The sequence below is a fragment of the Triturus cristatus genome, chromosome 12 (genome assembly GCF_964204655.1).
Source record: "Triturus cristatus chromosome 12, aTriCri1.1, whole genome shotgun sequence".
Taxonomy (NCBI): domain Eukaryota; kingdom Metazoa; phylum Chordata; class Amphibia; order Caudata; family Salamandridae; genus Triturus; species Triturus cristatus.
Genome location: NC_140595.1, coordinates 455,518,054 through 455,590,142, shown reverse-complemented (window position 1 = coordinate 455,590,142; position 72,089 = coordinate 455,518,054). Strand labels below are relative to the sequence as shown.

Sequence of the window (72,089 nt, the reverse complement as noted above, 5' to 3'; positions counted from 1 at the left end):
TAGTGCGCGCACAACGTGACATTCTCTCTCAACCCCCTCCACACCACTGGTCGTCACATTGCGCCGGCAGGCCCCAACGTGCCCCAGCAAACAGACACATAACTTGAAAATCAACTTGAAATCCAGGGCACCGCATAGCGCCGGCCCTCCAGGGTACCTGAACACAGGCCATGTCCCCCAGAATCACCTCAGTCCCTAGGTGGAAGATTATGGCAGTGGAGCTGAGGGCCACCGGCGGGCCAGTCCGTCCACCCCGCCAAATCTATTGGCCGCAATCCTACCCCCTCCTGGGGTCCCTCTAGTCACTGAAGCTGAATTGCTGTGTCATGTCTTTGGCTGTTAACGGTTAGTTCTCCACTTTATTTATATTGCCGGGTGGGTGGGTGGTTGCCGCCGCTCGTGCAGCTTCAGGTGTCCAGGGAGACAAAGAGGACGAGACCCCTCCGCCACCTCCTTAAATACCCCCGGGCTTGGAATTCACTTTCGATTTCGTGCGAGGCCGCCCTACGTCACCGGTCAGTCCCCCGCATCCCCGCATCCATCCACCTTGGGAGCTCAGTCCCGTGGCGCTACTAAGGGCGCCCCTCCCCTAGGCGCGGGGGGCGCCTGTGCATAGTGCGCGCACAACGTGACATTCTCTCTCAACCCCCTCCACACCACTATCCAGCCCCCTCCCTGCCATGCGCAGATATGTCCAAGAAAAGAATTCACATGGTCAGGGTAGGTTGTTATAGGCGTAGAATTTATTCGCTCCAAATTAGGTAATTTCACCATAATACACTTCAAGAGTATAGTTATCCTACTTGGATATATATAGGTACACACATCAGATTATACATGACTTCCCATCATCTTATCAGCATTCCCATGTTGGGCAGTAAGAAATTAACATTGGCATTGCCATTCAGAATTGCTTCAAGGAGACCACACACTTGAACGCCCAGCTATGCCCATTGCGCCGGCAGGCCCCAATGCGCTACAGCCAACCGATAATACTCAGCTGCACACGCAGCGCCGGCAGGCCCCAACGCACTACAGCAACAGATAAACGTCCAGCTGGTCGTCACATTGCGCCGGCAGGCCCCAACGTGCCCCAGCAAACAGACACATAATTTGAAAATCAACTTGAAATCCAGGGCACCGCATAGCGCCGGCCCTCCAGGGTACCTAAACACAGGCCATGTCCCCCAGAATCACCTCAGTCCCTAGGTGGAAGATTATGGCAGTGGAGCCGAGGGCCACCGGCGGGCCAGTCCGTCCACCCCGCCAAATCTATTGGCCGCAATCCTACCCCCTCCTGGGGTCCCTCTAGTCACTGAAGCTGAATTGCTGTGTCATGTCTTTGGCTGTTAACGGTTAGTTCTCCACTTTATTTATCTTGCCGGGTGGGTGGGTGGTTGCCGCCGCTCGTGCAGCTTCAGGTGTCCAGGGAGACAAAGAGGACGAGACCCCTCCGCCACCTCCTTAAATACCCCCGGGCTTGGAATTCACTTTCGATTTTGTGCGAGGCCGCCCTACGTCACCGGTCAGTCCCCCGCATCCCCGCATCCATCCACCTTGGGAGCTCAGTCCCGTGGCGCTACTAAGGGCGCCCCTCCCCTAGGCGCGGGGGGCGCCTGTGCATAGTGCGCGCACAACGTGACATTCTCTCTCAACCCCCTCCACACCACTATCCAGCCCCCTCCCTGCCATGCGCAGATATGTCCAAGAAAAGAATTCACATGGTCAGGGTAGGTTGTTATAGGCGTAGAATTTATTCGCTCCAAATTAGGTAATTTCACCATAATACACTTCAAGAGTATAGTTATCCTACTTGGATATATATAGGTACAAACATCAGATTATACATGACTTCCCATCATCTTATCAGCATTCCCATGTTGGGCAGTAAGAAATTAACATTGGCATTGCCATTCAGAATTGCGTCAAGGAGACCACACACTTGAACGCCCAGCTGTGCCCATTGCGCCGGCAGGCCCCAATGCGCTACAGCCAACCGATAATACTCAGCTGCACACGCTGCGCCGGCAGGCCCCAACGCACTACAGCAACAGATAAACGTCCAGCTGGTCGTCACATTGCGCCGGCAGGCCCCAACGTGCCCCAGCAAACAGACACATAACTTGAAAATCAACTTGAAATCCAGGGCACCGCATAGCGCCGGCCCTCCAGGGTACCTGAACATAGGCCATGTCCCCCAGAATCACCTCAGTCCCTAGGTGGAAGATTATGGCAGTGGAGCCGAGGGCCACCGGCGGGCCAGTCCGTCCACCCCGCCAAATCTATTGGCCGCAATCCTACCCCCTCCTGGGGTCCCTCTAGTCACTGAAGCTGAATTGTTGTGTCATGTCTTTGGCTGTTAACGGTTAGTTCTCCGCCACAGGGTGAGAAGGTCACCGGCGCCCTCGCCCTCCCCCCCCCACGCTGACTGAGATCTTGAATGGCCCCCAGGATAGTGTGCAGAAAAAGCTCTATTCCTTTAGCCGACAGCTGTATCCCACCATGATGAAACAACTCCGGCCTCCCTAAATGCAGCATCTTATGCCGAATTGTAACCATGGTGGAGTCCCGCAATATCCTATGAATCGAGCCATTCAGCTTCCGAACAGATTCATTCAAGCCCTTCGCCGAAGCCCCTCCCACCCATACCGACCGTGGTAACAACTCTGACCATAAAATAGATGTGGACGGTAGGTATTTCCGAATTTTAGACAAGACCTCAAACAATGCCTCTTTCACACCTCTCCTGCCTAGCTGCGGCATGTCGTTGCCCCCGGCGTGAATAACTAACATGACTGGGTGAGGCACTGATTCGGAATCTATTGCTTGCTGTAGCCTACCAAACAGCTCGTGCAATGTTAGTCCTTGCACTCCAATCCAATGGTGCACAAAACCAGCTGCCCTTTGCGCTGCCTCCATACTTGACCCACGGAATTGCTGCTCCACGGCGCAAATCAAGGAATGCCCACACCAACATACATGCACAGGTTTGCCGGGGAACGCTGAAATAGAGAAAGAATGGCTATTAACACCGGGGCCGAGCCCCCCCACCTCCGGCCAAACAACTGCCCCTAAACGAGGTTTGGCCGTACATACCGTTCAAAACATGCCGACTGCCAACGTCCCACCCGCTTTATAGCTTCTGCTGGCAGCCCCATCGCCGATGCCGTGGTGGCTGACCCTATGCGAAAGGAATGGGAGCTAAACTGTGTAGAATCCTCCCCCAGGTAGGCCAGTGCCCTCCTACACACCTGCGTGAACTGATATCTTGTCAGTGGTATCCCATCCTCATGTACTAGAAGCCTGGATGAGGCCACCGTAGGGCGTCCCGAAAGGAACACTCTCGCCAGTTCTACCGGACAACATGCGGGATCTTGCGCCGCATGCAATTGCACCCATGTGCCCTTCCCTAGTGGGTCAGTTTTAGACCGCCGGATTTTAAGATGAATTAACCTCCCTTCCAATAGGACATCCGCCAGGCCTAACCCCCCTTCACCTTTTTTAGACGATGGCACCAACTCCGAGATACGCAAAGCCCCAAAGAACGCCAGCACATAAGCTAATCTAAATAGCGTTACTTCATAATGAGACCGGCACACCTGAATTAGGGCCCCCAGAAGACTATGCAACCTCTGCACATTAATAGGTCGCCTAGAGTCTTGCACCCCCGGTACCAGGCGTTCCCAACCTCTGAGGCCTTACGCACCCTAAAGTCCTTCGTGGGGTCACTCACTCCGCGTAACCCCGCAAAGAAGGCAATGGCCGACAATTGTCTGCGCACCAAAGACAGTGACTTTCCCTGGGCTCTCTGACCAACCACGAAACCCAATACACCCTCTGGCGTGAATCTGTGTTGTTCCGTGTCAGCGCTGAATGTTGCGCTGTACACCTCCCAAGCCCTCTCGTACATACGTTTTGTGTGTGGTGACAGCGCTGCTGCAATTAGGTCTGCGGCAATGGGGCACCAAGCCTCCACAGCTCCTCTGGGAATTCCGCCATCCTTTCGTCTGCTTGCGGCCACCGCGCCCTGAACTCTGTCAACTTAGATCGAGACAAAGCGTCAGCCACTGCATTATCCACACCGGGAACATGTTTGGCAGAAAAATGCACGTTATGCAAGAGACACAACCGGACCAGGGTCTTGAGTAATCTTAGCACCATACCACATTTTGCCCTTTGATTATTGATGGCCATAACTGCCGACATACTGTCTGACCAAAATATCACTCTGGAATTTGCTAGTGCCGCCCCCCAAATGTGCATGGCGACTATGATGGGAAACAATTCCAGAAATGTAACATTGCGTGTCAGCCCAGACGCCACCCACTCCCCAGGCCAACACTTCATGCACCACCTAGAACCCAACACTGCTCCAAAACCAATACTGCCTGCTGCGTCAGTATAAAGGGCCAGCTCTCTGTTGCTACGCGCTGGTTGTTGCCATAAAAGCGTCCCATTGAAATTGTGCAAGAACCGACCCCATGTCTCCAAATCCTTCCTGACCTCCGCTGACAACCTTGTGTGGTGGTGCTTAGCCCGGAGGCCAGACATTGCTCTTGCAATGTTTCGTGAAAAAACTCTTCCCATGGGAATTACTCTCAATGCGAAATTTAATTGTCCCACCAAGACCTGTAGTTGATGAAGAGTAACCTTCCTGGCCGCTAAGCAGGCGTTAACTGCCCCCCTAAATGCCCTCACCTTCTCCTGTGGCAGCCTACACTCTCCAGCCACTGAATCAATTTCAATCCCCAAGAAACACAAACAGGTCGTCGGTCCTTCCGTCTTGTCTTCCGCCAACGGGACACCCAACGCCTGCGCAAGCTGTCGGAACCCTTGCAGTGCACGGCCGCACACCTGGTCGCCTGGGGGACCCATGAAAAGAAAGTCATCCAGGTAATGTACCACATCATCTGATGCCACTAAATCCTTTACTGCCCATTCCAGGAATCTGCTGAATGTCTCAAAAACTGAGCAGGCGATGGAACATCCCATGGGCATACACAAGTCAATGAAATATTGACCCTCAAAAGTGAAACCCAACAAGCGCGTGTCCTCCGGGTAAACGGGAAGAAGGCGGAAAGCGGACTCTATGTCCGACTTGGCCATTAGAGCCCCCCTACCCAAGCCCTGCAATTTCTTAACCGCTTCGTCAAAGGTGGTGTACCGGACCGTGCACAACGCTTGATCCAACCCTTCATTTACAGAAGATCCCGCGGGGTAAGATAGGTTGTGAATCAAACGGAATTTACCCTGTTCTTTCTTTGGTACCAACCCCAAGGGGGAACACACCAAGGACTCGCATGGTGGAAAATTAAAAGGACCTGCCACCCTCCCCGCGTGTACTTCCCGCAAGATTTTTTCCCTAACCAGCTCCCGCTGTTGCAAAACTGACTGTTGATTCTTTGGTGGTACCGCTGAAGGTGTTGCGTGCGAAGGAATTCGAAACCCCTCCTTGAAACCCTGATACAGCATGTAAGCCTCCTCGTCATTATTGTATTTACTGAGCAGGTGTGCGAGGACATGCATGCGAATTGGGGACGGGCGCCTGCCATTATTGCTTGGGCCATATGCTCTTAGCGGGAGCCTGCTCCCGCTGCTTGCCTTGTTTCTTGAAACACTTGAACTCTGGGTGTCCCGGAGCTCCGCAAAACGCGCAATTGTGCTTAAACCTACAGGCAACTCCTTTGGTACACTCTTTCTTGTTGTACTGCCAACAGGCCATTTTTCTGTCTCCCAACGTTTTACTGAATCGAAAGGACTGAACCGCCCTCCCCGGTGCAGAAGACATGTGGAACTCTGCATGCCAAATATTGATCTCCCTCTGGTCCCATGCTATCTCCGGTCTAACTGCTTTCATTTGCCTAAATTTGGTGTCGTACTGCATCCATGCCGACCCCTGAAACTCGGATGCCGCTCCGTGAATAAGAGACATGTACCCAAACAACTGTGGTGCCAAAGAAGGTGTCTTCTCCGTGAGAATAGCCGCATAAATTGCAAACCCCGTTACCCAATTCTTCAATGACCATTCAATCCACACCGTTTTGGGTTTGGCCTCCCCCTCTTTAGTTGTTCTAGGCCTACTTGGAACCACCCCCGCATTTATCAAATCAAAAACATTCACAAATTCCCCCCTGTGAATTTTCTCCTTAGTCTCTAATGGAACGTGCCATGAGATAGCGGAGGAGGGAGCTAGTGCCAGGGATGTAGATCCAAAAATCAGTGGGGTCACCGATGGAGGCGAATGGACCACCTTCGCCCCCCCCGCTGCCAGTGCTATAGGAGGCTGTACCCCTCCCAACCCCCCAGTCACTTGAGAGCCGCCCGACTGTGCCCACACTTGAGCTGCAACCCCTCCTTGCATTCCTGCCACTGACACAGGTGGTAATGGGACCGGAACCCCCCCGAAAACTGCTGGGGCCTGTAGTCCCCCCGAAGTCCCCGTCGTACTCAAACCCCCTAGGGTTCCTGCCGGGGCTCCCATTCCCTGTAGCGGCTGAAGTATCCCCCCTGTCATGCTCCCTGGGGGCGGCAGCGCAGCGACGCCGCCTGATGCTTGCGTCACTACTGGTGCTCCCCCCACCTGTGGTATCCCCACCGATGCAGTAGTTGTGGCGATCGTCATTACGCTCTGCCCCACCGCTCCCACCGTTACGTTAAGCACCGGCCCCTGCACCGACTGATCCGCGCTGTGAGCGGCTTTGCCTTGATCCATTGACTCACCCCCCACAGTGGCCGCTTGTCCAGGCTGCGTACTCTGCTTGTCACTCTGCCCCTCCCTAAAGCGGACCGGCACTCTCCTCTGTCGTTTTGGTGTCTTGCCGTCTGGCTGTCGCTCTGGCTCTCCCGCCAGCTTCTGCAACGCTGCCTCCAGGCCGTGCCGGCTTGCCGCCTTCCAAAGCTCATTGAGAGCATGGAAATCCTCCGGGGTCGCGGCCTTCCCGGAATTTGGGCGTGCGCGCTTAGGCGCCATGTTCCACCTGCTACCAGAAACAAAAGCAAACAAGTTATATATACCAGCCTCCCCAAACAATGACCGTCCCACCCCCTCCCCCCCTCTTTTACAACGCCGGCACTCCGGGGCCACCTAGTCCGCATAGCCATCACAACACCGTTACCGGATGATAGTTCATTATGCTGTCATCATTATTGATTATTGACATATATATATGTACAACGCACTCACATAAATCGTCCCGGGCATAATTTTAAATTTTTTTTTTTTTTTGGGGGGGGGGAGGGGGGTCAACAAGGCCCCCTGCGCTATGAATCTAAAATGGCCAAATAGTTCATTCCTCAAGCCATGAGAAGCAGAGGCTCCCGCAAGTCCCATCCCATTTCCCTGTGAACCTTGTGAATACTTCGCATCACTCAGACAATTGCCACGGGTTAAACCAAGCCACCCTTCCTGGCCTATGTCACTCCCACACAGGGTTGATGCCCCCGCCGTGTAATTCCTCTCTAAAAAGGCATTAGGAGAATGAGCCCCGTTCTGTTCGCGTGGTCTTGTGCACGCCAACTACGTACCTATGTAAACTGACCAGTGTTCCCACTTGCGTTCACTCGCGCGGCCCAGCAGCTCCTGGGCGGGAAGGATCGTGCCCCCCCCATAACGTTTTAAGGGACCCAACGTTATCCCTTCGTCTAACGCTTTCCACACTGTCTGCAGCCACAATTCTGCCGCCGGTTTCCTTATGGACGATGCCAGGATGTGGGCGTGCCCGCGGCTTCCCTGATGCAGTTCCCTCTCCTGACGCCCGGTAGTGGGCGGAGCTTGCGGCTCCCTTGACTTCCTACCGGCGCCGGATGCTACGTCCCTCATGCAGAAGACGGACCCCTGCGTGGAGCGGGCAGCGAAGGAATCTGGTAAGTGGGAGCTATTCCCTCAACCATGATCCCTGCCTATGTTTGCCTATTTGCGCCGCCCCAGCCGCTTTTCACTTTCAATATTGCGGCTTGCGTCTCCCCTGCGATAATGGTAGTGATAACGATCCCGGTAATGCTAGACTCTTCTAAAACCGCATAAATACTTTCACATTGAACCCGATAAATCCTCTACGCCAGGCCCCCCTGAACCCACCTAGCTACACTCTTCCGGCGTGGGCCCGCTTCGTTTCCTCGCCTTGCCGCCGCTCGTGCAGCTTCAGGTGTCCAGGGAGACAAAGAGGACGAGACCCCTCCGCCACCTCCTTAAATACCCCCGGGCTTGGAATTCACTTTCGATTTCGTGCGAGGCCGCCCTACGTCACCGGTCAGTCCCCCGCATCCCCGCATCCATCCACCTTGGGAGCTCAGTCCCGTGGCGCTACTAAGGGCGCCCCTCCCCTAGGCGCAGGGGGCGCCTGTGCAGAATGTGTTCTTTCAAGTAACCTTCCATTATATCTCTCACTTCCCTGCCTGTCTAATTCCCTGATACTTAACCCCCTCTGCCCCAAAGTCCAGTCCCACCCCGTGTCAAGGATGTGCATTAATTGAAATGTGCGTGCACTTCACTAAGAATAAATTGTAAAAGATAGAAGATTGCTGGTGTGCATTTACCAGACTTTCCTGTCCCTCCGCTCTTCAGATAAATGGGAATGATTTGCTGAAAGAAGATTTTCTCCTCAGGGCATGAGATTTATATTGTAGGGTGTTCAGTGTTCTGTTACTGCAAGTCAGTGTCACTCTGTCCTGAAATACCAAGTATGATTGGGCTGATGGATGCACTTTACTGTCTGGTCTGGGTCTATTCCTGCATGTGCAACTCACAGTGGGAATGCATTTTATTTTATATTTCTGAGCTGTTTCTCTGGGACTTGTGTTTTTGGTTTGGTTTTGAAACCTAGCTCAGGGGTCTCAAATCATTGATTTTTGGCAAGCGGTGGCTGGATCTTTCTGATTTTTAAAGCAGTGCGGGGACTGCATTCTTACTGAACATGTGACAGTAGCACAAGGTACCTTACCTTTTTATTATCTGGAGTATGCTCTATTATGGTACATTTTCCACCTTGGGAGAAAGAACAAAGCATGGCTCAATCTGTTTCCATTACATGCTAGCACATTGTTTTGTACGGGTAATGTTGCCAAGGCACCGTAAATTTCAAGCTCCATTTTGTCATGGATGCAGTAAGAATGAAAGTTGAACTTAGTGGTCTTGGCACGGATTCTGTGTTGGCGCAAAGGATCAGATTGGACCAATACACCTGTTTTTTCTGACATTGCAACTTCTGCAGCCCAAACTAGGAAACCCAGAGTAGTGGTTACTCCTTCATGTGTCTGAGGTGTGTGGTCTACAGCTGGTGCTTTGTCTTTGTTTTAAGTATGAGTCCAACGTGTCTGCTTTGGCTGTGTAATGATTTGCCAGTTTGTCTGTGAAACCTCGAGTAACAGGATGAGCTCCTTCTAGGCAATTTGGTTAATGAAATTCATTGAGTACATTAAAAGAAGCACCGTTTCACCAAAACCAGTGCATGCAGCTGTTGGCATGGGTACTGAAGAAGTTCATGATTCGCTTCTATATCTTTCTGTATACTGCAACGTGGCTCCTATAGAATGCTTTTTAGACCATCACATAGTAAATCTAATACGTGTTGGACCTTACTGATGACCCCAAGGGCATATTATGTGGCTTATCTTTGCCAGACTGGGTCATGGAATGAACATACATCACAGAAAAGTGCTTACATGGAGGTACTGGACTTATACTGTTTAACACCAGAGTTTGTATACCAATAGGATCCACAGGGATCCCAGTAAAAACTTACCTTTGGTTAGGTACTCTGAAAGTGGCAGAGTCCTAGACAAAATATTCCTGGAAAAACACTTGTTTTTCTAGAGTCCCCTCACTCACCTAGGGTTGCCCCAGGGTGACATGCTTCATCATAGGGGTCCTCCCAGGCATCTACTGTCTGGGACGTGCTGCAACTTGCAGATTACGTAGGAGCACTTATTTGGACTATGTGTTGTGCTGTGAATGTGGAGTGACATAAGTGAATTAAAAATTACCTAGATAGTGAGCCCTGACTTGATTCTGCTCCTATCTGGTAAATATATATTAAAAGGGGCTAGTTACAGAGAACAGTGACAATTATGTGAGACTGTCCCTATTTACTTCGTCGACATGTTTCGTGGTTACCCCAACCACTTCCTCAGGACCACACAAGGACCAGCCCTGTTTGTACCACTCCGTGAATTAAATTGAAAGTATTTATTTGTAGCAAACGTACTAGGTATGCTTATTTCTATACATACGGTTCCCTTTGTAAAAAATAATCCGTAGTCACATCTGGATGATGTATTTTTAATTTTTTTTAATTTTTTATTTTAAAAAGTATTATTATACTTCATGGTGTCGCTGGGGCGGAGGGTCTCTAGATCCTTGTCTAGGTAGCACCTCCAGCCGTGAGACTAGGTCTCACGGCTGGAGGTATACAATTCATTGTAGGAGGAAAAAACCTACCTCCCTATCCTCCAACTCCCTCCTTCTGATTCAGTTAACACCAGAGTGTGCCAGAGCAGCAAAAGTGCATCAGAATTTAGTGCCTTCCGGTTTCTAATGAAATCAAATATTTCTTCAGTGGTGTTGTATCAGTTACACACAGTTTTAACTAAAAATCGGAAGCCTACATGAATGGGTAATACTGTTGCAAACATGATGATCTACAATGAGGTTGCAGTTTACAATAGGGGAAACTGAATGGAACTGGATGTGGCTGGCACATATATTTTGATGTTTCAACCATATACTGATTATTGGTTACTCTATGTCCTCTTTGGTTATGAAGGGTAGTGGGGACCCCCTGTATAGTTTAAAGAAATATTTAAAGAATATTTTAATGTTTTGTTGCATTGAATAGATGTGAGCGTATGGACAATAGTTTAATTCATGTGCTGACGAAAACACTAGACTACAAACCATTTCATGAAAAGGTGTCATAGGATGTTTTTTGTATGTTCAGAATTAGTGTGAATAAAATTAAAACTTGCCTGATTAAACACATTTTTATATTATGTGTCCATATATTTCATTTAAAGTGATCTAAATTAAAATATTTAGTTATTGACCCTCAGATTGATAGAACTCGCAAGTGTTTCACTGACACTAAAAATGCCTGGAGTAAGAGGCAAGAGGAAATAAGTAAACAACAGATGAACAATTTTTCCCCCTGAGTGTACAATTGACTCTACACCAGAAATATACATGATCCAATAAAAAGAACCATGCAGAGGGATATTTAAATACCCTGATTATGTGATGTCCATATTAAACAGGTAAGAATCAACTTGAGAATAGGGAAATATTGAGCCCCAGGTGTGTGATGTAAGTTTCAACACACTAGATAGGTGTTGGTCTGTGAAGAAGACAACAAGGTCTCCATTCGACTGACTTGAACGTAAGGGTTTGGGATGGATATCATGGATTTCCCTCATGATTTGTTTAATCATAAACATGCTAGTCATTTTATATATTGGAGTCCTACTACGGGAGAGGGTGACTATCGAAAATCCTCTGACTCCTTCTTGATAAATACATGCCTTTAGAGAGTGCCTAGGTCATACCAGGTCTCGGTAATCTTATATATTGGAGTCCTACTACGGGAGAGGGTGACTATTGAAAATCCTCTTACTCCTTCTGGGTAAATGCATGACCTTAGAGAGTTCCTAGGTCATAGTAGGTCTAACCTAGGTCCTTGTAAATTATATCCAAATGAATTGACATTGGATTTAACTAACTCATATTTTTATACAGCATATTTCTTCAAATAATTCTTGATCCCTCATTTCATGTCCTTCGATTTTTTGTCATTTTGTACAAAATAGTTTATGTTCTTCATCCGATTTTTTGCGGGGTGTTTGAACTTGCTTATTTCTTTAAAAAATAGTTTTATTGTTATTTTTGGACGAGTAAAGAGACAGCCCATATAGATCCAAAAGTTGTGTTTGAGGTCTAATGCAGCATATAGGATATTCTCAAATAAATCCAAGATGCCCCATACCGCCGCTTCCCTGTTCCCCCATATCAGTTGCTCTGAAACACATTTGTCCCATATTTTATTAAATTGGCTGGGGTAGTGTCTTGCCTTGTAAACCTTGCATTCTTCAGTTGCACAAATATCCATTCCTCATGTCTACTCATTGAAGCCCGGAGCAGTAGAAGTTATCCGGGCAATAATCCCATTGCAGCCAAATGTCTACCACCAGAATTGTCTATCCCCTCTCTTTCAATCCCTAGAAATGCATGTGCAGGATCAGACACAAATGGGTAATCCACTACCCTGCTCAATCTGTAATATATTTCTTATCAGTAGTTCTCAATGAAGGGGCAAAGACAAATAGTAGGAGAAAATCCACTTGCTGCGCATTGTATCGTGGTCATGTCAGGTTTTTACTTCTACCCATGTACCAGAACCTAGTGCGATCATAATAGATGTGGTGAAAGTATTTAAACTGTACTCTCAACTTAACCAACGTAGCTAGTGTTAGTGCTGCCATCTTTGCTTCAATCCACTTGTCATCTTCTAGTGGATCAATATCAGACTACCATCTATCTCTTAGCATTATCAAAGGGTCAGAGGAGTGAAAAACAAGCACACTATTTATGTGAGATACCTTTTTAGGGTGTTTAGAAAGAATATCAGAAATAAAAATATTGTGGGCCAAACTATTGTGTCAAGAATCTCGAGGACAAAAATATTGTGAAGGTAAGTTTCTATAGGTAAGCACATTTTTACTATATATAACTCCACATATATGTACCTTGTCGCTATATATATATTGAAGGTACGTAGATGTGGAGAAACTAATAGTAAATCTATACTTACCTATTTGCACTTACCTTCTTGATATTTTGCTCCTCAATATTTTTGACATGATGTTATTGTCACTCTCATTTGCTTGCTTCTTATTCAATAGCTTTCCTTGTCCTAGAGCATTGCCACTTTACCATCTCTTTGGTAAGATGTCTTGTATATTTCCACTGTTCGAATCTAGGGTGGTTTTTTGTTAAGAACTCCATGCCAGTGCATGTGTTTTCCAGTTCTCTACCATGTGTGCTCCCCCAAAATGCCTGCTGGTCCCCCTGTGCTCTGTGAGGATATGAGGCATGTGCTGCTCTCTCTTGTACTTCTCCCCCTGCACACAGTGTTACTCCGTCCCTCATGTCCTCCACTGCCTACATTGCTCTCGCTCTTGTTTGCTTCTCCCCTCTCCTCCCATGTTGCTCTCACTCTCTTCTCCTTCAGTCCTGCCCCCACACTCTTCTCTTCATTGTGTACTTCTGCTCCAACCCCCGTGTTGCTGTCTTCCTCGTGTGGTATTTTTCCCCTCCTGCTCCACTGCCTCGACACCCCTCTTGTGCTATTCAAAAAAATGTCTCTAACAAATTATTTTTTTATTTATTTACTGATGTAAGAGGCCTCTGACATCTTGGATCAGTAAATAAAAAAACAAATCAAATGGAGCCTGTATCATCCTGCTGAACCACAGGTGGGTGTGACGCACATGCATGCATAATTCATCATGCATGCTTGAGCCAGCAGAAAGAAATGACCACAACAGCATCCTTTAAAAACATTTTTTACTGCACAGTATCTAGGAAAAACATTTTGTTTTGTCCCCAACTCTGAACAGTATCGCCAAAAGGCATTGATACTAAAGGCGAGACCAATTGCCTTTGCCAAATCTTGTTTCAGTTTTCCAATTACTTTTTGCCATCCTTACTTTAATGGGTTGGGGCCATTGAGGTGTGTTATTTCATATTGTATTCTTCTGATGTTGGTTTGCTAAGCACTGCACCTACATCCACTTTCTCTGAGGACTCACTTTGTCGCTCCGGCCAAGCTATCAAGGGTAGGCCATGGCAGACCTCACTGAGCCTATTTACCTTTGTGGACTTGAATATGGATCATTGCCAAACAGGTAGGTTTCCTACACCCACATACCTTGGCTGGCGTGCTGTTTCTGCTGATTGTCTTCAATTGCATGTGCCCACGTTAAGATACAGAAGCAAAGGATGTATTATGTTTCCAATTCATGCCTTAAAGTTTGGAAAGCATTACTTGTGATGACTGGGAAGCTTCTCAGCATTCTCCAGTTTTAGACTGCACTAGTAGAAGTGCTTCTAGTATATCTCATTGGTTAGCCATATAGCTTTTTATTTATGTTTGTGAAATGTGTTCTCCGCTCTGTATGGTTCTGTCGCACTTTTAGAAGTTGGGCACCATGCTATGGATCTGTGCGGAACATTATTTGCATGCATGCGTATGGTGAGGTACAGTGTAAGTTGTTTCATTCTGGTTAGTTGGCAAATGCCTTAGCTTCAAGAGGTCTGGTTAGTTGCCAATTGCCTCAGCTTCAAGAGGTCTGGTTAGTTGCCAATTGTGCAGCTTCAAGAGGTCTGGTTAGTTGCCAGTTGTTCATCTTCAAGATGTTCGGTTAGTTGCCAATTGTTCAGCTTCAAGAGGTCTGGTTAGTTGCACATTGCCCAGCTTCAAGAGGATCTGTTGGAGCATCTTTACCCATCACATGGCTTTCATGCCATTCTAATGAATATGGACTTATTAAGTTTAAATTAACTTCTTCAGACCAGTTAATGTGGAGACTGGTAAGAGGTTGTAGAGGTTTTTGTGGAGACGAACATTTAGCAAACTAGCTTGGAGCAGTGTTGAGCATGTGATAGAGCCAGTGGTTGTGGCTAAAGTAAAATGTTTGTTTTCATCTACATATCGATTTGCCCTGAAGGTGGCACATTTTTAACCAAGTGTATGCCTTGGACCTGCGCTGTGCAGATGATGGTGCCTGGAGTCCTGCCTTAATATGTCTGAATGTGGATTGTTGATGTAGGAAGAAGTAAAATGTGATATGATGTTTTGTGAGAGTGGCAAATGCTTAGCCAAGTTTATGTGCACACGATGGAGCCAGGGGATGTGTCTAATGAGTACTCTTGGTGTCATGTAGAATAAATACAAGTAATACTTGTACTATCATTAATTTACACCTAAGGTTATGTATACCAAGCACTGAAAACACTGGACTGGCGTCTGATGAATAAGTGGATGCTGTCAAGCCACTTTTTTGTGTTGCTCACAGGGCACTTCATAGTCAGGCTCTCTCTTTTTATTGCAAACATGTTCAGGTGGTGCGTACTTAGGAGAACTTCAAATTCGGAACCCAAATTAATGGTGATAGCATCGAAAAATCAAGATGTGTTGAATGCAGTAGTAGCTCCTCTGCAATGGTGCCAGAGTGCAGAGGGAGGGGCTGGGCCGGGCCGGGCCATGGGAGGGGGGAGGAGAAATGGTAGGTGCACTTTTAAGTGCGCATGTCAGTTTGGCTGGCCATCTTAGGCCGGCCAAAATGACTTGGGTTTCTCCAATCCAACTCTATTGCTCAGCTGGGTTGGAGAAACTCCCTGTGCCCTAGCGAGCATTAATCCAGCCCACTCAGGCCAATCCCCAAGCTGCTCTCATGCTTGAGAACAGCTTGGGGATTGGCTGGGGAGTCTGTGATGTTGTCCCAGGGACTGCTGGGGCCCGGAACTGGAAGCAGAAGAGCGTAAGGCAGCTAGCAGCACCAGGTAAGTCTTCTATTTTTTTATTATTAAACCCCCTGCTGTGTGCTCCCATACACCTTCCCCCTCCCCGTGCCCCCTACACCCTCCCCACCACTCTTTATCTGTGCCGGCCGTCACTGGTTGAATGCACATTTTTGATCATGGCAGCTAAAGCTTGGAATGGCTTAGAAATGTTGATATCCATGACACATGTGAATAGGGTTATGTCAGTTTTGAGCTACATCGTCAAAGCAAGAAGCACTGTACTAGAAGATATTCAATGCCCCCATTGTATATTTCAAAAGAAGTTAGAACCTCGCCAGAGGCCAATATTATCAGGCACTTTAAGGTCTACATCCACATTGTCACATGCATTCATAGCATACTGTATTTTAAGAAGCCTTAGGTAATGCTTTATGCTGCATTTACATTTTCACCCAACTATAATGCCACTTTAACATTTTTTTCTGTGAATTTCTGAGTTTTTTTTTCATGTAAAGTAAGATATTATTACCAGACCTAACTATAACGTGACTATAACCTTTATTTTTTTCAGTGACATTCTTGTTTTTTTTTCCAATAAAGAAAGAACTCATTACCATTCCCAATCCCCTAGAGCAGTCAATCCCCTTCTATGCACGGCCTTGGAAGGTACGGTTGGGTGGAGGGCCTTACCTGCGGCCAGGCCCTGCACCCAGCTCCCCAGGATGGCCAACCCCCAGGACACTCGCCTCACATTTTTTAAATTAATTTTCCAGGTCCCTTGGGAGTCTTGTGGGATTGAGGCAACCCCCTGACCCCCATTTAAAAAAAATATTAATTTGTGCTGAAGGACTTCCCCTAATAAGGGTCAGGGGTGCCGGTTACTCCTACCGCAACCCCCTCCTTGTGTGATTTTTTTGTAGCATTTTTAGGACAGAGGACCATGTTTCCAAGGCCTGTAGTGGCCGCTGCAACATTTCTTTTCATGTTGCAGCCAGCCTATCAGAGCGCTCACTCTAAAAAAGCCCCCTCAGACAATCAGAAGGCTGGATTTTTTTTTAATTTTGCCTAGTGGTTCAGATACATCAAATAAAAAAAAAATGTACTTCTGGGTAAGAATCTTGCTTTATGCCAAATTTGGTGTATTTCTGTTCAGCCATTCTGGCAGTAATGCTGGTCAAATATCCCTATGGAAATTGTGTTTTTGGACCCCCAATGTTTCTTGGCCACTGCTTGGCGCATGACCCCGAAACTTTTCAGGAGGGAGCTTAGATTAGGGAACTTTTGTTTTTCAAAAGTTTCCTGAAGATTTGTTAAATGGTGCCAATTTATTAAAGTCATTAGCGCAAAACAAAAAATCTATTTCTTATAGTAACTAGGTCCTAACTATAACTACACAGTGGTGACTGCTGTGTAATAAGTATATATATATATATATTTCTGCAAAGCGACCCACTTCGGAAATCACAGGGCGCTCTCAGGCGGTGCGTTCAGAGACGGCAGGGTCAGGCCATAGTCAAATTATTCATTCGTTTCCCCGCAGGGCTGGGTTCTCGCGCACTCACGGAAGAAACAAATTGTCACCAATTCATATCGTCAGGTTTCTTTCTTTATTTACAGCATGCCAGTTAGAAAAACTCTACGCGTTTCAGTCCCACCAGGGACCTTGTTCACGAGACTGGTCTTTGCTAAAACTTTTTTTTGTTTGTTTTAAATCCACCTCTACAATCAACAGTGACATCACTTCCTTTTCCGGAGCTAGGCATTCTGGTAAATGAAGTCCAAACAATTTTAACTTAATAGATTATGCTGTTACAAATTAAGTTAAACAAAAACTGGGAATGTTTACCCTTAGTAAAGAGGCAAAGTGATAATAGCGATATACACATAATGCGACAACAGAGGGCAAATTCGACACCTAGCCGGTTGTTTAAATTTAATTATGAGTGTATCACCTTGGTTAAAAAAGATGACCCACCAGAGGGCCATATTCAATGCAAAATGAATTGCAATTCAGATATATTAATGCATTGTTGAGGAAGGTTGTCGCATTATGTGTATATCGCTATTATCACTTTGCCTCTTTACTAAGGGTAACAATTCCCAGTTTTTGTTTAACTTAATTTGTAACAGCATAATCTATTAAGTTAAAATTGTTTGGACTTCATTTACCAGAATGCCTAGCTCCGGAAAAGGAAGTGATGTCACTGTTGATTGTAGAGGTGGATTTAAAACAAACAAAAAAAGTTTTAGCAAAGATCAGTCTCGTGAACAAGGTCCCTGGTGGGACTGAAATGCGTAGAGTTTTTATAACTGGCATGCTGTAAATAAAGAAAGAAACCTGACGATATGAATTGGTGACGATTTGTTTCTTCCGTGAGTGCGCGAGAACCCAGCCCTGCGGGGAAACGAATGAATAATATATATATATATATATATATATATATATATACAGTGCAAACCATGGTCTAAGAACAGAGCTCTGTACAAAGAAACGAATGATAATCTTGATGGATAGTTGAGTGGGTATAGACAAAGGATGAATAGGGTATGCAATTGTGGGAGAAAGAAAGACAAGGAAACCTGCGGGGCACAAGGTGATGCTGAAAGTGAAGAACAGAGGATGTAGGAGGGGGAATAAAGTAGGCTGAGCTTGGTGGAATAAATTGCAGGCATCACAAAGCCTTCTGTCTAGACCTCTAGAAATGTCATCTGCCAACCAGCTGTCACTTGAAGAGTAGGTTCTTAAGTTCATTTCTAAAGTGAAGGGTAGCAGGTACATGGGAAATTTGGATAGGAATAGATTCCTTATCTTTAAGACATGATAGTAGAAAGGCTGGCCCCTACTGTTCTCTCTCTGAATATTCTGTATTCTAGTATGAAGTTACTGCAGCTACGGGTCTTGAGTAGTCCTGCTAATTTTGTTGTCATCAAACCTAGATATGTTGAAATGAGTTAATTATATTTTTTTGTATTAAACAACAGGCCTTGCAGGTGAAGCATGATGGTTGCGACACCCAGCGGAAGTCTTTAAGTGTTGATGGTATTCTATCAAATTTCCAAGCTCCTTTGATGAGGCTGGCTGCTGCATGGAGAAACAGCCTTCAGCATTTGATGGGTTTCAAGAACACCAGCTAGTGCTGTGTTGACTCCATTGGGGTAAGACATTACCTGCACCTGGATGGCCATTCTGAAGTCCTCTTCAGTGGTGGAGATCTTTGCTTTGTTTATCAGTCACAGTTGGGGCTATCTAGTCTTGGTCTTGCACGTGATATGACTTTTGAAGCAGGAGATGCAATAGTGCGGACGCCAAAGATTAGCGCTCTCTGCAAATCAGGGTGAGAAGTCAGGAGGTGCATTTTGTTGAGCCATCTTTGGACCTGGTGCTGGTTGTTGCCACAAACTCTATTTGCACAGGATTCAGCTTTAAGTAGGCAGATGAGGCAGGTCAAAATCAAAGCATATACTCTGAAAAGTAAGTTTGGTACTACAAATACCAGAATGTGATGCAAAGGAGAGAAGAAATGCTACTAATACAGCCTGACTATATACTTGCATATGTAAATTACGATAACCATGATGCATTGATCGCCACCAGCAAACCGCTACCTAATCTCAACCTCATGTGAGGTTTAAATATTGCATGTAACTAATGCTTGTAAAGTGGATTGAAGCACAGCTGTGCTAGGCTTGCCTAACAGTTCCTGCATGCTGGCCAAGATTGTGTTACTGACCCTTATAATAGCAACTCTTGTAGGACATCTTAAGTTGCAGAGCCGTGCTATGTCTGTGCTAACGTCATAAGGGCATCTCTTAGCACCGTGGCACCTAGCATAATCTCAATGGCGGAGAGTGCTGATATGGCAAATATTGACCCGAGTCAGGACAGACAATGAAGTTCACAACATTAACCCCAAAATTACACCCTTTTATCCCACAGTTCTGATGGCTGAGAAGTCTGTATTTTTGGTAATAATCAGGCAGGTCTTGATTATAATTGACCACTGAGGAAAGAGTATGAAGATGAATGTGACCACTACTACAAAGCCTGCATAACCAAGCCGTTCTTACCGCACTGCCAAAGTCTGCATAGTGGCAGGAGAGCTGCTAAACCAGGGAGAGCAATACACAAACAATATAAAATAGACTCCTCGCCGTGGACAAATACAATATCAGCACACATGAAGCCTCCTTGGTCCAAAAACGCAACCAAAGCAGAGATGGAATTCATTACCTCACTTATAGTGTGAATATTTAGTTGAGTCTTTAAGTGGTTATAATGAATAATTTCAGTAGATTTGGATCACATCACAGTAAAGACAATTGACAAATAAAACAAGTGTATTGTTTTTAAAATAAAAGATGGGTTAGTTGAAGTTCTAGTTGACTCTATCTCTCCGAGTAAGCACTACTCATCAAGTGCTATTCATTATTCTTTATTTCAGGGATACAATGTTGTGATTATGTTGTTTGAGGCACTCATTTAAGTGAAAATATATTTTTCCTTGCTGTAGTGTTATAATGTCTATAGCTAATCCACAACTGCCTTTTGTAAAACAGTGAAAATAAGGGCTTGAGGAAGGCAGGAGTTGGGTACAGCAAAATGGCTTCCACTGCTCTCCCGATATGGAGTGTGATAGTTTCCACCTCATGTTCGTGCTTTTCACCCTTTTATAGTTTATCCCATCCAAGATTGCAAGTTTAGAGATGGGTTGTCAAAGAGATCGATCCTTGGAACTTGCGCTAGACTCTGAAGGCAAGGAAATCTTCCCGGTGAACCAAAACTGCATCAGTACTACTCCTAAAAAAGAGGAACATTCGTTAAGGTGGTGATCGCCCACAGGTGAGATCAGTTTATAACCGGCAAGTCAGGGGTTCGATTCCTGGCAGGGCAAGCAAGTTGTCAAGTGTGTGGGTATGCAGCAGGAGTGTGCTGATGAAGTCAACGTGTATGCGTGTGTTTGTGAGGTCACATGAGCTGGAGGATAAGGAAAGAATTGTCTATTTCTGGTTGACCTTATATAAATGTTCAATACTATTAATATAGAGTTTGTATTCCAAAGAGCTAAAATATTGTTCCTCTGACTTACCAGCACAGAGGAGCAGTGATTGAGTCTACAGTGAAACTGGATGTTTTTTGTCCTCAGTGGCACACACCTTCTTGTGATTTTATCAATGCATGGATGAGGCCACTGAATCATTAGTCCTTATTTAAAAGAGAAAACTTTACGTCAATTACCTTAGGTAAAATAACACTGAAAGGACCCAAGAGTCAAGATGTTAATTAATCCTGCAGTTTTCAAGGGCCAAAGCAGGAATTGTACTGCTGCTTCAAAACAAGCAAGCCAAATCAGCTTGGTAAGCAGTCAAAGTTGGTGGTCCTTTTTCAGCCCCTAGCTCTTTCAATCTAAATCCTCACTACTATCATGTAAAAAGATTGGGGTGGATTTTCACCTTTCCTGGACAAAGCAGCTTCATGAAAGCTTTCCTGAAACTCATGTGGCACAGAGGGTAGAGAATTGGATTTATTGCTGAATTCAACCACAGTAGCCAGAAGGAGATCTCGTAGAGATAGTGCTGGACACACCGCCCATGACATGCTGCCCTGATGATCATCAGGAGCGTATAGGGCGCCCAGCACAGGGCAAACACACAAACAATAATGGCCAATGACTTGGCCACCCTCTTGTCTCTGGAGAGCCTGAAACGGTTGGCGATGGTGCTTGCCATATCCACCCTTGTGCTGCTGCAGACATTCTCCACTGTTTTGTACAAGCAGGCTTGTTGTTGCTTCAGTTGGCCGTCCACATGCAGGGGTGGCAAATCATGATTTATATTGAAGTCCAGTGACTGGCTGTCAAGTTTGTTCGCGCTTGGCCCTGCTTCTGATGGTCGAGCGGGTGATAGGCTACTTGCCCGTTTTTTCTGATCCACCTGGTTCCGTTGAACAGGCTTCACAAAAAATATAAGGTGCTCTCTTTTCTTTCCCCGGAAGCTCATTTCACAGTCCTCCTGGCCCGGGGATGGATCTTCATTCCGCATCATGGTGCGCTTCTTTATGTTGATATAAATGCTTAAGTTAAAGTACGTAACACTGATGAAAGGAGTGAAGAACTCAATGGTGGATGCTATCATGAGGAAATACCAGTTGTAGTAGAATTCCACGTAGCATTCTCCTTCCGGCAAAATGCTTTTCCTAGCAATGTATTCCCAGGTGATGATTGCTGGTCCATACAGGAGAAAAGCTGCCACCCAAACGAAGATCATCTTAAGCACTGCATTCCCCGTCATTCCTTTTTGTGCTCTGTAAGTCACCTACAAAAGAAAAAGGAGATATGAGATCTAGAGTAAAACTTTAATATTCATGAGCTAGGTTCTGTATACATTTGTACCAGTAGAAAAATAAAGAAAACTAATTTGACAATGTGTCTTTGAGAAAGAGCTGTCATATGAAAGACTGTGACTATTGTACAGTAATGCACCACATAACATCATCATAAAAGCTTTATTATCAATCAGCAGGATCCTAAAAGTACAAAAAACACAATAAAATCAATAGTTGATTTTACATAAGAGCTGTACAAATCAGACAACAAGGATAGAAAATATACAATGCGAGCTAATTGATCATATACAACACAGTCTAATAGACTCCTAATTCTTTTGGACAAAACAACTGTCATAAACTGGTGAAGAAAGGCACAGAAGACAGGGTGAAACCAGCATGGTTATACATACATAAAAACAATACATGTCAACAGAATCTACTAAGGCATGGAGAAGGGCCAGATAGTCACAAACATATACTCCCACTAAACAAGAGGACCTAAGCAAGGTACAGTAGGCTGCATGTTTACTTATGGACCTCAAATGGCCCATGTTTAACAGACCTTTTGCAAAAAGAACAATTGATGGACAGAATGTTCAACAATGTCAGACATTCACCCCAGTACAGAGATCTGGGCCTAAATCCATCATTTTTTTGCTCCCCGTACCATTTCAATGTGCACCCAGCCATATGCAAATCAGTCTTGACCCTGCTCCCCATGGGAACAGTCCATCCCGAACTGCAAAGCCAAATCCTCCCTGGACCGGAAAAGAGCATCCTGTGACTGGTTTCGGTGTATCACCCCTCATCAGCCAGGCTAGCTCGACTCCAGTGGCTTGGAGAGCACAGGACCTATGGCTGGGCATCCCCGTCCCACTTGGCGTGACAATTACAAAAAGAACCATTGATGGACAGAATGTTTAACAATGTCAAACATTCACCCCAGTGCAGAGATCTGGGCCTAAATCAATTGTTTTTTTGCTCCCCATGCCATTCCTATTTGAACCCAGCCATATGCAAATCAGTCTTGACCCTACTCCCCATGGGAACAGCCAGCCCGAACTGCCAGGCCAGGTCCTCCCTGGACCAGAAACAAGCATCATGGGGGCGGTTTTGGGGTGTCACCCCTCATCAACCGGGCTAGCTGGACTCCAGTGGCATGGAGAGCACAGGACCCACATTGCATAGCACTTTGCGGTAGGCTCCTAGTGCAGGGTAAGTCCATCACCTATGCCAATAGAGCAAAAGTCTATATTCTGCTTTCGATTAGATTTTCTTTATCACCATATCAAGCTTCAGGATCATAGGCAAGCTCTTAGGAAGTGTAAGTATACTGCAGTTCATGTGTCCCTAAATCTCTGAACCATATAGAATAGCTCCCAATGCCTTCACATTATAAGCTTCAGTCGGCGTGCCAGCTCTCTTTGAATAGGTTTCCTTAAACGTCTTCAGGAGACTTGTTGTCAGGGCCGGATTTAGGGCAGTGCAACTGGTGTGGTCGCAGTGGGCGCTGACCTGGGGAGGGGGCGCTGACCTTGAGGGTGGGGGCACTGTATTTAGCAATAACGTCCAATTTAAAAGCACCTGCAGCAGAGTTCCTTGTACGTTCAGTTTTCAAGCCGAATTTAAAATGCCAAGATAAATCTTGTGATTAGTGTTCCTGCTAGAGAGAGAGATCAGAGTTTTGTTCAGTGCCAGTTTTCACTCGCCATAAAGTAGCACAGAGGGATAATATGCCTGCTGCAAAGAACACGTACAGTGCAGATCATAGATCTCTATTTTATGTGGATAGCTGCCTGGATCACTGCTTTTGTCACAGAAATCCTTTTGTTACAGCAGTTCATTGGATGCAACCCTAATATAGAACAGTGACTGTTACAAACTGTCATTAAAGAGCTGCATGCAAACTGCATAAAATAGGATAGGACGTTCTGTTTTTTTCCCCCAGTCTTTCATTATCTATTCCTAATGTAGCTGAAAAGGGTTTGTTTGATTAAATATACCTTCTTATTAGTAAGGCCAGACTTTACCAGTGCTTTGAAACAAATGGAATGTGTATGAGGGAGGGTCTATGGAGAGATGAGGGGCTCTTTTGTCCAGTGGTCATGAGGGAATTCGAAGAGGCGGTCATGGGGGTAGGGGGGAGAGGCTCCAATGATTGGCACACATGGCGCCAGCAGCTCTAAAGTCAGCCCTACTCGATGTGTAGTGTAGTAGGGACACATGTGACTTTTGGACTTGCAAAGACTTATCCATTATAGGGGTTAGTCTTAGTCCCAAATAGTCAAAACTAGAGACCTCTTCTATAGGGTCACTACCAGTGTGTAACTTACATTTGATCTTTTTACCTTTTGCAGAATTAAAAATCATAAATTACATCTTGGTACTTTTAAGCTCATGTCCATGCTCCTGACAAAACTTATTAAAGTTATTCAGGAGCAAGATATTGTCGCAAACAATAGGGCAGGTCTCCTACCTGCCACGTTAGGGAAATCGCATCCTTCCCTATCCAGCCGGGCCACTACATTATTAATATATAATGAGAACAGGGTGGGGCCAAACACATCCCTCTCTGACCACTCGCAAAATCCTCATGGGATTTGTCAGTTGCCCCTGGTCATCCCTCCTGACCCTTGCAGTATTATCCTCATGCAATCGGATAAGAATAGTCAATAAGTAAGACAAGATACCCATCTTGTCCAGAAGGTCGCTCCTGGGACTAAATCAAAGGCCACACGTAGCTCCACAAAGGCAACAAAGATGTGTCCCATATTGATTGCTACGACTTTCCAGAAAATGCACTTAAATCAAAATACCTTGTCCACTGGTCTGATACCACATCTGAATCCCGCTTGACACTCAGATAGACTATGATTGGGGCCTTGAGCTTTAGCTGGAAGGCCGGACTTAATTGCCTCCACAGATTCCCCGATCTCAAATTCCAATTGGCATGGTCCTTTACTTTGTCCTCCAATAAATACTCAATATCGTCCCTTGGTGAGTCTTTATTACAGGTGAACAGATTAGTGAACTTGGATACCCAGTCCTGGGGCTGTACAAAGTATTCCACTTCCACCCTGAAGTGATTTTCTCTAAGTGCCAGAGTATTCCAGAAGGTTCTGTTATCTCTACTGCTCATTGCTAAGGACAGCTCTTCCCAAAATGATTCCTCCCATTCCCTTTTGGCCTTTGCCAATTGTCTTCCATATTCAGCCCTGTGGAGCAATAATTGTTGCCTGTTCTTAGATTTAACTGCAGATAGAAGCCCCTTCATAGCCGCCCTACAGGCGTTGGTATACAATAGGGCCTCTCTTTGTTTCTTAGTGGCACACTTCTTATCCTAGACTAAAAAATCTCTAATCTTGTCAGAGGCCTACATTATTATTCCCCAGGACCCACCATCTTGCATTCGGGTATAGACTGTCTAAACTCTCCAACTGTTCCTTGAATGTACTTGCCACCCTCCCCAGGGCATCCAGATGGGCCTGCAGATGCTTCTTGACCCATCCCCACCTAATGGCTTTCCCATTATTGGTAAGAGCTACATATCCAACTTGGATACTACCTTGGAATTTGAGGCTATTTACTAGGGAGCTCAGGAGCGACAGGCTAAGAACATTATGGTCAGAAAATAGTCAATCCAACTGGGTGGCCTGGTCTATTAAATGTGCGTTTTCCCTCAACATCAGACAAGGTTCTCCCATTTACTGCTCTGAGATTACATTTTAGGGATACAGCATATAGTTGTGCTACCCTCAGGACCATTTCACTTTGGGAAGATCAAGGGAATGGATTCTTCATTTTGCATCCTGATCAGCTAAAAGATTCAAATGGGTGCCCATGAATGGTTCGAAGGTAGAGGTTAAATCACCAGCTAATATTACTTTCCCTGTGCTACTGTACACTGAGAGAAAATCCTCAAGTATACTTATAGCTCTGGTTTCCTAATTCCACGCTTCCACCCGGTTGTACACATTGAACAATATCAGGAAATTACCAGCATGAAAATCTACACTGATTGCCAACACATCCTGGGATTTGATTGGCAAAACCTTATTGAGGGATTGCAATTCCGTCCGAACCCAAATCACTACGCCCCCTGAGGGTCTTCCCTTGGATGACTTAGTTGAGTTGATACAAAATGAAGTATACCCATTCCTAATAGCCGGACTCATGCTCCACATTTCTTGGAGCATGCAAGTGTCATAGCTATCAACATACTGCCCTCAGTCTGTATCCTTCAGCTTAGTGCCGATCCCGGACACTCCATCCACTCAACTCCCCTAACCCATGCCCTTTGTTTAACTGGGTTCTGTTTGACAACCATGCCAGTACGACTCTTACCCCTAGTATACCATACATTTTATACTCGTCCACTCAACCTCCCTAAACCATGCCCTTTGTTTGACCTGCTTCTGCTTGACACCCATGCGTCTATGACTCTCATCCCCTGTATTTGCCACTGACGTGCCATGTTGAGCTGACTCATCTGCTATCTGCTCTATATTTCACTGTACATAATTTACCACATATTGTATATTCTGCCCACTCGGCTCCCTGACCAATGCACCTAAACTAGATACAGGTCTATTGCTCTGTGACACCTGTTGGTTCTAGATAGGAAAGTGACCTTAATGCCTTATAATATGCCCTGATAATTCAGACACTGGAAATAATCTAACCTACCTTTTTAGGCATTTGTGTACACTACTGCACCAAGGGGCTTCATTTCTTAAGAGGCCTAGCTTTTCCCCTCACCCCCAACTCTCACATCATCTAGAATGGATACCACCCTCACCAGAAAGATAGATGCCCTATTATCCCCAACATGAAATAACTTGTTCCTTATAAACTACCCTCCCAATCTAACTAAAAATGCCATGAGAACTCTCAAACACAGAATCCTCAACCTTAACAAGGAACCCTCATTACTGACCCCTACTTCTGTCAAAAAAGAGTTCCCTACTAAATGACCAAATCGACGTGCTAAATGGAGGAATTTCCCATGTTCCTCACTCAACACCTCCATTAACCAATAACTTCCACATGGGAACAAACTTACTATTGCACCCTCCACAATATACAATGCAGATGCCACCATCTCCATCTACAACAACGGCACCGTGATCATTCAATCCTCAGAACACAATCTTGAACTCTTTATCGGTCTCTTTTCCTACCTCAAGGACAAACTAGACATGACCTCCTCCCCTCATGCCCCCTCGCACCTCCCCTTTGTCTCCTCCCCTTCCAACAACTCTGTTTCTCTCATCCCTTTACCTCTTCCCTCACCTGTCCCTATTGGCGATCACTCCCTTTTTTGGGCACTTCTGCAGTCCATCACCTGCCCTACCCTAGAGTCAATGTTAACACTCCCTCTCACCAACACCACTCCAACATCCCCATCTCACACTCTTCTATAGTTACAGACACTTACATTCCCATCAATAAGATTAATACACCCACTGCCTCCTCTCAACCAACCTTTACTAAGTCCCCTCTGGTAAACTCTACCGACGCTGGCTCCACAAACTGCCTTGATTTGGCTAGCTCTCTACACTATATAGCTTCCCCCTTCCTTGATTCTCCCAGAAGTCGCTTCACAGACTTTATACTTAACACTATAATTTCTGAATTAGATTTGATCAAGGCTAACATCCTCAAACCAGTCAATATCACCTCCAATCTTGAACATAACTGGTACTAACCCATGACTCGCCCCCAGATTAACAACTCTCTAATTCCTAATCACCACTCCCACTACCAATTCCCATCTCACATATCCCCATGACCACACTCAAAACATTCCTAAAATGCATGTTAGTTAATTGCCGCTCAACTGTGAAACACGCAGCGGACATAGCCAATCTCATTCTTAACCTTGACCTGGACATCCTTGTGCTCACTGAAACTTGGTTGAAGAAATCTTCTACCTCAATCCATGACATATTAGTCTCCCCAGTCATGACATCATCAGACTAGACCATTTAGGCCATTCTGAGGGCGCCTTAGCCTGTATATACAGGTCCACACTTCCTCTCAAACTCTCACACACTCTCTTACTGCCTTCCTGGGAATACCTTATGGTTAGCATCACCACCAATGACATCTCAAGCTGTTCTCTTTACACGTTTTACCACCTGCCAGGAGATAACCACACGTTCATCGAACAGATTATGGAGATTATCTCCTCCAACAATGATGAACACAACAACCAGATTTTTCTCGGTGACTTTAACATTCATTGGAACAATTCCAATGACCACCTCTTGAACAGTTTCAAATCCTTCCTCTAGGAGCTTAACCTTATCCAAGCATGCAATAGCCTAACCTATAATGAATGGGCCACACTTGATGTATCATTGCAAAAGAGAACATGATACATATCGAATCCATCCTACTATGTGAATGGAATGACCACCACTGCATCACCTTCCTTATCTCAGTAAGGACTACCGTCTCTAGGGGTAAGTTTATGAAAGCCAAACACCGGGTCTGAGGTACCCGCAACATTAACAAACTCACTATTTCGGCCCTAGTAACCACATTCTGCTGCCGTCCGCCTCTATGAATAACGCTCTTGACCTGACTGAGCATTATATATAGTCCAAGTACAAAATCATGGACACTGTTTCTTCTACATAGCTAAAAAGAATCCCAACAAATCAAACCAACTCTGGTTCAATTGTGACCTTAAAGAGGAACACTCTCACCTCAGACTTGCAGTAAGAGCTTGGAGACATACCCCCTCCTAGTCCAACCTGAAACTCCTGTGACAAAAATGGAGCTTTTACAATAGGGACTTCAGGGACTCTAAAGCAACATACTTCCAACATCAGCTAGACATAGCAACTAATCGACCAAAAAAACTGTTACAAATTATCAAAATCCAGACAATCCACAAGAGCTAACCCCCTTCCTCAGACAACAAAGCACCACCAAATTGCGAGACCTTTGACACTTTCTTTGCTGAGAAAACCATGATAACCTACAACAAAATCCAGAGTGCTATGCAACTTCTTCCACCCGTTCCCCTCCTACATCACACCCTTCATGATCAGGAAGACTGCGAGAGAATCCCCCATGCTTTACCAAAAATAATGCCAACTGGTCTAGCTTAAAAAATTACGAAGAAAATGACATCCTAAATATTTTGACCACTCTTAAGTACTCCAACCACTTCAACGACCCCCTTCCCTCCAAATTCATCAATCAGTCCATCCACTTCCTACTCCCATTATTGACCCTGATAATCAATGCCTCACTCACTCAAGGCATCCTACCCGATTGCCTCAAAAGCGGGCAGGTTACTCCTATCCTAAAAAAATCCAACTCTGATCAGTCTGATCCCAATAATTACCTCACTATCTCCGTAGACAAACATTTAGAAAAATGTGTACACTTACAGCTTTATGAACACATTGAGCATTTCCAACTCCTCGACCAATGTCAATCTGGCTTTCGACAGGGTCACAGCACTGAAACAGCCGTGGTCCACATTGTCAATGATGCCCTTCGCTCACTCGACCAGAATGAATCTTGCTTACTTATCCTTCTGGACCTGTCAGCGGCATTCGACACTGTCAATCATGATATCCTTTTGAACCTTCCAGAACACAGGATGGTTCTCTCGGGAACTGTACTAAAATGGATCTCCTCTTTTCTCCACAACAGATCTCATTGCATCCTAATGAACCATGCTCTCTTTGGTCTGTCACCAGTGTCGTTGGGTGTACCCCAAGGCTCTAATCTCTCCTCAACACTGTTTAACTTCTATATGGAGCTCTTAAGTGGAATCCTCGAACTCACATTTCCTACCCCATGTCCTCTGACAATAGCAACATTCATCTGAAAATCTCCTCTCCTGAGGACATCAATATCCTCAGCAACACCCTGACACAAACACATTGGCTGACCCGTAACCACCTCAAACTCAATGCCCTCAAAACAGAATTCCTACGGATCTCGACACCCACCATTGCCCCCAGTTTCAAAAACGGTCTCCCTCATCTTACTGCCTTGAATTTTACCCCACATATCATTGATTCTGCTAAATCCCTCGGTATAACCTTGCTCAAAGCCCTTTCCATGCAACAATAAATTAGTTCTATCACCAGAGGAGCTAACCAGCAATTTCACATCCTAAGGAAACGTAACCTTTCCTCCCCTTGGCAGACCTCAAAACAACAATTCAAGCTCTTGTGCTATCAAGATGAGACTATGGTAGTGCCACCCTTGTGGGCCTTTTGAAAACTATGTTTGCACCCCTAAAGGCTACTCTAAATGCAGCTGCAGGCTCTTCTCTGGCTCAGAATAAAACATGATCACACCACTCCTGACCTGCAGTCCCTGAAATTTCTACCCTGTAAGTCCAGGATCCACCTCAAAATTGCTTGTGTGACACATAAAGCGCTGCACCACAATACTCCCTCCTACCTGACCCAGAAATTGACCTTAACGGGTGCAAACAGACCCTCTTCAACACCTTGACACGAGCTCTCTACTACTCAGATCACAAAAATTCAAGAAAAAGAAAACCTACAACGATCCTTCTCCAGAATTTTTTTTTGGAACTCTAACACCCCCCCCCCCCCCCAACTCCAGAGATGAGAGGCAACCCCTCCACCTCCATCTTTAGGAAAGAAGTAAAAACTCTATTTTCCAACAAATTCCTCTCAAAATGTGGTTCCTACCTCCCTTTCCCCATGAGTGACTATTCTCTGCTACTCTTATCAATTATATTTATATTTGTAAATATTGTTCTTTGTGATCAATACCATGTCTGTACATTATTACAGTTTGTATCACAATGTACCTAGTTCCTACGTGTAAAGCACCCTGTCACCTGTAAGGGTTTTGTTCCCACTATATAAAACTATGAATAAATAAATAAACTCCAGGACATAATTTTAAACAATTACTCACAAGGTCTGTGGGTACTTCTTGGGAATTTGCCACAACAACCCCTTCAATCATACACCTATCATTCAGCCTGTCATTATTGGTTTCAGGGCTAACCCCCTTCTAGTCCCAAGGGTGCTGATAGCACCTAGTCTGGATGCCATAGGGAGGCCTGCAACAGCCAGGGGACTCACTCTCTTCATTAAAAGATAAACTCCATAGCTTCAGTCCCACTAGGGAAAGATTTGCAGCCGGCCCAAGCTTAACCAATGTGCCCAGTCAATCAAGTCCAGCCAACCCACTGGACCGATACTGGCGGTGCAAATTCTACGGGTATCCATGGACAAAAGCCCATTCATCCGAGTTCAGTACTTCAGAGCCACTCTCACAAAATCGCACAACTCACCCGGGGACGCAATTCTCTCAGTTCTCAAAATGTCACACCTGATAATCGAGTGGCATTTTTTCACATTCTGAAACCAGTAGGTGACTTTATTAATTAGGGTGTTCTGTCCTTCCCTACACCCCTGAGTGACTTTAGGGAATTGGGTTAGAAGGATCTGGCCCTGGATCAGGGATGGCGAGATAGGTGTCTTCCATTGAGCATTGCCCCCCGTAAAGATGGTGGAAGAGAGAGGATGACATTCCAGGGTCATTGAGTTCCTCAGATTGAGCCCGACTATATATGGCAGGGTCCCTTGCACTGACACAAGTGGAGCCATATCCACTCAAATTCGAACAGCTCACTCCCTCCTCTTCCCTGTGAGTACATTTGTGCATGTGGTGTCTCATCAAAACTTCTGGTGATAATGGAGGTAACCGGGTGCAGATCTGGGCAAGAATTAGAGCCATATACTGTAAGGGTGAGATGGGTCCTTGGGCTACAGCTATCCAAGAATGTCCTTCAGTCTGCAAAGTCTGGGTGAGTCTCTCAGACAACAATACCTCATCGACCTTTAGCTTTAGAGCCTTTATGACCGCCTTCAACCCCCTAAACTCCTCCTTAAAGCCCAGAATCACCTCCACAAGTTCATCAACATCCTGAGACACACGGGCCGGAGATGATGGTCGACTGGTTGCCCTGCTCCTCGACCAGATCACCATCAACTTGGGCATATAAGGCAGGAAACCTGTTCTAACATAGAACCTCTGAGTTAACCCAGGTCAGAAATTTTTTCCCAGTATCGTGTTCAACAGTGCATAAGTTTGAAACACTTCATAAGGGAAATACATAAGCTGCGGGGGCAGAGTTCTATGTCTTCGAAAACATATGCAGGACCTTCTTCATGTTTCTTTTTCTTTGTGCAGTGCTGTGAGATACCCTTGGTGAAACAATAGAAGCGGGTGTGGCATGGGGATTTAGTTGCTCCTCTACTTCAACCAAAAGGTCAATGCAGCCGAATTAGGGCTTTCTTCGCTGTTGGAGGGCCTGTGGTTGCTTCCGCAGCCTTCCTCTTGCCCATTAGAACCAGGCAGATAGAGCAATAGTAATAATAATACTAAAGATATAAGCTATGAGGAGCTACAACAAGACCACTCCTTTACCCGGAGCGCTACTGATTTAACAGGATGTATGAAAAGGGGGAGACCCAGGTACTAATGGGCACTGATGACAGCACCTTTTTGACGAGATGTCAGAGGGGTGGCCCAGCTCAGCCTTCTTTGGCCTCCAATGGGCATAAACGGGCCCGGGCTTTTCCCGGGTGAGTCCAGTGCCGTGGGCAGGGATGATGCGCTTTATACCGCTGAAATCAGGAGCAGCTGGTTGGGGGGGGTGTCTTCTTAGCTCTTGAGCCTCTTGGGACTTGTGGTCCTGAAAATTGCAGTGTTTTTGTCCCGCACCTCCTAACATAAATGCAAATCAAGGTGTTGGATGATGAGGGAAAGGGAGAAGCAGATCATGCAAAACAACAATTAAAAATATATATCTTATATAAAGTCATTTAAAAACGTACTGCAATAAATTGTTTTTTACAAAAGTATTTTTTCTTTGAAACCCTTACCGAGATAAGACACAAAGTGCCCTAAAGTAATTCAGTTTTCAGAACTGTGCTGTGTATTTATTCCTCAGTCCAGTCCCTATGCTACCAGACTCAAGGAATGTCCGCATCCCAGTTACGGGAAACCAGAAGACATTTTTCCCTGCAGTCAGTATCCCAGGTACATTCTTGGCTCTCAGGTGTTGCCCCTTGATGTGTACATCCACCTAAATATCCTAGTTCTTCTGCTTAATGACACTCGACCTGTGCAACTGGTGCCCCATGAGTTTCAATAAATCCTCGGATTGCAACAGGCTATCTCTTTAGAAGACCCACGTCACCCGTGTTAAAGAAGGACATCTGTGGTTGGAGCATTTGGTGACCTCGAGACACTTACCATCTTTAGTCTTAACTCACAAAAGGGGGTTTGCATCTAAAATGCAAATTCATAGACATTTTAGAGGTAGACTTCAACCCCGGAAATGCACATAAAGCCTAGCATGTTTATTGCAAGGATAAGTGGCTCTCTAGAATAGTACAGAAAGGGAATATCTTCATGCTTTAGGGTAGTGTAAAAGAAGGAATGGTTCCAAAAGAGGAAATGCTAAATGTACAAGTGTATAATTCTGAATTATATACTCGTGCAGATTTCTCTACTACTGCAAACTAATCATAAGTAAACCTTGTAAAATACCAATACTTTTGGAAATCTATATTGCTATTTTTTGTTGTACCCCTCTGACTCTTAGTGAATTCCCCAAAACATATCAGTTTGCTCCAGGATTAGTGCAATCCTAAGGGAGTGGATATCTGGCTTTTGTCAATCTGGCCTTGATCCATTTTGTCTCAGTGTGGACTCTTTAGTACAAACTTGATCATTCAGTGGTTGTGTATTGTTACATCAAGCCTCCCTAGAACCACCAGGAATTAATGTCATTGAAGACAAAGAAAGAAAGGATATGATTTGTTCTCCTTGACACGATGCTCTAGGACCAGATGATCTGCCCTTCAGTGTGTAGCCGTCTTAGTCACAAGAACATGTGCACAGTTCAGATCCCACTAGATTCTGCCTGTAGGTGCCATTGAAATCACCCTAAGGCGCCAGACTCAGTTAAGATGTGAGCTCAGCTTGAGGTGCCTACGAGGCATGACATCAGGGCATTCCTCTAAGTGCTCACATGGCCTACCACTTTAGATAGTTTTGAGGTGCCTTAAGGGCAGGTGTGCCCACATGGTCTAACATTAGTGGTGATCCTGAGGTCTTATCTAGATTTTCTGCCACGGTGACCTTCAAAACGCCCCAAAAAGCTCACTCAGTTTGCAGTTCTGGTACTGATATCAATACCAGTGCTATTGTTCCAAGAGGTTGGAAAGACATGCAATGCAACAGCTGGGTTGCCACACAGTTGGTACCGTGGATCCAGCATCAATCATTGGGCATCGGAAAAATGTGCTGTCTGTCCCCTGAGAGCACAGGCTGTTAACGGACATCAAACGGTAAAGATAGTCGTAGGGTGGAGGCAGCGCCTGTGCCACCCTGGTGGTATGGGTGCTCACCCACCTATGGTTAAATATTTCCTTATTTTATGTCTTTGTACCATTGTAAATGTTCTCAGAGTGAGTGATATTGAGAAGCCCCACTTGGGAATGACATTCTGAGGGAAAGTGGTGGTGAAATGATGGCTACTGAAGCGAACACATTTTGGACCTGATGAAGAGCAGCATCATGAGCCAGCTCTTAAAATTCATGTGTTACTTATTCTGGCATGGGTTCAAAACCTTCCAGTGCACTAATCAACGACTATATTGTGACCTACAATATTATGATGCAACTGTTTTCTACAATTACAAAAGGGACTACATGCTGTTGTTGCAATTAAACAACGTAAGGCTATCAGTGGCCGCAAATCTCTCTTGCGGCATGACAAATATAAGCTCTTCCTTAATACAAAAGCCAAAAGCTGGTGAATTGATGTTCCTCCTTCTTTCTGATGCAACAAGTTGAATCAGAATTGAGCGGACGTGCTCGATATGGGGACTCACAGTAAAGATTAGAGCTGCAATCCCAACGGAATTGTCCTAGTTCTAGATGTATGTCACTTGCACTGCGTAAAGTGTCGTAGAGTGGCCCACCAAATACATGTCAGTGAGCTGGGTCTCATCTTTGTAAGCACTGTGCCACGGGATGAAGATGCTGAATGCTTACATGGACCACACGCCTCTGACTCGACTTGGCACCAGCTGTGACACATTCTCAATCTCTGATCACTATATATTGATTGGCCCTGTGTTTCCAAAGCAGAAGGTGGTCAGCTTTCAGTAAGTGACGTGATTTGTATCCCTGTGGTTGTGATGCAGAGCATTTACGTGGCTTTGTGACGTAGCACAAAGGGACCGTGAGCCCAAACACCATCGAGTAACAATGTATCCCATAAGCTTCCATTGCGATTTACAATGATCAGAGTACATTTTACTGCGTGTTGCTTTGATTCTAGATTTTGATGGTTTAAAAGTCTCCTCGTGGCCTTTACTCCTGCGAAAACAAGTTAGTGCAATCGCATTATCGATTTAGATAATTCATTAAATCCATACAATACTTTGTAAGGCACATGGCAGCTTAGCTTACTATCGACCTGAATGTTTACATTGAGCAAGAGAACCTGACATATATTCCTTATTATTTGAGCATTAAGTGTACTCACAGAACTTCGGGGCAGTTTGTACTTGAGTCAGTTTCCCAGCACGCTGACCTTTCAGAAGGCTGAAGGTTACTAAATCCCAGATGGGAGGGAAACTGGCTTCTATGTCGATCCTCAGTATCTCTTGTTATACCTTGTAAGGCACAATCTTTATGTGTGCATTGCATGAGTCAGCGTGTTTGCCTGGTATATCCCACACAGCTATCAATATGCAGCGATTGATCTATATAATAAAGATGGGCAAAGGTCAGGTAGGTTTTATTGAACAGAGAATAATCTGCTAGTACCTTGGAAGGGAGTGATAAAGAATCGAGGGAAAGGAAGTAATTGTGGAAATTAGTTGTGTCACTTTCAGAGGTGCAAGGACTGGTCGGGGAGCACTTTGTGCTTGTAATCAGTAGGGAGGCAAGAAGAACATACAGGTCGACACTTGAAGATCAAGAAGCAAATGAGCTCTTTCAGAATTATTTCTGAGAGTGCAGCTTGCAGTCACCATGGGCTACGTCCAAAAGAGTGAGTACAGGGAGCTGTTCTCTGCGACGGCATATTTCAGGGGCCGGTGGGGTTGGCACCGTATGCGGTGATTGGTGCTGTCAAGCGAACTGGCAGATTAAAGGCACCACAGTGTGTGTCAGCAGTTTCACTGCTGCAGTTGTAAAGGTGTAACAAAAGCACCCTCTCCAGAGACCTTCAGTATATAGGGGACAGATGTACTACAACAATGCTTGCAAAAACTGGTTACAATTTGCAATCAGTATCAATTCAACCGGGTTTGAATTCTGTCAACCAGCCTATGTACCAATATGGTGTTTCCCAAAATTAGAAATCAGAAAGGATCGCAATCTTAACCACCTGATTACTCTTCATGAGGTAGTTCGTACATTGCAACTCACTCTATTTGGCCACAACCACAGGGATGGTGGCCTACAAGGGTCAACAGATTACTTTGTCTGTGACTGTGTTTACATATAGTCAACTTTTTTTCTTAAAGTGCAACCCATTTTCATGAAAGAAGACTACGTTTAATTAAAAAAAAAAGTATTATTTTTTCAAGAAATTAGATCTCGTCAGGTCTGAAACACACTAATGCTTGGCTCTTAGTGGACTGACAGGTGGTAAAATAAAAAAAATGTTGAATTAAATGCTTGAATTAATCCCAGCCACTGGTAATTAATCTGGGCCTATCTTGTTTGCTTGGTTATCTTCTGCCCAAAAAGTATATGCTTGCATTAGTAGGTCTCGTCTCCTCCTTTAGAATGCTCTGCCACCTTAGCCTGGGTAAACACATTCCAGTCCATAATGCTTTTTCTTATTGTGCCATTACAGACAAGCCCCAACCACACACAAACCAGACGTGCCCCTGCTCCAACAAGAACAGTCCAGTCCAAACCACGAGGCAGCTTTCACTTTAAAAGGGAGCATCTGTATCAGTTTCAGCCTTCTTGGGATTCTTCAGAGAGGTGCAGCTTGAGTCTTGTGACACAGTGAGCTATGTGACCCTCACCTCGGCGCACTCACTGCACTTATTGCATCTCACTGAGAACAACAAAACAGTGGTGGATGGAATGCTTGAATTATTTTCAGTGACTGGCAGCTATTTTGAGATACATTGCAGTTCATGTTGCTTTGCTTACTATGTATTTACTGGCCCAGAGTAATTACCAGTGTCTGGGGTTAACCTAAGTGTGTTACCCAACACTTTTTACCAGTAGGTGATGCCCCATCACATATGGAAATGGTGAGCTCTGCAGTGGTGGCACAACAGGTCTTGCATGGAGTACCCATCCTTATTTGGTGATTATGACTAGAGAGGTTGGGCAGCTAACAAACAGAACGAGCACAGAGCTGCTGGAGGATTAACACAGTCTTTCAGGCCCAAGGAACTGTTCATTAACCTGCCTGGAAACTGGGACTGTTTGTCACATGCCAGCCCTTGGCTGGAGCTTGAGGGCCCAGAGAAATAACAGTCCCAAAGGAAAAGTCTTACTGGGATGGGGGACTCTTGAACAGTCCCCCAGAAACAAAGGACTAACCCATAAAACATTGAAGAATAGTTCTTATGGGCAAGGTCCTGTTCTTCAGTCCCATCCCCTGTCTAGATGGCCAATCCCCATAGAGATCCTCAATGCCTTTGGGGTCTTCCAGCAGAGGTTTGTAAGAAGGACAGATGCTTTGCCAGTCTGTCTGCAGTATGATGCTCAGCTGCAAAGTTAAAAATCAGAAGGCACTAGAGATGCTTTCCAGAAGTAGTCACCTATCCATCTGTTGATGGGGAGCAGTACACAGCATCCTACTGATGGAGGAAGATGAGTCAGTCTCTTCCTAGGCCCGTCCAAGACAGAGCATGTGGCTTAGACCTCCAGGTGCTTATATGAAGCAACGGTGTGCACGTTCCATTATTTCACCTGGTCACTTTATCTCATGTTCATTGGTTGCCTTCAGCTATATTCACTGGCTCTGTTCCATAATATTCTCTGTTTTTTTCTTCTGCATTATTATTAGTGAACAAGACTCATATTCACTCACCCTCATATTCATGATCCTCGCCTTAATTCTCAATCTTGCCTTAAAATTATTGATCAGCCTTTTTCGCATTCATGTGCTACAATATGCCACTCTGAAAGCTTTGCATTCGCCAGTCACACTGCTTGATATTCACTGATCATTCTGCCTCACACTCACTGGTCACCCTGCCTCACATTCTCTCCTCCTATTACGTATTTATTCACTTACTACCCTCCTGTCTCGGGTTTTAGTCTCCTCCTGTTTCTTAGGGCTTCATTTTGATGTCGGTCAGAGTTGCCTCCAACTGACATCTCTGCGGTTGCAGTATCGACTGACCTCCGGTCCTGAAACCGTAATTATGATGTGACTGCACAAGGTGCGGTTGCAAACTCATATTTCTCTATGGGAGCTTGTGCAGCGGTCGGAAACCAACTGCAGCACAAGCTCCCATAGAGAAATAAGAGTTTCTCTAACCGTGAGTGTCTGCCAGAAGGTGCAGGAATTTACAGAGGGACCCCATAAGTGTCCCCTATGCCCACAACTGTAGGCCCAGTGGAGCAGGGGGCCCTGCCAGGGGCCCCTAAAGTCGCTTTCATACAGGCTTTCCACGTCAGAAAGCCTGACATGGAAAGCCAGCTGAAAACCGACATCATAATCCAGATGGTGGAAATGCCGTTCATTAGGGATTATGTGCGGCTTCCGACTGGCAAGTAGCCCATTGGAAGACAGTCGATTAACTGGACTGTCTAAAGTCCAACCGCCGTCCTTGTAATGAGGCGTCAGAGTTTAAACCTTGGATGCCGGTTGGAAAGCTTTCGACCTGCGGTTGGAGACTTTCTGACCGACATTCAAATCAGGCCCTTAGTTACTAGTTACGATGCCTCTTCCCCACCGGCCATTCTGCCCTCTATTTACAATTCTCATCTTATATTTACCAGTTGTTGTGCATCATTTTCACTAGTTACTCTACCTTAATTGCAAACAGCTAACACCCAAAGCACACATACAGATGCACTTGCAGACCCACACAAGCCACACACAGTACGATAATGCAGGTAGGCAGGCATGCATGGTCAGTAGGACAGAGCAATCAAGGAAGCGACAGATAGCACACATACATTCATTTTTTAAGATCTTTTTATTGTGTTTTTTACACCGAACAAGAAAACAAAAAAGCATTCTGACACTGGCATGAGACACCTGCCAGATTTCAACACACTGTCAGTGTTTGAAGTAAGCAGCCGCAATGGCAACCCCTAAAATCAATCCAATCTCTGTATTCCCTCCATTGACCCCACAATTTTCAAATTTCCTGGGACAGCTGCTGGTCTTGTCTACTGTGCACTTGGCCTGCATACACCAATCCAAACCCCCACTTCACGGTGACAAGGAAGGTGGCTCCCTGTTACCTCACATCTGGGGATTATCTCGCCTGGCCACCAAGAGAGCTATATTACAAAACAGTGCCCTGTATATGGGCACGGTCTGATCCCCATGTACCCCAGTGTGGCCAGTTTTTGGTTTAATTCCACTGGGTCTTTGGTGACCGCTGAGAGATGCCAATCCACCTGAGGCAAAAAGGGTTGTATCCTGTGGCAATCCCAGATGGATTGCAACAATGTCCCACTCCGGCCACATCCACGCTGACACCTATCTTTCTCTGCCTTTACCATGCATAAAAGTCTGGTACCAGTATAGTATGTGCGGTGTAATATTTTTAGCTGCACTAACCAATACCATGGCTTAATGGCAATTTCTCTTGGGTGACGGAGAGCCTCCCCAGTCTTCATCCATCAGAACACTCAAGTCACCCTCCCATCTACTCCACAGTGTATTGCAAGATACTATAGTTGGTTGCCAGTGTCCGGTATATTTGTGAAATGGCATGTTTGTGCAAAAGGGCTTCTAATAGTCCGAACTACAATAGTGTTTCGTCTGCCACATCTTGCAAGAGATCCTTGTATCCCTTGAGAGCTTGTTGGACTGGCCTGTATCGAAAGAACTGAGCACCTGCCGGGGCAAATTCTCCCTGTAGTTCCGTAAATGAGAGGAGGCCCTGTGGACCAGAGATGTCACCCACCTTCGTTATCCCACTCATATCTCACTGTTTCCTACACTGCAGCACCCCCCCCCCCCCCAAGATGGTGGATTTCCACAGGAGGGTTTCCAGTATTGGCCACTACCCAGCCCATTTTTCCAATAGCCATCCTCGATATATTGACCACCAGGTCTGTCAGGGATGGATAAAAGGCTGGCCTAGTTCTGTCTTATACCTTCCTCATGTACCCGTGTGGGCCCATTATTTTCCTGTCTGCCCTTAGTGATGCTTCCTGTAGGGGGGCAAACACCCATTTGTAGATAACTGTGCCTTGCTCTATCGAGTAGCTGTGTGGCCCAATAATATAAGCAGAGACCAGGAAGGACTACACCACCCTCGTAAGAGCTACTGGTCAGTGTTTGTAACACAATACGTGCCCCCCACCCATCCCACAGCAGAGACGGGGTCACTGCATCGGCTGCCTTGAAAATTTCCTCTGGCTCTTTGTGCATTGTGTTCTGTGGCAGGTATAGGAACTTAGGCAGCATATTAATTTTGTGCAAGGTATCCTTGCTCATTGGGAGTAGCAGGAGAGTCCTCCAGTGCACCACATCCCTCTTGTACTCATCAAGGACATGCCCCAAGTTATTTCTCTAGAATTCTCCTAGGGTCCCAAGTAACTTAGACCCCCTCATGTCAGAATCCCTGAGGGACCAAAGTAGGGGGTACAGACAGTCCACGGGAGGACTCCAATGGGTCAGCGATAAAGCCACTGACTTCTGCCGCTTGGTACAAACCCCCAAATACATGCCAACGGTGTCTTCTTGGATGGAGTGTAGTAGGTCAACATAATAGAGCAAGATGGCATCAGCCAAGAGGGAAAGGACGTCTACACACTCTGGACCCCACCGCAGCCCCCCAATCTGGGCATTCACTCACACCCAGCAAGGACACTCGCGTTCTGGTCATGGCACTCTGATCTGATGTCCTTGTGATTGGATTTCTGTGCAGCTGGTCTTAAATTAAAAGACCAGGTGTAATGGCATAATTTGGGGAATTACGTGTTGCAAGCATAATGCGATATGCCAGAAATTATACAAGCTTGTGTCATTATAATGAAAATGTTGCCCGGGCTTAAACATGATTACCTATCTCATAAACCATATCACTTGTTTTTATGTTTTCCTGCCATCAAACTGATGAGTCCAAAGTGTACATGATTACAGCATTAAGGGTGCATTGCTCCTTAAAACAATCTCTTTATTCGGCGATTTGTGTTTCATAATTGCCCTACAGGCTTGCTCGCAGCCATGGAGATGGCTAACTAGATATGTTTATATGTAGGGAGCTGTGAAGCCTACATGCTCCTTGCTAAGTGTATTATTGCTGAGTTAAGGATCTAGTTAAATAATTAACTTACTGACTTACTCATGTGTGTTGTGTGGATGCCAGACTGGGAAGGGGAGGAGTGATGGGGTAGGTTGGGACATTTTCCGCCAGGGCATCAATATCTCCAGGGGTGGGCACTGCCTTATATTGCTTCTTTTGTACAGAGCTGCCTGACAAATGAAACTGAACGAATACACCACTGAGGGGATCCATTAACATCAGCAACAATTAAGTAAGCAGAAGTATTTTAGTCTGTTACCAGTTGATCTTAATGATAGCTGCAAGGTCGAAACCTCAATGGCATTTCTAGGTCCGGCGTTATACAAGACCCCCCCCAGAAAAAATAATAAAAATATGTACATATGCATACAGACTTAGAGGGGTTATCAGTAAACACTCTTCATTAATTGGTCTGCTGTAGTGTCACTCATATTTTGCTTCCACCCACCACAACATACAGCACAAGGCGATGGGCTCCCTTACTATGAGTGACAACAACATTTTACCTGTGCACAATGTGCTTATCTGCAGCAAGAGGCGTCCCCTTGACTTGAGTTCCAGGGACTGGAGTCCCAGTGTTTCCTTTCTAAAAATAAAAATTCCATTGGTAAGAGTTATTATTTTGGCTATCGGACCTTTGCTGCTGCTTGCAGTATGCCTCATGCTCTGCTAATGATCAGCACCGTAGAAACTGTGGGGCTTATTTACAAGCCCCTTGCGCCGCCCGTGCGTCACTTTTAATAAACCAGAACAAGATTGCGGCCCATGTGTATGTGGACATACGGGTGGCAAGCCGTAAAAGGTTTTTTTTTCATAAAACTTTATTACAAAAAACATTCAACGATGGCCACATGTGCACCACATCTTTTTGCCCTTGCTTTGCTCTTTTTTGTATTTAAATGGCATCAGATCACACTCAAATGCATAATGAGTTGTAGAAACTAAGGCCTGCTTCACAAAGCTTTTTGCTGTTGTGTTTTATCCTTAGAAATAGGAAAGTGAATCCGGCCTACGCCCTGAAAATGACACAGCTATTAAGACAATTAGCTTTGTGAATCAGACACTAAGGTACTTGAGCTGGTAGATCATGAGGCTGCATTTTTATATCCTACATCAACCCTGATGTGCAATAACAGAATAATCAATATTCAGCCCTAGCTCTGCCACCTTGTTACCAAATGCTCAACACTCCCTGCAAGAGTTGTTTTACATAACTTCAGCCAAAAAATGCACAGCCTTACACACAAAATGCACTCCTTCAATCAAAATTCATACATTGTCGAAAGTGGTGTAGACCCATACCAGAAGTGGCAGGTGGACAAGTCCACTTCCATCCTACCTTCAGCCCCCTACCAGAAATCCCTCCCCCACCGCCATGTCCATTGTGGCCCAACAACGTTTGAAGCCAGTCAGACAACCAGAGCGTCACGAACCCCAAGAAGTATCGCAGTTCACTGCATGTTTCATTTAACAACACAAGACCCTCCTTTTCGTGTGTATTGACGACTAGGTTTGATTTGATTCGATTTAGTTCTTGTAAAGCGCTATAAGTTGCCCAGAGGCATCTTGGCACTACCTATGACCAGAGCGAGACAAAGGAGATTCATCGGCTTGCAAGATAAACTAGTTACAGGCCACACATTTCCTAAAATATCATAACTGTGGCATGGTGCAGGCTCTCCCAAAATGAGGTGAGTCCCTTCCATTGTAGTTAAAGCTTCAGTGCTTGTAGCAACACTCGCGTATATGTGGTTGTTTCCACTTCTCCAGGACACGTGCGTTTGGCATAAACCATGCTTTCATCTTAAAAACGACTGCAGTGTTATCAGCCACATCTTTTTTGTTTCACACACTGACTCACTGGCTACCAGACTAGTCACCTGTAAAACTTTCAAGAGACAGAAAAGCAAGTCCAATAGGAGAAAGTGGATCAGACTCTTTCATTCAAGTACCACTGCTCCAATCTCAACCTACAGCCACTAATTCTGATTTACATTTAGAAATGCTCTCTTGAACTGTTGCAGTGTTCCCGCCCATGCTTCACATATACTCGGCTTAATTACATTCAATAGTTTTGACTACTAATTAATTAAACGTCATTATCTTCAGCTTATTTTCCATTACCTGATGAATTATGACCTTAAGGATATCATGTCCTCCAAACCGATTGGCTTAAAAATAAAAGTGGTGGCAGCGCTCTGATTTTCAAAGAATTCTTCAGATGCTCTATGCAGCCTCAAGGCCACTTGTCCACAGGGGAAAGACTATCTGTCAAAGTGCTTCTTACAGCTATAGTCCCATTTATGATTCATCTATTTAATCATTCACCTGACTGAATCCCGTTCTTCACTGTCAGTCACCTATGACAGTAATATCGTTTTAGGTGATTTTAACATTCACAACACTGGCTCGATGCAGGGCATGTAAATACATTTCTGGAAGCTTTGAAAGATTTAGGCCACTTATAAAATGCCATCTCATCCACCCATCTCCTAGGTAATGTATTCGATTGCATTATGCGCACATTTTAACCTTCGTAATTCTTGGTCCATTGACGAGTTAATGGTCAAGTTATTTTGATCTAATTTCTCGTTACTACGGAAACACCTATTAAAATCAAATAACTTAAAATCGAAAAAATCCCATGATTTTCCTTTTTTCTACTTTAAACTAGGCCTGGGCTCAATTTCCGTTCCGCTCGCGGAAATTGCGATAATTTGACATTTTCGCGTTCCGCGGAGAGCCCGAAAATGTCAAAATTTCCGCATTCCGCAGCTTAGCGATAATTTGTTTCTTGCTCGCGCTGTAAAATAATACATTCTCGCGCGCGCGCGATCGCCTTGCCTGAATCCCCGCGTTCGCCGACAAGTTTTCCCGATCCGGTCACGTTCCCCACGAGGTCTTGGATTGTTGGTAGCCATTTGCGCTGTCTCGCGAAAGTTCGCGCCCGCAGTAATGTCGTTGGTCGCGCGATCATGTCTTTCTTCTCGCGATCATGCACCGCGAGAAGAGTGAAAACAAGATGGCCACGCCCGCGAGCAACCGCATGGGTAAGTTGGTGAGCCGCGACCACGCAGAAAATACTGCAAACGGGCGGGAAAAAAAAGTCCGCATCTTCGCGATATTTCCACGTGTTTGCGGAGATTTTTAACATTTTCGCAATAATTTGCGAAAGTCACTTTCGCAAATTCCGCCCACCCCTACTTTAAACAGAGAAGCTTATTTTCTCTAAAATTCCGCCATCTACACTAATGTTGTTGTTGACTGACTCTTCTTATTCAGCAACTAGTTACAATGAAGCTATTAAAGAATGTAAACGTTGCAGCAGAAAAGTAAAAAAAGAGTGACTCTTGTTGCTTCTTTCACCTGGTGACGGTCCGCGTCCAAAAGAGGAATTCATGTGGAAACGACACCCAAAATGACTGATTCTGCCACTAATCTTTATTTCTTAGTCTGTCCAACACAGAATGAGCTAGATTTTCCCCTCACCCATTGTTATTGGGCCCCCGCTATTGGTAACTGTTAGAAATGGAGTCTCTAGTTGGCAGAGCTTTGCACCCTGTCCAAGTAGGGACCACAACCCTAGTCAGGGTAAGTTAGATACACACTTTAAATTAACCTGTGCTCACCCTCTGGTAGCTTGGCACAGAGCAGGCAGGTTTAACTTGAGAGGCAATGGGTAAAGTATTTGTGCAATAGACACACGCTAACATAATGAAAACAGCACAAAAAGATGCTACACAGGTTTAGACACCCAGAGAATAGTTTTTATGGTAAAACAATACTAAAATGACAAAAATCGACTAAGTAGAACCAGAGTTGTGAATTTTTAAAGAATGAACCAAAAATAGTGGTTAGAAGTCAATAGCGCTAACGTCGCACTAGACTGGGGTGAATCCAAATTCAGGCTGACTGCGATGAAGGGCATGCCAGCTACAGGACTCAGACAGGTCCCACTGACAATGTACCTTGGATGGAGCAATGCATTGTTGTCGAGGAGGTACCACGTCGTCGCCGATCTTGTGGGTGGAGGCGAGAGTCGACTCTGATCTGTGCCATTGCTGGAAACTTTGTAGAGGAATCCCTGTACGATGCAGGCACTGTGTTGTCGTTGAGCCACGCTGTCCATCTTCTTTAAGCTGCGCCAGCTGTAGACTCGCTGTTGTGGAGTGGCCGCTGCTTCGGGCGCTGCGTTGTTGTCAAAGGCACTGCATCATCGTCGAGGGCAAAGCGTTGGTTCTGATCGGCGCATTGTTGTCACTGCTTCATTGTCGATGTAGAAAAAGATGCAGCCATTTCTGAGGCCCAGGACTGGAGGGGCTCCTCAGGCAAAGTTAGGACTCACACATGGCAGAGTCCAGCAGCTTCAACAGATTGTAGGAAATCTTTTATGACCTTGAGACTTCAGAAAACAGGAAGCAAGCCCTTGATGTCACTCTGGGTTTGAGTGAGATAGGTCTAGTCCTTGTCCTCAGTAGGGCAGCTCAGCAAAGCAGAGAAGCAATTCCTCAGAAGAGTCAGTCAAGGCAAAGTTGCACTTCTTACAGCGCGGCAGTCTTTTCTCCGGCAGACATCTTCCCAGGCTCAGGGGTGTACTGCTTTGGTAGGGCCAGAGCCCCAGTACTTATACTTAAAAGTGGCTTTGATGTAAGGATGACTTTAAAAGAACTCTCTGAAGTGCACAATGGTCCCTTTCAACACATTCCTGACTGCCAAGCTATCTTTGGGGGGTAATCGGCCTTTGTGTGAAGACAGGACACAGCCTTTTCAGATGTGTGAGCCACCTCTCCCCCTTTCTGCCCAGGAAGGCTATCAGAATGCAGATGAATGCAGATGAGTTCTCTGTCACACCCAGCCCTTCCTGTGTTTGTGGCTGTCTAGAGGGAATGTACAAAGTGTAGCTGTCACCCAGCCCAGATGTTTATAGGAGACAGGCTGCAAGCACGCAGGGAAAAGTTAAGAGCAGAGAAATGTCCACTTTTTAAAAACTATGGATTTAGGCCCAGATCTCTGTACTGGGGTGAATGTATGACATCGATCTGTATTCTGTCCATCAATTGTTGTTTTGCATTTGTCACCCCAAGTGGGACGGGTATGCCCAGACGTGGGCCCTGTGCTCTCCATGCCACTGGAGTCAAGCTATCCTGGCTGATGAGGGGTGAAACCGCGAAACCGGTCCTAGGATGCTTGTTTCCAGACCAGGGAGGACCTAGCCTGGCAGTTTGGGCTGGACTGTTCCCAATGGGCGCAGGGTCAAAACTGATTTGCATATGGCTGGGTTCAAACTGGAATGGCATGGGGAGCAAAAACACGATGGATTTAGGCCCAGATCTATGTACTGGGGTGAATGTATGACATTGTTCTGCACTCTGTCCATCAATTGTTGTTTTTGCACTTTTTAAAAATGGCATTTCAGAAATGGTAATGCCAAATTCAACTTTACCTCTAAAAAGGATTTATCACCACTATACTAAAAATATGAAACATGACGTAGCTATTCATGTCCAAATAGGAGTTCCAGGAATCTCTGATGCTAGCCTGTCAGAGGATTAGGCCTCACAGCAGTGAAAACAATGAATTTAGCTGTTAGTCACTATCTGGTCATGAAAAACTTAAAAGTACATGTCCTGCCTTTTAGTCACACAGCACCCTGCCCATAGGCTCACAAAGGGCCTATTTTAGGGGTGACTTAGATGTAATAAAAGGGGAGTTTATGGCTTGGTAAGTGGTTTTAAATGCCAAGTCAAATTGGCAGTAAACTACACACACAGACCCTCCAATTGCAGGTCTGAGACAGGTTTGAAATGCTCCTTGTGTGGGTACGACAACCAGTGCTGCAGGCCCACTAATTGCATTAAGATTGCCTAGGTGTATGGTATACCACTTTAGTAGGGACATACAGGTAAACTAAATATGCCAATCATGTGTACACCAATGTCACCATGGTTAGGGGAGAAGCACATGCACTTTAGCACTGATCAGCAGTGGTAAGGTACTCAGAGTCCTAAGGTCAACAACAAGGCACAACAAAAAGTGCAGGGAAGCAGGCAAAAAGTTGGAGGAACACCACCCTAAGAATGACAGGTCTAACAGTAACACCGGGAATGTGAAAATAGCAGCCCATTTCCTGGGACACCCATAATGAAGGCCTGAAAAGACAAGACAATTCAGAACAAGACAAGAGTAAGAGAGCCAAATCTACTAATTGCAGCCAACAGAGTGTGTCTGTGGGTAACTGCTCACAAACTCTATATAGATCAACAGTGCATTGAACCCTGTCCTCCTCAGCAACTACTGCATTTTATAAACAGGTAATAAATCTAGTCAATATTCGATAGACTACAGTCACTTCATTGGGGGATAAGATCTAAATTTTTCTGTAATAGTTGCTATTCCTCATGATGTTGCAGCTTGGGATAAGTTTGCTGTAAATACAATGAAACATTCATGTTTTGTTAAATCACTCAAACTGACTTACTATTCTGATGACATCATTTGCAGAAAACAACTTTCAGCCAAAGTATTTGTTCCACTGTGTTCAATGGTAAACTCCCTTTTAGGTCTCGCCTAGCGTTGCAGCGTATGCGTTTGCTCGCTCGGCGAGACATGTAGTGAGAGAGGAGATTTCAGAAAGGGACTTGAAGCCCCGCCCATCATTTTCATGCTAAACGCTGGCTTCCCATTGAAAATGATGCTTTTTGGCCACTGCCTTTTCTCCCTTTCGTCTGGCCCATCCGGACTGGGTCATCTGCATCACAGCTGTCGTGAAGCACTTTCTTATCTTTAGGGGATCTTTAGGGGATGCATCTGTTTCTAATTAGCATGGCCTTAGCGTGGCCATGCTAATTAGAAACAGATGCCCCCCCCTAAAGATAAGAAAGTCTGCAGGCACTACCCTGCACACTGAGGCCTCCTCGCTTCAGCTTCCCACCCTTGGAGCACACGTCTGCTCAGGGAGCCTCACCCCCCCTGCCTCGGAGCACACGTAACTTGTTTTTGGAAGCCTCCGTTGATTTGCACTGCCCCTGCATCCATCTGAGCTCAAGAGACACCGCTTCATGCAGATTCTATCTTGGGAAACAGTGCCCACCGCACTTTTCTGTAGGGGAATATTGCTCGCGCTCCCCCACCCCACACACACACTACCCAGCTGACAGTACCCTCCCCCACACTCCTGGGAAAACACTGTCCCCTTCCCACACAAATCTGCTGTCGGTCTTGCTCCACCCCCACACACATCGCTGCTTGGAGAACATCAGCACACGCTGCTGGTGAGATGCGTGCCCAAGCTCTCTCTCTACATGATTCTCGCAAAGCACACTGTCATATTCTTGAGAATCCTGGTGCACAAACAATGTCATTTTTTGCTCGACATTAGCTGTGTCCGGTGGAATGCTGCCCATCGCGTTGAGATATAGAGCAAGATGTTGGGTGAACATGGCTCCCTCTGCCCATAAACACATTGTAGAAGGACATTACAACCCCCTGCACCCTACACCCCCGGGTACAAACTTTTTTTTTTATCTCTTAGTTTTCTGTGTTGTATTGATTTAGGATACATGGCACAAGGTAGTATGCGACCATCAATTTTCCGATAAGATGGAACACCTCAAAACCGGGTTCTTGTAATGAATCGATGCACGTGGTAAGTAAATGCTGTATTTCCACTGAGGCATGAGGAATGAATTAACCTGGGTTTAAGATCTTCTTTACTACGGGAAATAGCCCCCCCTTATGTAGTTATGGTATGCACCTGTAGAATGTTTTGCAAGTTCTTTGTGCTAGCAGTTTCAGAATTCCCTCCAACGGGGCCGGGGGGCCCCTGCATTAATTGGGCAGAAGCGGCAGCTTTTCTGGGTGAGGCTGTGTGTGTAAAAGAAATGCACGTTAGAAGTGGGTATGTTTCTGTGGAGCGGCGTCGATTCAGAGGGTGTGGTTCCCAGGCGCGCCAGGCCCCTTTTGCAATATAAAAGGGCATTTCGGTGCTCGGTGGTTGGTAGCATGCTAAAAGGGAGCTTTATGTTCCGTGGGGGGGGTGGCAAACTGCAGAGCTGCGCGGTGAACTTACTCCCCCCTGGAAGGGGCAGCCAGCTGGAAACCGCGTAGCCACCCGGTGGGGGCTAGAATACTATGATTAGCAAAGTGCACTTTCTGCTTGAGATCTTGCAGTGCCTGCCACGCGCGCAAGGCCGTATTAATGAACGAATATTCCAGTTTTCTGTTGCAAACGGTTAGAGAAGCCATGCACGTGGAATGCACAAATGATTGAGTAATTGCATCTCCCCACGAATGTTTAGAAAATAAAGTCGGCATTAGCTTGGGTGTTCAGCTCAAACTGTAGTTATGTTGCTCTTTGTGCAAAAAGGCTTTTGCCACTTTGGAAAAATAAATCATGGGAAAAGGAAAAAGACCAAACAAGATTCATCGAAGTTGGTTGGCTATTCAGAAAGAGATTAGATTGTGGCTGAGACTTTCACTATACAATTCTATGAACAAAAACGAAAGATCTCTAAACAATTATTAAAAAACACACAATGCAAGCTATGAGCATCCATGGCACTCGGGCTCTCAGAGGGCTCCCCTTCAGTAATTGCACAAAAGGGCCTGGAATGAATCCTCTCCTGGCCACTAAGCCCCTCAGCGCCCCCTGCGGTCCTCTGCACCCCCTCTCTCAGACGTAGGCCATGCCCCTGTCTGTCAGCACCTCGTCAGCGTGCTCTGGCACAGAGAGGAGACAGGGTTAATGGTTATGCGACCCCTCCCTGGTACACCCTGTGCAGTATGGCGATCAGATCTCAGGGCACAACTCCCTTTGTCGGGACACTTCTAACATCCTGTCTGAATGGTCAGTACCAATGGTTTTCTAAGAAGTGCCCCGCCCCTTCCCCGCTGTGCCTTTCACTCACAAAAACAAAACACTGGCCACCCCAAGAGACATGGCTGCCAGGCTGCCTTTGATGCCACCAATAGAGTATTTCTCTTTTTTTACAGGAAAGTCAATTCACTGTTGTTGGAGAGGCAAAGAACCAACGGTGGGGGTTGGGGGATGGGGGGGGGTGAGGGGTCTGTGCCCCCCAATGTAACCATATTGTTCTAGAAATTAACTCTTATTGACAGGACAGCAATGTGTTGTAAGGGCACCTGATTGTGTGAAGTGAAACTAGCACCAACTGACAAGTAAGACTACAACTGCCACAACAATGCACCGCTTTTTCGGATGTAATGTTTGCCCAAAAGAATATTTCTCACTGAGGCTGCACACATATCATTACATAGCTGCCAAGTTTCCCAGGTCCCTGGGTGACTACTTAGCCCAGTCCAGACTACAAATCCCAGAATACTAAGAAAAAAACGGGCCTGGTCTCACTAGTCACGCATTGACCTGGGAAATATGGCTGCCATGTTGACATCAGAAGGATAAGAGGCTGAGTGGGACGTGCTTGGGAGGAAGCTGGTGGCCTGAAGGTAGTTCAACCCACTTAGCTATGTTATTAACACCTAGGTCTTTGATTGGAACTTTGGAATCCAATGAAAGGGCACTTTCAAATCGCCATATGTATGAGTGCGCCGTCTACATTGCGCGGCTGTGCGATGGGTGAGATGAAGTGATTCACAACCATGAGCTAGTCATGTATGCATTGCTGCCTTCTTGTGTGCTCGTGGGCAGCTGCTTTTATGGCGTCCCTCTCTCTGTCAGATCTCAGGGTAGGCAAACACAAACCTTATCTATGCCCATCAGAAGCCCAATGCACCTAGGAGTTGCCTTTGATGTACAGCAGCTCTTGATTCTGCTGCAGAAGAAATTATGCCCGCCTAAAGCAAAGCGCCAAGCATGGAATGTCCTCCTCAGAAGCGCTGTACCACCAACAACAATGTACACTGGTCTCCATCTCAGCACCCAACATGTATGTGTGTGGGGGAGGGGTCGTGGGTGGGTTTTGGGAGAGTAGGCAAATAAAAAAAATAAGACCAGATGTTCTTAAAATATTTTACCCCTTTATCCCAGAAAACAGCAATCCGTGGATCTTGGCACACGAGTAAACTGATGCCTGGACGACCAACAAGCTTAGCTTAACAGTGATTGTCCCACCTTAAAAGATTATACAGAACCCCAAACACTAAAGCAAGCGGCATCTTAGGCCTGCAAAAGTACCAGCCAGCAACCCGGAAGCTTCACTGGCTCCCAAATCAGACTAGGGCTACCATCAAATCTCTAGGCCGCGCCTAGAAAACTGAGAGGTTACAGCACCTAAAAACGTAAAAGTGGGGCATTCATTGGATAATGGTTTGCTGGCACCTTACAACATTCAGATCTGTCTAGATTGCACAGCGATTTCATGTCTATATTGTATTTACATGATAGTTTCTGTTTAGATATGTACCTCGGAGTCCCACTTGTAGAAACATGACAGAAACAGCCAGCAGACGTGCAAAATCAGTTTATTGCGACCATGTCATTAATAATGTTGACAGTTTATAGCGCTTTCCAAAGAGCTGCTCGGATCTTGGCTCACCACCGTTTCAGTATTTCTTTGCTGTTCAAGTTCTCACACAGTGCACATGACTTCAATGGTTCTAAATTGTTCTGCGATCTACAAGTGCATGCAATGTAGTTATGATGTGTGAGCAAACGCTATAGGGTTTAAAAATGTATATAATTGTATCCTTTGGTTCACTGCATTATATTTTTTGTTTACATAATGTCACGTCAGTCTTCCACTCCTCTTGACTTTTACAGTGAGCACCTTGAGCTTGATAATTAAAACATCCCTCTCAGCATGTGTGCGCCTCTACTCAGTGTGACAGTGTCTGGTGTGTCGGCTAGTCTGCCAGACCCAAAGCTTCAGTGTGCCTGTGACTCAGTGAGCCTGCGTGTGTGATCATGTGCTTCGGTGCACCCGAGTGCCTCTATCTATTAGTGTGTCTGTCTCACGGGGTGCGTGTGTTTCTCAGCGTGTGCATGCATGTGTGCCCGTTTGTATTGCGGTTTCTAAGTATGTCTGTATGCGGGGGTCAACTGGGGGTAAAAGACATTGTCATTTACAACGCCATTACTTGATTAATGTTTCACTAAGGGAAAAAGAAAACAATCACATTTTCAGTGCCAATAGCTCATAACAATGTCATTGCGAGACCTATTGCATTGTAAATGCTTGTTTACGAAAGGAGACTTTTCAACCTTTATGAAAATTGGTATAATACTCCCATTTTCTGCAGAAAACCTGCTGAATGAATTAATGAATAAGTGCATGAATGAATGAATGAATGAATGAATAAATGAATGAAATGATTTTTTAAATTAATTTTTATTAAACAGCAGCAGCACAATTCACTATTGTATTTCACAAACAAGGGCATTACCGAATCCAAATTTCCAATCTATAACACAGCAAATCAAATAGCATTTCACAGTATAAGACAAATCAAGGGGTCTCAAGAGCCCGAGAACCATGCAACGGGGTCGGAGGAGCACAGATATCGCCTCTGTAGTGATTCCAAGGCCCCCACACTATTCCATTTCCCAGGGCATCCTCTTGCCACATAAACCGACTTCTCCCGAAACATACACCAGTCTAGCTCCTCCTCCCATTTTCCCAGTATAGGTGGCTGGCGGGCCCCCCAGTTCTGTGAAATATTCCTTTTCGCTATCATCAGTGCCAGTGTCGCCCATTGTGCGGTGTGTGAGGTAAGGTCCGAAGGCTCCCAAATATTCTGAAGGCACCTACGAGCCTCAGGCCTTAGGTCGATGTTGAGTACCTCTCATAGGGTGTGATGTACTGCTTGCCAATAGGACTGTATGTGCACGCAGGACCACAGAATATGTATGAATGTGCCGATTTTCCCACACCCTCATCTGCACTCCCCACTCTCTGCTCTGCCCATGCGGCCCTGTGATGTAAATCCTGTGTAGAATTTTGAGTTGTACCAAGCGTAGCCTTGCCTAGACTGCTACTTCTCTTGGGGAGAAGACTGCCCCTCGCCAGTCATCTTCATCTAGTTCTAAGCCATCCCTAACCCATTTCTCCTTCAATGATAGCAGTGGATCTTCCATATTATTAATCAATTTTTTGTAGATCAGGGAGATGGTTTTTTTGGGGAGGTGGCCACCTAATATTCTGTCCTCCAAAGGAGAGGCCTCCGGCAGCGTGGAGTTGCTGTGAGCAAGATTTCATTTTTTTCCGAATTGCATTTTAGGTAGCTCTGTATCATCCAGTCTTTAACACCGATAAGACATGCTTTAAAGGTTTTCTAAGTGGAAACAGAGTCTGGAGGAGGAGGAACACACTTATCAGCAGGAGCCTGTCATGTCCTAAACACATAGTGTGGAAGGAAGAACTCTCCTCCTCCCAGGGGAATCCTGAAGTAGAAGCGGCTAGCAGACGAACGTGTCATCCTTGGAGGAAGAGGACAACCAAATTAAGTTTCAGTGTTAACATTCACCATGTATGTGGGGGTGATTGACTTTGGAGCATAAAAGCCAAGACCGTTGAAGAAAAGGGTTGATCATCAGACAAAGGGCATTAAACAAAAGCAAGTCAGGTTCCAATTTTGTCATTTGGAGTGTGGTGCACATGTTCCAAAGTCAGCTAGGATCTGACTAGCTTGGGATACACATAGGTGTGGACTTCAATAACAGACTCGAACCTACTGCCTGCACCTAGGTAATACTAGTTTGAAACCTACACTTGATGAAACTGTACTTTGAAACTTCACCCAACGGCAAAAAATAATCTAAAAGGGCATTGCTTGGCAACTACAGAATCAGATTCTTTAGGACATTTCAATCTGGATTTTGACATTGCCACCTCAGGAAACTCCACTGGCTCCCTGTACAGAAGAGATGCCAATTCAACCAACTGACCCACGCACACAAGGCTCAACACAACCAGGGACCTGCCTACATTAACCACTTCCTGAACCTTCATCAACCGTTGTTCATGAATTCATACTCCCCACATCTTCTAAAGCAGAAGTGGAGGGTGCTTGTTCTCCCACATTGCAGCAAAGGCCTGCGAGCACCTCCGGACCATCGCCTCACTTACGGAATTCGGAATAGACCTCAAGACCTGGCTGTTCAAATAAGCCTCCGGGACCTGTAAGTTCCTGGATACTCTATTGGGTGGTTAGCCTTGCTGTATAAATCCTGATTGATTGACTGATTGAGACAGCTACTTTGCAGGCGGTTGATGACATCCTGTGGACAAGAGATGCATGGATTCTTGTGCTCTCGTGCTGCTAAGTGTCAGCAGCCAGGGTTGAACTTGCCATAACGGGCAACGGGATTTCCTCGGTGGGCTGCAGGGGTGGGGCCGGTTTTGTGCCTGTGGGGGGGGAAGTGGTTTTGTCATTGTAACCAAAGCGGGAGTGATGCTTCTTGCTAGCATCCCCCACCCCTTGCTCCCAGGGCCGGTCGCGCAGCAATCTGCCAGGGCTGGTTGCTGTTCCAAGTCCAGCCCTGTCAACAGCTTTGGATACTGCGGACCCTAGAGCACTCCTACTCATCCTTTCATCTCACATCAGCATAGATCGGAAAGATCCGGAGCGGTTTTCATTGTTTCTCACATGAAGATGTCAATGCCTGCTGGCGGGACTTCCACATCTTTCCTCCAGTCAGCTCCTTCTGGAGTACCTCTGGATCTATCCTGTCAAACACCCTGTTCATCTTATAAAGGGAGCTCCTGGGAGATCTAGTAGCCACGGGTGCTGTGTCCATCCATCAGGATGCAGAAGGCACCCATCTCCATCTCCCAGTGCCATCACAGGGTGGTCTGCGCCACCGTCACCACTGTTTCTCAGTTACTGAAAGCTGAATGGCTATGGCAAGTCTAAAATTCAATCCAAGCAAGACTGGGTTTATTCAATTTTCCTCTGGTAGATGTAAATTTTAATTCGGTTTTGGTTTTCCAGTCTGGCAAAAATGTATTTTTATCCTTTTACTGGTCTGTTCTGTCCGATCGTTATGGTTCTGTTTAGATTATCACCTAGTAATGCAGACAGATGTTGCTATGGACACAGAGACTGCTCGTTTTAAATGCTCTCTCCTAAGACAAATAAGCCCTTTTCTCCTTGAAGCAGCATTCAGGACTGCAGTACAATCTGTTTATGCTTTCTCACACTGACGGTGGCACTGCTTTCCTGCTTGTCCTTCCTAAATGTGTTCTTCTCGCACTGAAAGCTACTGAGCACTGTGGCTTATCTAGGCCACTGGTAAATTTGAACATATTACACACTTAAATCTCTCCACTGGCTTCCATTAGAAGCGCATATTCATTGAACTGTGCCTGCCTTATTTAAGAGGCCTGACAGCGGCAGCAACCAACCTATCTAGCAGCGAATCACCAGGGCGCGGGAGGGCAGCGGGCTGCTGGCAGGAAGTTGCTCAGCCGCCTTGGTTTCATCCACATTAAAGAAATCTCACACTTCTACACAAGCACTTTTAGTTGCTACCCCTAGGCTTGGGATTTTTGTTCTTCCTTCTGAAAATCCCTTCAGCACTTTTAGTCTTCGGAAAATGTGTGTGGGTTTTGTGCCAAGCACAGCACGCTGCTGGACATTTATGTCCCTGTCTCTGCTACCTGGGGAAAGAAACAACAAACAAAGGGGCGGGTTCAGAAACTGATCATGGCTTCACATCCGGGTCGTGGCATGCTCCTTCCGCCTTCCAACAAGAATACACTTCAGAGGAACAACAACTGTATTTTTTCAAGGAACAAAAAAAAAGGGCAAACATTTGGGGGCACCAGAACAAATACAGAGGCAACATCTGAGAATGCCCAGCTCCCAATGCCCTGGGGCAGCGGTACAGTCAAAAGTATTTTCACTGGGCCATGATATGGGTGATGGGAGGGATGAGGGGTGGCGGGAAAGGGGGGTGGTCTCAAGTGTCTATGATAAGGAATATAAGGTATTTTACAGTGCTCGGTTATGCTTTATCTGTATTTTTATTGCTAATAAAAAGACATGTTAAAAAAAAGGTTCCCCCTGGGGTTTGGGGGAGTGCAAGCAGAGCAACAGTTTCATTGTGGGATAATAACCGGATTAGGGCGTACAGCTATGACTGTGCCACATTGAAATGTTCTCATGCATTAGGAAAGAGCTGAAGACTTTCTTCCTTTAGTCAGACATGCCAACATTTTAAAGAACACGAAAGTAGGAGATATTGGAACAAAAAGGATCGAGGGATAGTATTTTCCCCATTGAGTTCTATTGAAGCAGATGCAAATTCAGGTGGGAGGCAGCTAAAATCAAGCCATTTTGACTCCAGAACTCAGGATCCTACTGCCTAAAACCGGTCTGTTGCAGCGTCGGACTTGGACCAAAAATAGCTCAAGGCACCAAAATAAAAGTGGACCCCATTAACAAACCAGATAGCTAATAAAGTGGCCTACATTTGCAAATCAGACCCGTTTTGAACTTTAAGACACGCTGTATGGGCATTTTGTAATGTATGGGAGAATGCATGCATTGTGTTTGCTACAGGCAATGTTTGTGGTAATATCAGGGAAGCAAACAGTAGAAACCAGCTTTGCAGACCAAAAACAGGTCCACCAACCTGCCCATACAATGATCTGTCAGACCAGCCCATTGGGCACTACCTGATTGCCCCACAGGCCTGTCCAACCCTGGTCTGTTGACATGTATGTAAAATGCTAGTGTCACTAGTTCATGGCGTGCTTTAGTGGAAGGACTTCCGAGTTTTACAACTGCCTTTAAAATAGATTGTAACACAGTGTAATTTATCGTTTATTTTGGTAAGCAGATAGGCAAACAGACAGAAAGACTGGCATGCAGGCTGGCTAGCTCTTACCGCTTTGGTCACCGAGATGAACCGGTCAAAGCTGATGAGGACAATGTTGAAGACCGAGGCTGTACAGAGAAGATAGTCCATCACCAGCCAGACTTTACACAAGCCCTTCCCGAACCTCCAGTACCCAGTCAGTACATAAGGGATGTAGAGAGGGATGCAGAAGCCACCTGAGGGAGCAAAGGAAAGAGCTCAGCGCAGCCAGAACAGTTGTTATGAGATGAGATTAGTGACCACTAGAGAGAAGGTTGCACACCTCCTCTAGCAACCACTTAGAACATCCACGCAGCAGGCAAAGGAGGTTGTAATGTACTATTCAATTCTGGAATATATAGAACGAGACCTCTACCCTACTGGAGGCGAAGGGCCTAATTATTAGCTTGGCAGTCCATAGGACTGCCAAACTCACGGTGGAGGTGCAGTGGTGGTCGGGGTCCACCGCACCAGTGGTCCAGCTGCCATGTTACAACTACGGCGGTCCGACCACTATAGGAATGCTGCAACCTCCAGGGAACCATGATCCCTAGCACGGCAGTCTGAGGGCCGCAATATGCTGGTGTGCTGTTGCAGCACTGCCAAGCATATTATGAGTTTCCTCACTGCCACAGATTTCGTGGCGATGAGCCCACCATGAAACCTGTGGCAGTGAGGAAACTAAGGGGGCCCTACAGGGCCCCCTGTTCCCTCATGGCCTGAGGATGCATGCAGGGGGGCCCATGGCGTGTCCCCCCGTCTCCATGCCAAGCAGAAACGGACATTGGCATTCCCATTGATGTGTCTTTTTAATAGGCACCGCCGTGGAAACGCCAAAGGACCACCTGCCAGACCACGAGATAACTCATAATCTGGCAGGCAGACGACAGTGAGGTTTCGCAGTGTGGGAGCGGGGCAGTGGCATGACGGCCTGCTCCCACCCCACCAAAGTCATAATCAGGCCCTTATGAGGATGTTATTGTTCCCTGTCTGCAGTAAGCTGGCGAATTCTTCAGGAGTGGTAAAGCTAGTGTGCCTGAGGATGAAGCGGCTTGTATCTCTGGAGGGACAGGAGGTGTGCCCATGGCAACATCTAGGTTGGGGACTCATGTGACTGACCGTGCCTGGAGGAGACCAATGAGGTGAAAGCCTGCAGGGAAGAGACTTGGTATGTTTGAAGTAAAGTTGTTCTGACAGTTTCTGTGAGTTGAGAGTGATGAGTCATCTGTGCGGGAGAATGTGCGAAGCCAGGGAGGAGCATCCACTGGTGTCAGACTCTTGCCCTCCACCCCATCAGAAACCTGTATGATACGTTGAACATTGTGAGGTCTGTAGGGCGGCCAGGGTTCCTCTAGAAGCTTGAGAAGATCCAGGATGAGTTAGCACTATGTTGACTTGACCACTGGTGGCAAGCATCTCCATGACCTTCGTGGTGCACGTCCAAATCTACAGACTCAGATATGATTGAAGATGTCAGGGAGCAGTGGAAGGCTTGGACTCATTGGGCATCTGGCAATGTCGTATGTGCATGACCCATGGTTGGTCACCACTGTATGTCTAACAACCGAGTTAGTGAGAGAGAGTTAACTGGAGCTCCTCAACTGAATTGTAGAATTTGGGGGTAGACTTGGAACTGCTACATACATAGCTCCTATGCACTGCTCCTCCTTGTGGAGTAGGTGGCTGCCTGGATACCAGTGGACCTGTGATGTGTTAGTTGGAGTACCCCTATACTGGATTACAACACCTTGCTTGCTTTACTTAGCTTACCAGCCTGAAAACAGAGTAAGTGGTAGAGCCCCTATGATCTGTAGAGGGTATTGAGGAACCCCCATTCCCAGCACGTTACTGCACACCTCCACAGTGGGGTAGCAAGGAAGGGGTTGCGGTCTGCCCCAGGCAGCACGAGGTTTGGGGGCGGCAGCCTCCTTAGCTCTTACCTGCGGCCGCAGGAATCGTCAGCACCCCCCGCTCGTACATGCAGCCGCCACTGGGTGATAAATGTAGGGACGGTCACGGGCAGCCAAAGGTCTAGCGCCTCCATGAAGGCCTGCTCCTGAATGCCAGAGTGAATCTAGTGCCGGGCTGAGAGTGGCGTCAGAGCTCTCTCACAGGGGCTGATCCAACCCGTGGGCCCATGAGGGTCCAGTTGAGCTTTTAGACAAATCACTTCCTTTCTCAGTGCCTCCATACCTATAATCTCCCTTGCTACCACCTCTCCCACACTGGGTGCTGGCCGTGAGCCACGCACAGTGGGAGGAGCCCCTCGGGGGCCCTTCACATACTCCACAAGAAACTCTCTAGAATGGATTCATACTCCTCGATCTGATATAGCCTACCAGCATCCCATATCAGACTGAGGAGTTTTTTTTACAGACACAGGTCTTGTCACACCAAGCATCCACGCCCCGCCCTACCTGGCCCACCAGCTCTGGCACTCACTGATGGACAAATGAGCTCACTGCAGTCAGGTAACTTGGCATCCTGCACAACTAACTGGAGAAAAACACGTTTAACTACCTCACAGACCGCATGCAACAATTACCGTTGTTGAGGGAGGGGCGTGAGGATTACCTCAGCGCTCTCCTCTTGTGAGCCATGGCCAGCCCCACTCTGAGCAGTAGTTATACATACCTGCCAACTAAGACAGAAATGTCACAGTGTGAGGAGGGGGCGGGCCTTGTCTCTGCTGAAGCACCTGAGAGGCACTTTTTAGCCTCACCCGCCCCCAATCACCCTCCTCCAAAACCAGAGAAAAAGCTTGCTGAGGCTGGTGCCCATGTCCTGGGGTATTTTCACACCCCTTAATCGATTTCAGCAGTTCAAAGCCTCCAAAATCGAACTGGAAATCCCCTGTTTACTGTGGTTTTCAGCTCGTTTTCCCTGTCACAGTGTGTTATTATCGGCTCCTCACTGGGTGACCGTGTGAAGGGAGCAGATATGTATCACACTATGGCACTGTGTGAGTTGGCAGGTGTGGTAATAAAGAGCATATTACACTCTGCACATCTGCTATTTATCACAAACGTATGCAAACTCGTGTGTGCCCCTCTACCTGGTTTGAATCTTGTCAAACACGCAATGTAATTACTGCCAAAACCATGCCTCATAATATCTGTTTTTGTATAGCTTGGCGTACTTAATGAATTGGACTATTTGTTGTGATTCAAGGCGTTCCGAACAGCAGCTGAGCTGTTAATCATCAGCATTTCAGATGTGCTCACTCCTAGTGTTTATGTTCAAGCCATTACCTTTATGGTTTAGCCCCCTTAGTTCGTTTTTCCGTTAATTATACCTTTTTAATATTCAATTTCCGCCAGCTTTTATTTTCTGCAGCTTGTCTTTGCGGTGTTTATATCCCGGGCAGTGCTATATATTTGGTACCAGCAGTAGCTGTACTATATACCCTCTTACATCTGTTGGGTAGCGTCGACCTATGCGTCCTGACTCCTGGGTAAAATGAGGAAATAAATATATAATAAATGTATAACTAAGCAACTAATAAATAACAAAAGGATAGGGGCCCAAAGGTTTTCTTAGGAGTCGCTGGTACCGAACGCCGAGATAACTAAATATAAGCAATTCCACCTTTATACTCTTTCTTGCACCACACTCTATGCTTCCCGTCTCTTCACCTCACTCTTGCAAGTTCTCAGTATCCCTACTTTTTTCTCTTTGCCACTGTATCATTTTCTTTCTCTTAAACTGTGTTCTCCTCTTTTTTCCTCTCTTGAGTTTTTTTTAACCCGGCTGATGATGAAAAATAAGTTAGGTCCCTAAATAATTAGGCGCATGGCAAGGCCCGGACCAAATTAAGCATTGGCTTATTCCCTCCTTGGTTTTCCTTTTCGACGCAGTTGTGTATTACTTGTCCCCAAAGTGCTGCACTGCAGTTGGCCCTTTACACTTAGCGCTGCTGAGCCCAGACTTACCCACTAAGAAGTCGGCGATGGCCAGGTTGAGGAAGAAGAAGTTGCCCTGGGTCCGCAGGCTGCGATCCACCACGAAGGCGAGGATGACGAGCGCGTTGCCCAGGACCGTGGCCAGCACCAGCAGCGCCATGAGCACGGCCAGCAGCACTGCCACAGCCGGGGAGAACTGTCCGTGGTGCTGAAGTCCCCGTTCCGCCACCCCCGCCAGGCAGCCGTTCACACAAGAGCCGTTCGCCGGTGAGAGAAGCACATCCGCCACAGGCATGGCGGCGGGTCACCGGGGGAGGAGGCGCTGCCCGGGAGCACCCGCGGGCAACAGGCGAGAGTCTCCGAGAGCGGGAGGGAGACCTCTGGTGCCGGATAGACTCAAGGAGCATGCGGGAGACCTGCGGGGCATACGGGACAACTGCAGAGCTTGGGGAGACCTTCAGGGAAGGCGGGACACACCCGAACCAGGCAGAAGAACTCCAGAGCAGGCGGGAGACTCGAGAAGCAGGCTGGAGAGCTCCTGAGCAGGCAGGATTCTCCAGGAGCATCCGGGAGACCTTCAGAGCTGCCGGGAGACCTCCGCAGTGGACGAGAGATTTCAAAAGGAGACTTCAGGGTGGGCGGGAGACATCCCGTGTAGGCGAGGAATGGTCAAAGCAGAGGGGAGACCTCAACAGCAATCAGGATTTTTTAGGAACTGTTGGGAGACATCCAGATCAGCAGGAAGACCTCTGAAGAAAGCTGGAGACCTCAAGAACAAACAGAAGACTCCAGAGTAGCCGAGAGACCATCAGAGCAGCAGGGTGTCCTCTGGAGCAGGCAGAATTCTCCGGGAACAGCGGGAGACTTCCGGCACTGCCGAAAGACCTCCGTACAAAGCAGACCTGCGGGTCAGATTGGAAACTCCAAGACCAGCTAGGAATCTTCAGCAGTGGACTGCAAATCACGGAAGCAGGCGGGAGATCTCCAAAGGCAGCGTGAGATTCAAGGCAGGCGGACAACTCTAGGACCACCTGGCAGACGCTTACTGCAGGCACTAGACTACAGGTACAGTTAGGAGAATTTCAGAGCAGGCAGGAGACCTTTAGAACAGGCATGAGGCTCAAGGAGCAGGCGGCAGACCCCAGGAGCAGCTTGGAGACTTCTGGAATGGGGGTAAATCAGGGAAACGGGGAGGAGGCATCCACAACCGCTGCGAGACCCCCAGAAGAGGCGGGTGAATCCAGACCAGCCTTAAAAGCACGGGCAGCAGACGAGGGAAGACAGGGATCCCCCAAAACTGGACAGGAGACTCCGAAATGTTCCGGGACTAACTAGGAAAGAGACACAGAGCAGTCTGGACATCAATGTGAGCAGCATGCAGATCCATTGAGGAGGCAGGCAACCCCCTAGAAAGAGAGAGGAGGCGTGAAGTCACCAAGGGAGGCGAGTTCCTACAGTTCCGATTCGAGCACGTGAGGTGACTGTCTCTTCCCCGCGAGCCACAGAACCCGGCTTCCTTTCCCTTCAATACAGCGTGACTCTTTATGAAAGAAGGGTTGGCGGTTAGCTTAGGAAACCGACCACCAATCAGGAGTTTAATGAGCGTGAGATCCTCAGGGACTCAGAAAGGAGGGTCTCAGACCGTCCCCATCCCAGAAGTACCTCAGGCACCGGGTAGAAGTACCGCCCCCACAGCTGGCATCTGGACCTCGGCCCGCAGAAGTCCAGCTCCGTGGCCACAGTACCGCGGATGTCCCTGCAAGGGATGCTTAAAGAAAGCCAGGGGCTCGTCACCCTGCGATCTCTGAGCCTCGCCCCAGGATTTCATCCCCCTCACTGTCCTTCAGAGCACTGCCTCCTGTAACTCGGGGAGCCTGTCCGTAGACCCCCGGCTGTGAGACTGTGGGCATGCTCCACTCACTTCCTGACACGGCTATGACGGCTGAAGATGTGAGCTCTGCCAGCCTTCTAGGCACACTGGAGGGTGGCGGGAGTTGGTCCGGATGGGAGGTCGGCAGGTGGTAAGAGCAGGAGTTTGTGAAAAGGGGCATCCGCGCCCATGGGGGGTGGGGGTGGGGGGGGGGGGGTGCACGTGTTAGGAAGGCAGCCTTCATTCAGCCCATGAGCCTTGCTGTCTACTCGCGGAACTCACGCCCTTCCCTGGACGTGTACCCGACACATTTCGCCCTGGAGAAATACTCATTCTGTCATTGCGCGCGGACAATTGCGCCGAGGAGCACCCGAATGCGTTTCGAAATAGGGTGTAACCCTGACTGACGAGGCTGTGACAGCCAAGCCCTCAGAGCTGTCAGGCAGCTCATGGCTCTTTCTAAAGACACGGACACAGCTGGATAGAGCCCTGTAACGTCCAGTCTGCTCTGACCCGGGGGAGGCCCCTCCCAGTCCTGACTACTCACGCAGTCAGGACTAGGACGGGGAGGATCCATGAGGGGGTAATGGGCTTCTGTGGCAAACTTCTTACGCTGACCTCCCCCTCGCCTGCACCAGCACCGACTCAGCCCTCTCCCTCCTCCCGAGAACGAGAGAAGACCCACACCATGACGCGCCCACTACAGCAGAGAATGGAGAGCGCTTCGAAACTATTCATTAGCAGAAAATGCGCTACACGGATGTTCATGACATTGCATAGGGTGACGTGGAATAACAAAATGGTAACGTAGAATGACACACCACTACATAAGATTTACGTTAACACAACATGGCAGGGTGTTATCATAACAGCACGACATAACGTTGACATGACATACCATAACATGATTACCGCTCCTAGTTGTCCCTCTTTGGCGCTATGCAAGTGATACACATGCATGAGGGAAAAATAACAACTTAACACAAGGCAGCGTACCATATCTCTAACGTGAACGTAACTTAACACACGTAGGTACTTGCTTCAATTGGCCAACAAGCAAGGCTTTAAGTGTAATGAAAAAACTAGGGGGGGGGGCTCTCTCAAAGGGGTGTGGCCAATGTAATTGAAGGTGTGGCTTAAAGACACGTAAGCTAAAAAGCTGTGCTTATCTTAGTGTGCCCTCTGACTGGTGTTTTGTTTCTTCTGTCATTGCATCTAGACAATATACCAGTAACATTACACCTGCAACAAGCTAGGACTATTGACTTTGCCAGTGATTGTTAGTTGTGTAAGATAAATAAGCAACTACTACGGCTTCGAAGTATAGAATATTGAAAATGCTTCCATTTTGAAATGAAGAGACTGTGAAAGAATTATAACGAGTCTCTTTGAAGGATCCTCAAAGGCAGCGAAGGGTGGCCCCGCTGCAGAGTCAAGATCTATTGTTTCACCCTGAGGGTGAGGGCAAACATGGAGAGCCCGATAGAGACCCGCTTTTTAGAACGGCCTGTGCTGAGCACCGACAGGACCCGGCCCACTTAAAAGCCCTGCCAGCAAGTGACTGCACACTCTTCTCCCCTACCCAATCTTAAACGATCGACAATCCTAAACGCTCGGAGTCACAGAACGCCCTTTGTTGGTGGTTGTGACTAGGCATTGAACCGTATTGTGATCTCCTTGACTGGCTGGCTCTTAATGCCCACTCATAGTGCGGGCAGTTGTAGTCTTGGAGGTGTTAACAAGGAGGGGGCGGGGGATGGTTCCTAGGACTCAAGGCGTGATTCATAGACGAGTCATCATACACCAGTATTCCCACTGCTTGAATCTCCGGAGCAGGTCTATGAAGCTGTATGGACTTAGACACCACAGAGTGCACGCCTCAGAAGTTCTTTAACAATTTCCCGCGCTCCCATATTTCAAGCGTTTGTCTTTGTCAAGTGAAGTAGATCATCCAACTCGACGCATTTCTACATTTCTTGAAAGCGCGACGCTTTGTAGTATGGAAATACTGGCGTTGTGATTGGCTGGGTGGAGACAGAACTGCCTCACGCAGTAAGGACTGGGACGGGGAGGACCCATGAGGGGGTAATGATGCCGCGCCCTGGCAGAAACTGATGAGGGTGGCCCAAGTCTCTCAAATATCTTAGATATTCCTTGGTATTGGTCAATGTGCTCAAAAAAGAAGAGAGGGGCCCGTACCACAAAAAGGGGTAGAGCACCAAAAGACACTAGTCAAAAGCAAAATTCCCCTTCTTGGCACACTAAATTTCTATAAACTCACACACAAGAATACAGCCATTCTATCACCAGAACAAGACACCAAAGATAGAACATAATCCGATATTCATATGAAAAAAATCAATGTATTTTATTAAAATATAATCATATAGCTTTATACAATAACAAATTAATACACCCCAAAGTTAAAACACTTAAAAACACAAGTAAATGTACATAATCATGAATACTCAACAAACAAGGACGTGGGGAGAAGCAGTAAGAAAAAATGTTTTCTTATCAACAGAAAGGGAAGACATATGATCAAGATCAGCTCTTTTCCTAGGTAGTAATACAAACACTTAATAGTTCGGAAAACAGATGTCGTTATAATCTATAGTCTCCCTTCTAGACTTGCGTCGACGCGTTTCGGTGGGACTCAAAACGTAAAAGACCACCTTCTTCAGGACAAATATTATATTCTCCCATGGAGTATATGTGCAATCTGAATCAAATGACAAAATATCGACATTAAATACATATCCAACATTTTACACACCCAAAAGATAAAACACTCTTCTTAAATACATGGGCATCTCTGTCCAATTACATTGATTTCTATCACAGAAACAAAACTGTACTACATATTACAAAACTTTTTTATATATAAAACCGTGTTGTTCTCCTGGTGACTCCTCATATACCTCACTCAATTAGATCCATTAAAATCAAACCCAGTGCAAACTGTGCCATACTTTTAACATTCCATTTAGGCGAAAAGGTTGATAATAACTCCTATATGTTTGTACCTTATACTTTTGGACAATACTTTAAAATATGTGAATCCTCAGGGGTCCTTGCCTCCTCGTATTACACCACCAACGACACTAGATGAGGTCTCACAGGAATTGACCTGACAGTCTAAAATAATTGAGAGACTTATGCTTTAGATAGAGTCTCATTAATTCAACATTTAGAAACTGTGATACACCAATCTTAATCATCAGTTTACCTGTCAATGTGCCCCAGTCCTCCACCGCGGGTTATGCAGGAATCTGTTACGCCCCTGCCGCCTCCATCTTCTGTGGGGCCGCTTCTGCAGTGCAGGCGTTCTTCCAGACAAAACTACTTCTAGCAACACGTGGTAGGCAGCGCAGCCAAGACATATCTACCTGGCAACCCCTTTCTCCTCATATAAAATTCTTTTAAATATGGTTATTCTCATCCAGCCACGATTTGCCATTAATTACAAGTTTCTGTATTTCAGGGCCGGATGCTTGTAAACTTGGTTATGTTTCATAGTGGTGCATATTAAAGTACTGACGCTGATTAACGTGGTTTAATTATTTTATTGTTCTCAGTTGGGAAAGTATTGGACATCATTTTCTATAACCTGCCATCATTATTTGCCTGCCTTAAAAACACTGAATGAATAATCAAAGGTCCCCACATGGGCGTCTTTATGGTCCAAGCCCCGGTGCTGCCCCTACTCAGACGTTTGAGCGCCCCCAACTGACAGGCCTTGAAATAACTCTGAAAGAGGCAGGGATGTATGGACACAGAATGTGGACTCGAAGCACACAACTCTGTCCAGCTATTGGCATTGCCTCTGGTCTTTGTTCGTCTAGAATGCGTAAATAAATTTAGGGCCTGATTATGACTTCGGTGGTAAGGGAACCACTGTTGCTTTTTGGCGGTCTGACTGCCCTCTTCCCTAGTGGTCCGCCTGCCCGATTAAGGTGTGAGTGGGAACACCACCACCAAACCCATGCCACTGCCGATATCAGAGCTCCCGTGGTGGCGGCAGGAGACACGGAGGCGGCCAATGGAGGTAGTGCCGGCATGTTGAACGCCCTGTGAATTATGACTAGGGCTCCCGGTTTTATGGTATTTATTTTTTGCATATTTCCGTCTGTATTTATCCATATTTATTTTTTGCACATTTTATCTGTATTTATACATATTTATTTTGGGTTTTGTGGAAAAATGAAGATGAAATTAGTATATTTCCACATTTATTTGACAAGTAAATATGCACTCATGCTTGAATGCCTACTCGGTTTCAATGCTGTAAACACCCGCAGAAGATAAATCAATGCCCTTATAAGAAAATATACAAATTTCAGTATCAACCTTGTGCATGTCTTCTGCTGTTAAAGCCTCTTTACTAAACTTCCTTTATTTTTTAGCCCCATTACCTATCAATCCACACGGCTATTGGCCTGACAGTCATGGCAGAGAGTATGTAGAATCAGTCAAAAAGCAACCCAATTTCCGTTTTTACCCACATTTAAAAATAAATCCAGTCAAGAAAATAAATGTTTTCTGTCTGAATTTATCTGTACAAATCAGTAAAAACGGAAAACAGGGAGCCTTAATTATGACCTGCCTTTCCGACGACCTTTTCTTGGCGGGGACATCGCCATACAAGAGTTGTCAGAAAGGCAGTAAATGTGCTCTAAAACTGTGCAAGGGTGATTGTGCCCTTGTGTGATGTCACTGGTGCACATAGAATGTGCTCCAATACCTTTAGGTTGGGTTCTCGCTAAACCAAACTGCAGGAAAAAATCCAAAACCAAACAGACGCCCGATTGTCTGAGATCATGTTCTTGTTTTGTCCAGCAGTCAGCAGTGTGGTCAGCCTAGGAATCTGGCTTGTTGCCAGCGAGGAACATTCTTCCTTCCTTACTCTGCCGCTGTGAAACTGCCAGCCGTGTGGGAAACTCATAATGTGGCAGGCAGGGAGGTCGGCTGCTCAGCGGAGTGCTCAGTCTCGCCGCAGCGACGGGACCGTGGTAAGAACACATTATCAGGTGAGCTTCATGAATGCAATGTGCGAAGAGGACCCATGTGAGTGTTGGGTGGGAGGAGTGCGTGCAGAGTGAGAGGAGTGAGTGCAGGGTGGTGTGAGCAGTGTCAATACAGGGTAATCTAATTGGTGTGCCTGTGTGGTGCAGGGTGAGCGGCGAGAGTGAAGGTTGAGAGTGGCTCATGAGTGCATGGTGAGAGGAATTAGTGCAGAGTGAGTGGTGTGTCCCTATGAGTGTCCCTATGTGTAGGCAGGATGAACAGAGTGCCTGTATGAATGCAGGCTGAAAGGTTTATTCACATGAGTGCAGAGTGAGAGGAGGAAGTGCCGGGTGAGTGGTGCGACTGCAGGGTGAGTGCTGTGCTTGTTTGTATGGTGTGAGTTCAAGGTGAATGATGTGTCCGTGTGAGTGAAGGGTGGGCTGTGTTAGTGGCAGGAGTGCCTATGTGATTGCACATTGAGCAATGTGACAGTGTGAGAGTAGGGTGAGAGGAGTGACTGCTGGGTAAATATTGTGACATATGAGTTTGGGTGAGGGTGAAAGTGTGAAGTGGGAGGAATTGATGCATGGTGAGTGATGTGCTTGTTTGAATGAGATTGCAGAGTGAGCAGTGAGAGCGACAGGTGAGTGGTGTTACATGAGTGCATGAGGTTGAGTAGTATGCTTGCGTAAGTGCAGGGTGAAAAACATGAGTGTATGGTGAGTGGTGCGAGTGCAGTGTGATCACTGTGATTGCAGGGTGAACAGTGTGCTCATGTGACCCCAGAGTAAGTGGAGGCAGAAGAGTGTGAGTTCATGGAACGGGGCAGAAGTGCAGTGTGGTCGCTGTGAATGCAGAGTGAGTGGGGTGCTCGTGTGAGCACAGGGTAAGAGGAGGATTAATGGTGTGAGTGCAAGGTAACAGCGTAAGTGCACTGTGATCACTGTGAGTGTAGGGTGAGCAGTGAAAGCAACAAGTGAGTGGAGTGTCATGTGTGTGCACGGTGAGCAGTGTGCTTGAGTGAGTGCAGGGTAGGAGGAGGGTGAATGGTGTGAGAGCATGGTGAGCAGGTAGAGTGCAGTGCGATCGCTGTGAGTGCACGATGGACATGAAAGCGAAGGGTGAGAATGAGGAGGGAGTTGTCTGAATGCAGGATGTTACCTTGAGTAACTCAGCATTGGCTGGCATAGGGTTTCAGATGTAAGCTAAACTGTTGCTATTATGGCATGAATCAGGAAGTGAGGGTGGAGGAAATAAATAATGTGCTGACCCTGGAACAACCTTTTAGTCTCCTGATTAGGGTTGCAAGCTGATCAGATTTATACCGGCACCGCTGGTAGTTTGATGTCTTAGCCAGTACAACAATAAGAAAATTCATCTAAAGCCGGTATCTTTTGCACTTATTTGTACATAATTCAAACAGTAAACATAAATAGCACTTTTAAATGTGTTCTAGGGCTGCATTAATGATCCATGACTTATAATTAAAGGAAACAAAGACAGAAAAGTCATGTTACAAATTAATACGTACCATTTTTTTACAGCCCTGTTTAATGTCAAGGCGAGGCCTTGCAGACTCTTTAAAGAACAACAAATGACCACTATTTTTCTCTAGCAAAGGTGGCATCCCTACTCCTGAGATGTCTTTTCACGAAATGCATTCTCCCACTTTGGCAGTAAAAATAAAACGCAAATGTAAGGACCAAGGGGGTACTGAAACCAGTGAAAAAACTCCAAGCCTTGTTAATCAGTTCACAAAGGTATGTAAATATGTAACCTGCGAAAAATTCTGGTGTGGTGGTGGTAAGACCCAAGACACTGCCCATCCGATGCCACATCAGCTCAAGCTGCAGCAGCCTGGGCTGAGACCCATGACGGGGGGCTAAAGCCCTTTTAGCCCTATGGTTGTTGCACACCTGGTTCAGCTTGCCAGACAGCACAAGCTTCTGGTTACAAAAGATGTGGGATTACCAAGAACCTACAGGGGCTTACAGCCCGCCCAGGGCTTTTCAGTGGTTTGCTTTATTGTCACTGTGATTTGCTTCCTTCTTATTCAATGGCTTTTTTTATTCCACCGTGTCCATCTTGTGATTGTTCCTACCGGGAGCAGAGCCTCTTTACCATCTTCCCAATTAGCTGGATTCTATTTTTCCACTGCTCACTTTTAGGGAACTACTTTTTTTGTTTGTTTTCCAGCTATCTTCCATGTGTAATTCTCCCTCACCAAGTACCTACCCCTGTGCTCTATATTACTGTCTCCTTCGTGTTGTAATATCTGTCTCATTTGATTTCATAACAAGACCGGAGGATATCATTATGCATATTACTTTTATTGCCACATCTTTGCAGCACTTCAAAGTATTACATCACTTAACATCTGAACTCTAGAACTTAAAATGTCCAATAATATATAAACCCCATCACAGCAGCCATCTTTCTCTTTTCTTTGCTGCTCCTTGCAAGATAAGTATGCTGTTGTGTTTTTAAGTTTAGTGGATGAAATAGAGTTAAGGTGAAATGAATGAATGTGTTTGAATTAATATGATTAGTAGTTTGTATAAGGGTTTAAGCGGTATATAGCTGAATTTGATTTTAGAATTTATGTGGTTTGAATTTGGTGTTTGGACCCAATTTATGGGTCTGATGTGGTTTATTTGACAGATAAGTTCATAGGTAGCATTTTTAAAGGGTTTCGTTGTTAGGTTAAAAAAAAGATAAGCATAATACAGTTTTAACCTTGCGCTGCGAGCACGCAAATATTTTTCAGCTTGCAGCGTGGTTGTAACGTTCTCACCGGGCTGTGTTGTCAGGAGCGGCTCGGGGTGTCCCTCAAGGGAGTCGGTAGGCCAAGGTGCGTCATCATGCGTACGTGCGTGGGGAAGCATCGCGGCTATCTTTAAAGAAGGCTAGAGCGCTAACCGATGCACTGAAATATCACAGGTATCGGGTGGTGAAGTGCCCGAGAGGTGTCAGTTTCAACTGCCATTTCAGCTGTAACGAGTCAGCTGGCAGTTGAGTGTGTAGCGATCGAGTGGAGAAAGCATTGTATAGGTTTGGGCTAGAGGAAATAATAAAAATAAAAAAAAGAAGTTTTGTTAAGGAAAAAGTATTAGTAAATTAGATAGAGGTAGTGGTTGGTCTAGAGGTGAGTCATGGAGGTGAATGAGGGTGCACAATCTTCAGGGGATGCAGATTTAAGGAAAATAGTGCAAGAAGAGGTAAAGAGAAAAGGAGAGCAGAAGAGTGCTCAGAGGATGAATATTGGTCTTTGGAGGATGAAGAAAGTAATATAAATAGAGGTTATGGAAAGAGAACAAGAAAATCAAAAATATAGAAGTTGATGTTAAATCTTTAACAAAAGGGAAAGGTGAGCCTAGCGCTAGAAAGGGAGAAGGTGTCCTTTGCTGCACAAAAGAGGGTGTCCTACGCGGCACAAGAGATCTTGATGGGGTGCAAAATGAATTAATGGAACAAGAAAGTGAAAATGATGCTGATGAATTCATATTAGATGATTATTATGATGACGATGGGAGATGGACAAGGACAAAGTGGATAAGGAAAGAAAGGAGATGGGTTTAATTAAGGATCCACAGGGTGAGGACATGTTTAGTCCAGAGTTAATAAGTCACCCAAGGAGTGCAGACTGGTGGCCATTGCCTCACGTTGCAATGTTTTTAAAGTTATGGATAAGAAGGCCATTGGAGAAAGAGGGCAGAGCGGTCATGAGAGCAGAATGTTCACGACCTGTAGTTGAGGGTAAATGTTGCATGACTCTAGATCTTGACCCTGATTTAATACATTTTTTATTTAAAATGGGGTGTGACCCTAGGAAAGGTCTAGAGAGAGCTCTCAAACATTGTCAGGATAGATTGTTGGATGTTTTGGGGCCTTTGGCCAGAATTCTAGACATGATGAAAGAGGCAAAAATAAAGAGTGTGCACGTGGACAATGATCTGTTGAGAGGATGGTCTCAAAGGGATGTTTGTTTGCTAGGTAATGCAAACGCGGCATTGTCATTAGTCATTAGGATTAGTCCAAAGTTGGGGGACTTTGCGAGAAAGGAACCAACAGAGGACCCTAAAGGTTATCTATTCGAGAAGGTCTGGTGAAAGGAGTAGGGAAGTATATGTCTACTTTCACTAGTCTGGATAAGGCTCAAACATCCTTGAAAAGAGTCTTTGGTAG

The 72,089-nt window shown here is 46.0% G+C and overlaps 1 protein-coding gene across 1 annotated transcript; it reads right to left on the bottom strand.

Annotated features, from left to right (window-relative positions):
* Positions 1-20,668: 20,668 nt before the first annotated feature.
* LOC146776092 (histamine H3 receptor-like) lies at positions 20,669-62,342 on the bottom strand. The gene is made up of 3 exons (XM_085637476.1): positions 61,058-62,342; positions 57,156-57,322; positions 20,669-21,823 (listed from the first exon to the last, which is right to left on the bottom strand). The coding sequence occupies exons 1-3, from the start codon at positions 61,320-61,322 to the stop codon at positions 20,933-20,935; spliced, it is 1,323 nt and encodes a 440-aa protein (XP_085493602.1). The 5' UTR covers positions 61,323-62,342; the 3' UTR covers positions 20,669-20,932.
* Between the last annotated feature and the right edge of the window lie 9,747 nt (positions 62,343-72,089).

Bases quoted from the DNA above. Each gene is read 5' to 3' on its own strand.
- LOC146776092 (XM_085637476.1), bottom strand. From the start codon at position 61,322: ATGCCTGTGGCGGATGTGCTTCTCTCACCGGCGAACGGCTCTTGTGTG. The intron at 57,323-61,057 runs GTAAGTCTGGGC...TTGCTCCCTCAG, and splicing joins CATCGCCGACTTCTTAGTGG to GTGGCTTCTGCATCCCTCTC. The intron at 21,824-57,155 runs GTAAGAGCTAGC...TTTCTTTTGTAG, and splicing joins TCATCTCGGTGACCAAAGCG to GTGACTTACAGAGCACAAAA.